This window comes from Puma concolor, chromosome A3, assembly GCF_028749965.1.
Source record: "Puma concolor isolate L17-30 chromosome A3, mPumCon1.1.hap2, whole genome shotgun sequence".
NCBI classification, from domain to species: domain Eukaryota; kingdom Metazoa; phylum Chordata; class Mammalia; order Carnivora; family Felidae; genus Puma; species Puma concolor.
The window spans coordinates 47708-119796 of record NC_141669.1 but is presented as its reverse complement, the minus strand read 5'-3'; the positions used below and the strand labels follow the sequence as shown (position 1 = coordinate 119796).

Here is a 72089-nt window from a genome sequence, read left to right as displayed (position 1 = left end):
TGAAACCATAGCTGCTTGAGTTGTAGCACTTTTCGAGTGCAAGACAACATATGACTTTAGGTATTATGGATCAGAACAGGTGCTGTGTGTATATGTTACTTATTAGAGAAAATGTTTTTTATTATTTATTTATTTATTTATTTTTTTAATATATGAAATTTATTGTCAAATTGGTTTCCATACAACACCCAGTGCTCATCCCAAAAGGTGCCCTCCTCAATACCCATCACCCACCCTCCCCTCCCTCCCACCTCCCATCAACCCTCAGTTTGTTCTCAGTTTTTAACAGTCTCTTATGCTTTGGCTCTCTCCCACTCTAACCTCTTTTTTTTTTTTTTCCTTCCCCTCCCCCATGGGTTTCTGTTAAGTTTCTCAGGATCCACATAAGAGTGAAACCATATGGTATCTGTCTTTCTCTGTATGGCTTATTTCACTTAGCATCACACTCTCCAGTTCCATCCACGTTGCTACTAGAGAAAATGTTTTTAGACTGTGGTTCCTATAACCAGACAATAATTCCTCCCTCCCCGCCCCCGAGATTCTGTTCAATTACCTTTATAACAAAGGATAGTAGAAAAATTAAAGACAACTCACTTGTATTAGATTGGGCCCTTAGAGAAAGGGTAGCAGGGTGGCAGAGTGTGTTAGCACAAACTAGGAATAAGAAGGACCTAGGTTTGAGTCCTACCTCTGGGACTAACCAGCAGTTTTAGCTTATAGTGTTCAATCTCAGTTTCCCATTTGTTGCTGTAGAATATTAGTATTTTGGTGCATAGTGTCTAGTACATATTAGATGCCCAGTTAGTGTTTGATAAATACTTGACAAGTGTTATTAAATTGAGGTGTGTGTGTGTGTGTGTGTGTGGTTTCCTGGGGGAAAAGGTTTGTATCTTAATTACGAAAATTAAAATGCAGATAATAACACTGCACATGAAGGGCCTGGAACATAATAGGTTCTCCACAACTGGCAGCTGTAGGGTTTTATGTGAGGTAGGTGCTCAGATAATGAGGAAGGCAAAAGGTCATGCATTTTCTCAATTTTAGAGTCAGGAAGCTAATCTGAGCAATTTTTAAATTTAATTCTTTCATTCCACAGATAAAGTTTATCACTGATATCAGGAAGATACAAGTAAAAGGAAAATTAGAAAAGTTCCCACCACAAAAATGTATAATAGTTGATCCTCACAACCACCCTGTAGTTGGTACAGCAGATATTAAGATCGTCATTTATTGATGACAAATGAAATTTCATCTAGTGACTGCAGAGATAGGCCTCAATCTCAGTTCTTTGACCTCAAGACCCAGTGCTCTTTCTAGAGTCATTAATTTTTAAGCCAAGAAACAATACCTATTTTCAACTTTGGCAGTAATTCTATGTATCTATTCCTGAATTCAAGTTACTATGTATCTGTTATTTCTGTTGTTTTTGTCTTGTTCTTCCTACTTGTATAACATCCACCACATCTGTCTTTAGATCACATAAAAAGGGATAAATAAAAACACCTCGTCTACTTTGTGTTTGTGCCAAGTGCCGGCTCAGAGGACCTGCAGACAATGAATGTTTTCTGAGAGCAGTGCTTGGAATATATACGTATTTTTCTCTTGTTTTGATTAGTGCCTAATGGTTTTCCACTTCAGTTTTTGTCAGATTGTCCTGAAATAGTAATAAGTAGTAACAGTAGAACAGGTTGCAGTGTTGGTTGGGACTTCTGGGGAAGCTGACACCGTGTTAGAGATCACTAGCTACAGTACCAACATGGGAAGCAGTCTCCAGGAAACCATCCCACTTGAATCGTGACAATCTGCTCAGTCGTGATCTCACCATCAAGGTTGCAATAATTCTGGAACTGCAAGCCACGGCCTTGATCCTAATAGGGATGTAGGCCTTTGTTTTTCTTGCCTTTATGTTATATGCTTTGCCAGCTTACAAATGAAGACTCTTAAGGAAAATTTGGCATAACTTTCCTTAGGAGAAAAGCATTGAGACATCATGCTGTAAAAATTCAGTAGAAGAGTGGTAAGAATATAAATGTTTAGAATAAAAATAAAAGGAGAAGTTTGGTCTCTGGCTTTACCACAAGCTAAATGAAATTGAGCTAATTGCCGAAAAACTCTATGGTTGAATATTCTCATCTTAGTTAAAATAATAACTGTAAGACTATGACATAGGTAAGATTTATGAATATAAGGTAAAATAGTTTTATAAATATACAGAAATTTATATAAAAAAACTCATAGCATGTTCTCTGGTGTCACTTCATTTATCCCCAGAAGCCCTCATATCCCCATGTTCCTGGTGGGGAGAGCAAATCGGTGCTCTATGGCAAGTTACATCAAAGTTGGAAGAATAATGCATATCTTTTGACCATGGGAGTTTGGGTTAGCTACCAATATGGTCAGGAAAAGGAAACATGTTTTATATGGTTTTTAAGCAAATTTCCTGTGGAACATTGGCTGAAATCGCCTTTTACACATCATTTCTCTTTACATCTTCACAGATTAGATGTACTCAGCATGAAATTGAGGGCAGAGAAAGGCTGAAGGCCATAATGTAAGCACAAAGCAAGTCACAGGCAGCTCTTTTTTTTTTTTTTTTTTTTTTTTTTTTTGGGACAGAGAGAGACAGAGCATGAATGGGGGAGGGGCAGAGAGAGAGGGAGACACAGAATCGGAAACAGGCTCCAGGCTCCGAGCCACCAGCCCAGAGCCCGACGCGGGGCTCGAACTCACGGACCGCGAGATCGTGACCTGGCTGAAGTCGGACGCTTAACCGACTGCGCCACCCAGGCGCCCCGACAGGCAGCTCTTATAAAGGTCATTTATAAAGAATTATTAAGAAAATGAGATGTCGTGATAATATATCTGACTGTTTTCTCCAATCTTTAAGTGCTTGATTCTAGGGTTAATTAAAAATTGAGGAAAATGGTATATAGTTGACCTTTGAAAATGTGGTATTTAGGACCACTGACCCCCCTGCTCAATTCCAAATCCATGTATAACTTTGACTCCCCCAAAACTTAACTACTGATAGCCTACTGTTGTCTAGAGGACTTACAGATAATATAAAGTTGATTAATACGTATTTTGTGTATTAGATGTATTATATACTGTATTCCTAATAAAGCAAGGTAGAGAAAAGCAAATGTTAGTAAGAAAATCATAAGGAAGAGAAAGTACCTTTAAGGTATTTATTTACATTTAAGTACATTTAAGTAAAGAAAGTACATTTAAGGCTGTATTTATTGATATCATAAGTTTATATATTTATTAATAGAAATCCACAAATAAGTGGACCCTCACAATTCAAACCTGTGTTGTTCAAAGGTTTCAATCGTTTCAAAAACAGTTGTTTCAATGCTAACCTGGAGAAGAAAAAAAAGAACCCTCAATTTGAATGTGAAGTAAAGAATGTATGTGCTACAGTCTAGCAGACAAGTCCAACACCTTAATTCCCAGTGTCACAAAAGTTACTTTTTTAAAGTTTATTTATTTATGTTGAGAGAGAGAGAGAGAGAGAGAGCAGAGCCCAACATGGGGCTCGATCCCATGCATTGTGAGATCATGACCTGAGAAGAAATCAAGAATTGGACGTTCAACCAATGGAGCCACGTAGCCATCCCACAAAGGTGCTTTCAATGACACAGTAGCTGATGGTCATCCTCACTCCCAGGAAGAGGGGTATGGAGAGGTGTGTAACCCTGAGAAAGAGAAAAGCTGCTCTTCCTTCACCTCTAGGACCTGGCCTGCTGCCCTCCCTTTGAACATCAACATTGGGAAAAGAAGAAGGTAAAACCAAGAGCCCTTGGCAATCACGCCTAAACGTGTCCAAGCCACAAACTGCTGAGTGCCCCTCTCCCGGCCAGAGTGGGTGCCAGCTGCCTGTCTACCTCAGTCATCCTCCTTCTCCTGCATGAGAATTATTGGGGCCCAGCCGGAAAATCACCCAGCTCCTGGGAGCGTCTAGCCCACAGCAAAGCCCTGCTTCCTTAAACTCTCCTAATTACCAAACATAAGCCAAATCCTAGTATAGGTTCTAACATCCTCTTGGTAAGATGCCCCACTGTGCCCCTGTGATGTGTTCTCCCCTTCTTAAATGAATCATAAGGCCAACTTGTGCCCTGGAGAGGTTTCCCTGGAAGACATTAACACCGGGACAAGTTATATAGGACATGCTGGCGATGTTTCATTTATTGATCTGAGTGGTGGTCACATTAGTGTTCATGTGTTCATTAAAACACTTTTTGTCTTTTTTTATTCAAATATAATTAACACAGTGTTATATTACTTTCAGGTGCATAGTATAATGATTCAACAATTCTATACATTACTCAGTGCTCATCCAGATAAGTGTGATCTCAACCCCCTTCCTTAGATCACCCGTCACCCCCCCACCTCCCCTCTGGCAACCACCAGTTTGTTCTCTGTATTTAAGAGTTTTGTCTCTTGTTTGTTTGTCTGTTTTATTTTTTAAATTCCACATATGTATGAAATCACACAGTATTTGTCTTTTTCTGACTATTTAGCATCATATCTTCTAAGTCCATCCATACAGCAAATGATAAGATTTCATTCTTTTCTATGGTTAAGTAATAATCCATTTGTATGTACCATGACTTCTTTTTTTTTTTTTTTAATTTTTTTTCAACGTTTATTTATTTTTGGGACAGAGAGAGACAGAGCATGAACGGGGGAGGGGCAGAGAGAGAGGGAGACACAGAATCGGAAACAGGCTCCAGGCTCTGAGCCATCAGCCCAGAGCCCGACGCGGGGCTCGAACTCACGGACCGCGAGATCGTGACCTGGCTGAAGTCGGACGCTTAACCGACTGCGCCACCCAGGCGCCCCATGTACCATGACTTCTTTATCCATTCATCTATGGATGAACACTAGAGTTGTTTCCCTATCTTGGTGGTTGTAAATAATGCTGCAATAAACAGGAGTGCATATATCTTTTTGAGTTAATGTTTTCATTTTCTTCTAGTAAATACCCAATAGTGGAATTGCTGGATCATATGGCCTGTCTTTCCTTCCTTTTTCCCTTCCTTCTCCCTTCTTCCTTCCTTCCTTCCTTCCTTCCTTCCTTCCTTCCTTCCTTCCTTCTGTCCTGCCTTCCATCCTTCCTTCCTTTCTTCCTTCCTTCCTTCCTTCTGTCCTGCCTTCCGTCCTTCCTTCCTTCCTTCCTTCCCTCCTTCCTTCCCTCCTTCCTTCCCTCCTTCCTTCCCTCCCTGCTTCCTTCCTTCCTTCCTTCCTTCCTTCCTTCCTTCCTTCCTTCCTTTCCTGCCTGCCTTCCTTCCTTCCTTCCCTCCTTCATTCCCTCCCTGCTTCCTTCCTTCCTTCCTTCCTTCCTTCCTTCCTTCCTTCCTTCCTTTCCTGCCTGCCTTCCTTCCTTCCTTCCTTCCCTCCTTCATTCCCTCCCTGCTTCCTTCCTTCCTTCCTTCCTTCCTTCCTTCCTTCCTTCCCTCCTTCCTTCCTTCCCTTCTTTCCTTCCTTTCTGCCTTCCTTCCTTCCCTCCTTCATTCCCTCCCTGCTTCCTTCCTTCCTTCCTTCCTTCCTTCCTTCCTTCCCTTCTTTCCTTCCTTTCTGCCTTCCTTCCTTCCCTCCTTCATTCCCTCCCTGCTTCCTTCCTTCCTTCCTGCCTTCCTTCCTTCCTTCCCTCCTTCCTTCCCTCCCTGCTTCCTTCCTTCCTTCCTTCCTTCCTTCCTTCCTTCCTTCCGTCCTGCCTTCCATCCTTCACTTCCTTCCTTCCTTCCTTCCCTCCTTCCTTCCCTCCCTGCTTCCTTCCTTCCTTCCTTCCTTCCTTCTTTCCTTCCTTCCTTCCTTCCTTCCTTCCTTCCCTCCTTCCTTCCCTCCCTGCTTCCTTCCTTCCCTCCTTCCTTCCTTCCCTTCTTTCCTTCCTTCCTTCCTTCCTTCCTTCCTTCCTTCCTTCCTTCCTTCCCTCCTTCCTTCCCTCCCTGCTTCCTTCCTTCCCTCCTTCCTTCCTTCCTTCTTTCCTTCCTTCCTTCCTTCCTTCCTTCCTTCCTTCCTTCCTTCCCTCCTTCCCTTCCTGCTTCCTTCCTTCCCTCCTTCCTTCCTTCCCTTCTTTCCTTCCTTCCTTCCTTCCTTCCTTCCTTCCTTCCTTCCTTCCCTTCCTTCCTTCCTTCCTTCCTTCTTTCCTTCCTTCTGTCTCTCTTTCCTTTTTTCTTTCTTTTACTTTTTGAGTCAGAGAGAGACTGTATGAGCAGGGAGAGGAGCAGAGATAAAGAGAGAATCTTAAGCAGGCTCTATGCTCACCACAGAGCATGACACAGGCCCAGTCTTACAACCATGAGATCATGACCTGAGTGGAAATCAAGAGTCAGATGCTTAACCAATGAACCACCTAAGTACCCCTCTATTTTTAATTTTTTTGAGAAACCTCCATATTGTATTCCACAGTGGCTGCACCAGTTTGCATTCCTACCAACAGTGTTGCACCCTGCCAACACCTGTTGTTTCTTGTGTTGTTGATTTCAGCCATTCTGACAGGTGTGATGTGATATTTCATTTTAGTTTTGATTTGCATTTCCCTGATGATGAGTGATGTTGAGCATCTTTTCATGTGTCTCTTGGTCATCTGTATGTCTCCTGTGGAAAAGAATATCATAGGAGTATAGGAGTATAAGAATATCACAGGAGTGGTAGTATTTGTTAATAAAAGTAATTTTTAAAAGTCTGTATTGGATGGAGGGATATATTCTTTAGCCCAGGAATAAATATTCTTTCAGACAAATCACCATGCAATAATTACACAAATAATAATTAAAATAGTTTTAAAACTACTAAAAGTTTTAAAGTAGTTTTAAAATAGTTTAAAATAGTTTTAAATTTAAGTAGTTTTAAATAAGTCTCATGTTTAAACATTAACAAAATGGGGGAGAAAAAAAGAGGCATAACAGACTAGTATTCCAAAATGTAGTGATAGTTTACATCAATATGAACATTCTTGTCTCTGTTTTCTCTGATCAAATGCACTTAAACTCAGACCAGCAAACTCACTGAAATTAATGGGGTAGAAGGACATGAGCTCGCATGGGTTTCAATCAGTGAAGAAGACACTGACGACTTCTCATGCTGACTTTTGGTTCTTGGAAGGAATTGCCAAGAACCCCCATGAGTGGGTGTTCCTGACCAGTGGCAGGGACCAGGTGTCAGGCAGACTTGCAGGTACCCTGCCTAACAGAGACCTGGCTGTCTTCCATGAGTGGCTTCTAAGACCCACTGAAGTCAGCTCCATCAACACCTAGTAGCTAGTGGGGTCAAGGCCAGAGTGGAGGATCAATAGGAACACTTTTATGGGCCAATCCTGGAAGCATATGCATTGTTCTGTCCATATTCTACTGGCTGAGACTCAGTTGCACGAATTCACGCATGCAAGATGGGCTGGCAAATGTTGTCCCTCATGGGCATCAGCTTCTTAGCCAAATATTTGCACAATATGTGCAGTAAGGGGACCACAAATCTTTGGTGGAGAGCTGTCCACCTACCCATCCCTACCCCCAAGTGAAAAATGTGACTTCTGTTATGTTAAGCCCCTGTAATTTTGTGGGATTTTTTTTAAGTTATCACATCTGGTTTATTTTCTTCACTAGCACCATGGGGGAAATTCCATACCTCAGAGGGATGACCGTCGACCACCAGTTGACTGCTATCAAGATGTGGAAGTGGAGGGAAAGGAGATGGGGCAGTGAAGAAGCAGCTAAGGTGGGTCTTTCAAGAGACCTGGCCATGTGCATGAGAAGTTCCTTCATTTATCAAACAAGTGTGTAACACCTACCACAAATCAGGTGGTGTACTAAGTGCCTTGTCTTTTTACAAATGTTAACCTATTTAATCCTCATAACAGCCTATAAGCAATGTGGTTATCCCCATGTAGCTAAAACAGAGTAAGTTAAAGTAAGATCCTTAGTAACCTTCAGCTAGCAAGTCACAGAGTCAATATTTAAGCCAGCCCATGTGGCCCCAGATCCTCTACTCTGTCCTTAATGCATTGTTTTATGCATTATGATTTGGCAGATTCAGAGGACAACTGAGCAGTTATCTTCAAGGCAGTTGAAGGATCTGAAATGCTAAAGGGAGCTCAGAGATGAGGAATCCAGCATTTCTCCAAACAGTAACCATCTATGGCTATAGGTGTTATGGTATCCACTGCAATGGGCATGAACTATGAGTAGATGGTATTATACCCATTTTACCAATTTTGAATAGAAGTCTAAGAAAGGCCACATGCCTTGCCCAGGATTTCACATCTACTGACTTAATGGAACCAGGCTTTGAACTCCCATCTGACTCAAAAGGCCTCCATTTTGCCTCTCTCTCTCTCTCTCTCTCTCATTTGTCTTTCTTTCTTTCCATCTTTCTTTCTTTTTATGAGAGGGAGAGAGTGGGAGAAAATTACTATTGATTCATTTGCCCAAATAGAAAGTTAAAGAGGAACATAAACCAAATCAACCAGAAGATACTTATTTTCCATTTTCCAGATACCAGATAGCAATCACCTCATTATAAGGTACAATAATCTTACTCACAATTCTTAAATAATACATTTCCACTATGAATCATTGTTAGGTATGGGATGCAACCAAAGGGCATTTTATTCTTCATGACTCACATCAAATGGTTTCTGTTCTAAAACCTAGAAGAGAAAATACTATGCTGACAGCTAACTAACCAGAAAGCTTCTGCAGGTGTTTCCATGACAAAGCTGTAGTAAGCTATCATGAGATTTACACTTGGATAAAATGGAAATACCAACAAGACAGCCCTTTGGGGGTTTGGCTTGCCTTTTGATTGATTGGAGTTAGTATGCTGAAGGGGTTCTGCATGTCCAAAGGTCCCAAGCAGTCTAAAGCTTCCACCCATTTTGCCAACTAGTTACCTTTTCCTCACGCCCTTGGCAAGGTTTCAGTGGGTGTCCAGAGAGTTTGCCGGTTGTTGTTTCTGTCTTTAGGTTTACGTGGCTGCAGGGCTCCCATCGCTGGAGCCCAGGGACACTTCTGGAATACAAGAGATGGAGTTTTAAGGCTAAAAAATCAGTATTAGTCTGTTCAACTGGAGAATCACAGATAACTTTAGCAAATTTAGCGAATTTAACTACAGAGGCAAAGATGTGCCTTAAGTGTCTTGTAGGAGGTTGTCAGGGAAATGGGGCCCACAGTCTCTCAACTGCCTTCAAACACACTTTGTAGCTTAGGCAATCTGGAGGTTTCAGAGCTGACAGAAAGAGGATTTCTGAGTAAAGGGGGAAAAAAGGCATTAGAGGAATAAAAAATGCTGATTGTATCAGAGACTTTTGCACATACTGCCCTTCATAATCCCTGCAGAACCCTGTGAGGAAGGTGGAATTATCTCGTACAGCTCTGGCGAGCAGCCCTTATCTTTTATCAGACTTTACAACTAGCAGTTGACAGAGCCAGGGTTTGGCCCCAGTCCGTCTGGCTTTAAAATCAATGTGCTTTCCCAACCCTGTGTTGACTCACGATCAGAACCTGTTGTATGGGCCCTAAACTGGAGCAAACATGTCCACACAGCTGTTCCTCCCACGGTCTACCAATGACCTCAAAACTAATAGAAAAAGAAATCCAAAATTAATTAACTTCCTTTTTTTTAACATTTATTTTTTGAGAGACAGAGTGTGAGTGGGGGAGGGTCAGAGAGAGAGGTAAACACAGAACCTGAAGCAGGCTCCAGACTCCGAGCTGTCAGCACAGAGTCCCATGTGGGGCTCAAACCCACAAACCGGGAGATCACGACCTGAGCTGAGGTCAGATGCTTAACCGACTGAGCCACCCCATCACCCCATAAACTTCCTCCCTAAAGTATAAAATAAATTGTTAAACTTTGCAATTATCTCTGAAAGTGTATTTCTGTACAGTTTTTATTTATCTTCCCGTTTAATCCACATCCAATTCTTAGTAATTGATTTTGGAAACCTCGGGTTCCCTCTGGCTCAGACGAGGATGTGATGTTCTCAAGTGCAGCATCACCACACTTTTACCGGGTCCCTGAGGGCTGCTTGCCCCTTGGCCACTGAAAGTGGAACCATGGCCTTTTCCCCACTGGCCCTCATTTCTCGGCACAGCCATGGACAAAATAATTAGGTTCCTTGACACAGGTTTTTAGTTTCCACAAACCTCATCTGCTCTCTTAGAACAGGTTCAGGTAATGGTGTGAACTGCCAACTGATTATGTAAAATCATATTTACTGAAGATAAACATCCATGCAATGTCTTTAAAATTTTAGAGAGAATTATAAACATGTCACTGCAATTTCACACCAATGTCTTCTTTCACTCAGGTTAGAATGTCATTATTTGAGCACTGAACTCAAGATTAAGCACACTGGGTCCTTGTTAAGAAAGAACAATTGTGCTTCTTCATCATTTTGACTGGCTTCCCACAATATTGCCAGGGAGTCCCAGGCGTTTGCTTCAGTACCTTGGGGCAGCTGGCAGGTAACACTGCAACCTGGCTCCTCTGGGGGCCTCCGAAGGCCTCTGTGGCCTGACCCCTGGTGAGGTAAGCATCCCCCCACCCCTTCCTCCTGGCAGCCTGGAGTTTTCTGCTTTAGGAACTATGACTCAGCTGCCTCTTTGTACTGGGAAGTCTCAGTTCCCTTTTTTCTTGTTTCCCAAAGAACTTCAAAGCTGCTGTAGAATGATTATAAGCAAGAGTATGGAAAATAGTGACAGTCACAAAAAGGTGAGCAAAGCCACCCAGAGTGATGCCTGCATAGTAAGAGAGGCTAATTAGGAATGTTTTCTCATTATTACTGAGTGGATTTTTGCAAGAGGATATTAATCAATTTCCTAAAAATTTAGGAAAGCCTGAAGGAGGAAACGGGCCAGAATTACAATGGGTATTTTGGTAGGCCAGGGAAGGAGTGTTGGCCTTGCAGTCACTGGGATGGGCTATAGTGGTATCTCCCTCTGGGTAAGGGTGAGGACACAGTCTGTGGAAAATGGGGCTCTGACATGCAATAAAAATTTAACAAGTAACTTACCTCTTTTCAACTTTTTTTCAATATTCAAAAGGTACTGTACAGAATTTCCTTGTTCTTTCTGAACAACGCCTGTGGTCACAGTTTGGTGGAATACTGACCTATGTGCTAGGACACTGAAGCATGAGTTTGTTCTCCAGTAAGAATGAGAAGGTTTGTACCAAACAAAATTAAATGGATTGCTGAGGTATAGAAGGTGCTCAGATTCTTTAATGTGTTATTGTGCAATCTTAATCACAAAAAGGACAATTTAAAAGGTAATTTCCCAGACTCATCTGATGACAGGGCCCATTGCCCTGGGTATTCCTGCAGACCCTCCTGCTGCCACATGGGAAGACACTTCTCTTCCCGGAATCAGGGGTTCAGTGAAAGCTCCTTTTAAATATGACTGAAGTTAGGGCCTGAGAAAATTAGACTAATTTATTTAGGGCCTAATTATTTTGTCACTCTCCTTACCAGAAATGTTTGGTGAACCCTATCTCCTAGCATTTCACACCTTTCCCCAGCCTGGCCTTCCAAGCCTTCCCCACATCACGGCCCTGCCACATTTACCCTGTTGGTTCCCCCAACCTGCCCAAGGCGTGCTTCTATTTGTCAGATTTACCACAAAAGAAACAACCTCTGGGGGCGCCTGGGTGGCGCAGTTGGTTAAGCGTCCGACTTCCAGGTCACGATCTCGCGGTCCCTGAGTTCGAGCCCCGCGTCAGGCTCTGGGCTGATGGCTCAGAGCCTGGAGCCTGTTTCCGATTCTGTGTCTCCCTCTCTCTCTGCCCCTCCCCCGTTCATGCTCTGTCTCTCTCTGTCCCAAAAATAAATAAACGTTGGAAAAAAAAAAAATTAAAAAAAAAAAAAAAAAAAAAGAAACAACCTCTGTAATTAGCAAAGAAGACATCCAGCGAACCTCAGAACAAATTAGATGGGAAACAATAGAAAAAGAATTTCTATACAGCAAGTGTATCTTGAGAAAATGCCTTAGCAAAATCCAAGAACTGTCATTCATTAAAACAAACAAACAAACAAACAAACAAACAAACAAACAACTGAGACTAGCAAAGTATGTAGCAGAGATTGCACAGGGCAAGACCTCATGGAACACACAGGAGGTTTTCTGTGTTGGGAAGGAATAGCATCCAAACCAGAGCAGTGTACCCTGGCCACTTGAGAGGGGTTGTTATAGAGCAGAGCATGAAAAAGGGGTTACCGTCTGACATCAGCATCTACTTTATGTAATCTTTCATGCAAATCATTTTTTTTAAGTTTTTTAAAAACATTTATTTGTTTTTGAGAGACAGAGCACTAGCTGGGGAGGGCCAGAGGGAGAAGGAGACACAGAATCCAAAGCAGGCTCCAGGCTTGGAGCCTTCAGTACAGAGCCTGACTCAGGGCTCGAACCCACGAAACGTGAGACCATGACCTTAACTGAATGGAATTGGATGCTTAACCGACTGACCCATCCAGGAGCCCCTCATGCAAATCTTATATCACTGCAAAGTCTGTATTGTTCTCATTGCAGGATGCTTTCAGTTATTCTCAACAAAGCCTTTCATTCTCTTCATAATTCCCAAGCTAAAAGACACTACTCGAGATGTGTCATGTGTAACACCTGGACTGCACGTGACTGATGTCTGTGGTAAAAATGTCTTGCCAAAAATGAGTAGAGTGAGGTCAGGATCCTCCAACACTGAATTGTCTCAACCAGCCTTTCTTCCACCTGCTTATGCTTCCCATTCTGCTATTATCAAAATGGGTTCACAGAATGCTGGCTGAAAACATGCGGATCTGATGCTTTGGTTAAGCTAATCAGCTGTAAAGTGGCTGAATAATTTCCACTTGGATCTTCAAAATATTGAGGATAGTTTATAGATCCCTGTATTACTTTTGAAGATCTCAACTACCCTGGGTATTTGGGCTGGGGATCCCTCTTGCAGTAGATGTGTTCTTAGCACCCAGTCCCTCCTGTGGCGTCACATCCCCTACGAGTAGCTATTGGTGAGTGTGCAACTTCCCTTTACCAGTCTCCTTCTCCAGCTTCTTCCAGCTTTTCCTTACATCGTTCCCCAGGCATAGAGTTTATTTAACTTAAAGGCCTGTGTTGGACAAAGCTGACTGTTAGAGCTTTGCCATTGTTGACAAGCCTTTACACGAGGTGAGTCTCTGCAGCTTAGCAAATAACAACATCCCAGAGTCTGATCAGAGCAGCGTTTGCAGTTTTGTTTTATTCTGAGAAACTGTTTTTAAGGAAGCCTTTCTTTGAATTTCTTAGTGAAGAAGCTTGTTTTCCTGAGAGCTGCAAACCAGAAGAAACATCGCTCTTCAGACCTCCCCACACTTTCCTCACAGGTCACAACAGCAGAGCTGAATAGACCTGAGACATCACCTAGGCTGACCTCCTCATGTCATGAATGGGAAACTGAGCCCAGCAAAAGTTAATCTACTTAAAAGTAGTTGGTTAGAACTGACTTTATAACCAGAGTGAACATATAGGTTATCATTCAAATGAACAGTTTTTTAAAGTAAAGGGACAGGATTAATGACTGTGTGAGAATTACAGGTATAAACTGGGATGGTGGCAGGTAAACAAAGATCTATGCTCCCCCTAACATAAGCAGGTCTTCTGAATCTTACAGCAAGCCTACCCTAACACTGGTTCATGAGAATGATAAGAATTCTTTTGTTTTGTTTCACAAAAGCAGTTTGAAAAAATTATTTTAATGTTTATGCAATTTACTGTAATACATCCTGAATTCATTCTTTATTATCATTACTGTGCTATCATAGCTTTGCATTACCCAAACCAAAACAAACCAAGGCAATTGAGTAATAAGAAATAATTGGCATTTTTCAAATTCCTCAGTGTGAGTAAAAGAAGGCAAGAACCCATTTATCAAAGAATGGAATTTAGTGTTTTTGAAAATTAGAAACTTTACAACTTAGCTCCCTCAATTAGGTTCAGGGTTTTGCCATTTTATGCGCGTGGAAACTGATGCTACTTTTTTTAAAGGTTATTTACTGATTTTGAGAGACAGCACGCATGAGTGGTAGAGGGGCAGAGGGAGGGAGAGAGAATCCCAAGCAGGCTCCACACTGCCAGCACAAAGTCCAATGCAGGGCTCAATCTCAGAAACCATGAGATCATGACCTGAGCTGAAATCGAGATTCAGACACTTAACCCACTGAGACATCCACACACCTCCCAATGTCATGTTTTATGAACAAAAATGTGACTATTGTAATTAAGCTTCTCATCATGGAGTGAAACTAAAACATGAGATCGTGTTTTAATTAAAATCCAAATGATGCACTTTAATGAATGTCCTTAAAGAAGTAGCTGAAAAGATCTTGATATTGATTATATCAGTAATTGGTCAGGAGTATTAAAAACACAAATCAATTCACAAATTACTGTTGGTTACCCACTGAATGCAGATATGCTGCTAGTTTTTAGGGACTCGAATACAGAAAGGAAAGGTTCTGGCCTTGGAAACCCTACATAATGTGATTGGAAAAATATTGCATAAGGTTTTAAGAACAATACATCTGACAGTCCCAGGCAGACTATGATCTCCTTTCAAGTTTCCTGTGTAGATCTGGATAGGTTTCCTGGGAAGTTTCGGAAGACCAGCAAGAGACATAAAGAGAGAAGAGGAAGCTGGGCTACAGGGGTGTGTGGGAGGAAGCAGAGGCACTTGGGAGAGCTGCAGGGGAATGCATTGCCATTAGCACATTAGCACAGCCCTGTGTCAACTTGAAAGGGCATAGCCAGACCCAGGCAGTGGTTTGGGCCCAGTAGGTCCTGTGCAGGCCTGCATACGAGGTACCATGGCAGTATTTTTTTTTTTTTTTTACATTCCTGTGTTACATTTTGAGTGGAAAAAAAACCTTTAAAACTAATAAAGAGATACGAAAATAACATCTAGTCTTTACTACTGAGTAGTTATTAAACCACTTGCACCAAATAGGTGTAATCTCCTTTTGATCTTTGTGAAATATTTAAAGAAGCTTCCCTGATTTGATCAGCTTCTGGCATTGATGGGTTTTGACCACGGGAGAGCATTTTCAATAATTTTTATTGGACGCTGTGTCTGTAAGAATGGAAACCAGTAGTTTCACTTTAACATAACTTTACACTCTTGACTGAGGATAGTCAGTTTTAAAACAAGTCTGGCCATGGGTAGGTAACAAGGGGCAACTTATGACTCAGTTTCTTACATCTACTTCTCCTAAAGAGCATTCCACAGGCACTTGTGTGTCCCACAATAGAGGATTTTTGCTTCCCTATATGTGGGCAGCTGTACAAGAACAGTACACATGGGCACGGTTCTCTAGACTGCCCGTATCACCACCAATATCAATATTATTTAAAAGGGGAAAAATTAATAAATGATGAATGAATTTTACACTCAATTTTCACTCTTCTTTTTTTTAAATTTTTAATGTTTTTATTTATTTTTGAGAGAGATAGAGGGAGAGAGAGCATGCTAGTGGGGGAGGGGCAGAAAGAGAGGGAGACACAAAACCTGAAGCAGGCTCCAGGCTCTAAGCTGTCAGCAAAGAGCCCGATGCGGGACTTGAACTCACAAACTGTGAGATCATGACCTGAGCCGGAGTCGGACGCTTAACTGACTGAGCCATCCAGGTGCCCCACAAGTTTTATTCTTTTTAAGTAAATAGTAGAAAAAGAAAGAATGAACAATAGATGAGAGTAGCTCCTGGGAATTTGTTAAGTTTCACATGTGCAAGAACTTCCTATGCTCCTTGGCCAGTAACTGTGACCAAATGAAGATGGTAAGATCGAATACTATCTGTGATTTCACCTGTGGGCTTGTTGTAACATAAACTATCAAGATTTCAGTAGTTGGAATTTATCTAAGTTTTCAGGGTTTTTTGTTTTGTTAGTTACTTAGTTTGTTTGTTTGGCTTAATTGCTGCATTTAGAAAGCAACCTGATTTAGGAAACAATTGTCTTTCTTTTGGCATCTTTCCAGGTTATCTTCCTTTTACTTTCCAACCACTCGATTTTCACTTTGAAAATGACTCTGCTCATATCTTTCACTTCTTCACCACCTACTCTCTCATTAATTCAGTGTCAGTTAGAATCTATGTCTGTCACTCAACTAAAACCACACCCTGGCAACCCTCCAGCGTCTCATCACCCTTACTTCTCTGTAATGGCTGTCATGGTTGATCACCTCTTCTTGGAATGCCCTCCTTCCTCAGTGCCACACCACCTAAACTCCTCTGAGTCATCTGTAGCCTAGGCTGCTCTCCTGGCCCCAGAACCCCCAACACACACGCGCGCGCGCGCGCGCGCACACACACACACACACACACACACATGCAGTAGTTTGTATTGGTCTTGGTTTGATTTTCTCTCTCTCTCTCATGTACACGTGTACATGCACACACATACACACATGCATACACATTGTCTCTCTTTCTTTTTAAACTCACTTTTGCCTCTGGGCATATCTTCCATTGCCATGGTTCTGTTCATCCAGCTTCTATATTGTATCACCTGCTCAGACATCTCCACTAAGCTTCATGTCCACAACTATATCTGGTTACTGATTGTTTCCATTCGAATGGGCTACTAAAACCTAAACTAAAGATGTCCCAAACTGATCTAATTCTCTTCTCCCTAAATATCCACTCTTCCATATTCGACTTACAAATTTGAGGCCTTTCCATTCTCTGAGTCAAATAGACTAGAACTTCCCAAGTTGTCTTCTTTTTTCCTTCCTTATCCAAGCAGTTGCCAGCCTCTGTAGATTTAGTCATCCCAATATATTTTCTATCCAATCTCCCATTTCTTATGCCACTGTATTAGTCAAGGTTCTCTAGAGAAACAGAACCAATAGGATGTGTATATATAAAGAGATTTATTTTGTGGAATTGGCTTATGTGATTATGGAAGATGGTGTGTCCAAAATCTTCAGGGAAAGTTGTCAGACTGGAGATCCAGGAAAAGCCAATGCTGCAGTTTGAGCCCAAAGGCCATCTGCTGGCAGAATTCTTCCTTGCTATGGTGAGTTCAGTCTTTGTTCTATCTGGGCCTTCAACTGATTGGATGAGGCTCTCCCATATTATTGAGAGCAATCTGCTTTATTCAAAGTCCACTGATTTAAATGTTAATCTCATCCAAAACACCCTCACAGAAATATTCAGACTAATGTTTGACCACATACCTGGGCACTGTGACCCATCCAAGTTGACCTATAAATTTAAGCATCATCTCCACTATCATATCCACCTATCACTGACAGTATCTCATAAAAATTATAATACTCTTGGGGTGCCTGGGTGCCTCAGTAGGTTAAGTGTCTGACTTCAGTTCAGATCATGATCTCATGGTTCTTGAGTTCGAGCCCCACATCGGGCTCTGTGCTGACAGCTCAGAGCCTGGAGCCTGCTTCAGATTCTGCGTCTCCCTCTCTCTCTCTTCCCCTCCCCTGCTCATCCTCTGTCTCCCTCTCTCTCAAAAAATGAATAAACATTAAAAATTTTTTAAATAAAAAATAAAAAAAATTATAATACTCTCCAACTGGCCTTCTGTCTTTTCAATCCCTCACCACTTCAAACCATCCTACCACTGCTCTGTCACTGTTAGTATATCTCTCAGTATAATACTATAAATCTTGCTCACTTTTTTGCTTTTCAAATCACATGCAGACTCTAGTAATACATATCAGGCCCTCCCTGATATTGAGCCAAATAATCTTTCAAGCCTTATCAATAATGCTTTTATTTTATGTGTTGATGTAGCTGACTGGCTATTTCCAGCTGTTGTAGGTTAAAGCCTTGGTCTCTCATGTTTCCCACAGCAGGAAACTTTAACTCCCCAATCTGTTCATGCTGAAATTCTGTTTATAACATCTTAGCTACCACCAAACTCAAATTTACAATAATAGCTACACTCCAGTACATTTCTTTAGACACTTGAATTGTCCGTATCACCACCAATATCAACTGCAACGGAAAGAAAAAAGAAGCTAGTAAATGATGCATGGACATTTTATACTAAAGTCATATTCTGAGAGCAACAAACTGTGACAGAGAGGGAGGTTTAAATTTTTTCATATACCTGAAAATGAATATTGCAGCAGAGTGGAAGCCCGTGTCCCACCTCCCTCCCCAGAGGAAACTTCTAGGGTAGATTTGGTGTATACTAGTTGCATATGCAAAATACTGTATTGTTCTCTTTCTTTTTAATTTATTAAGATATCAAAATGTACATAATATTCTGTAATTTCCTTTTTACAAAGCATTGTTTTTCAGATTTATCCAAGTCAATGCATATAAATAAAGTTCATTCATGTTAGCTACTTCGATGTATTCATTGTATAAATACTCAAATTTATCATTACAGTTCCCTACCAATGGATATTTGGGTTGCTGCCTTTCTTTTTTTCTATTACACATAAATGTGTCATGTTTCCTTATAAGTACGTTTATAATTAGGCAATACACTCAAAATTTCAATTGTTGGGGCACCTGGGTGGCTCAGTCAGCTGAACGTCCTACTTCAACTCAGGTCATGATCTTGCAGTTTGTGGGTTTGAGCCCCGCGTCAGGCTCTGTGCTGACAGCTCGGAACCTGGAGCCTACACCCTGCTTCAGATTCTGTGTCCTTCTGTCTCTGCCCCTCCCCCTCTGGTGTGCTGTCTCTCTCTCTCTCTCTCTCTTTCTCTCTCTCTCTCCCTCAAAACTGAATAAACATTTAAAAAAATGTATTTTAATTCAAATTGTTAAGTGGCAGAGTGTTTTCATCTTTAAATTTGCCAGATATTGTGCAATCGTTCTCCAAAGTGATTCTGCCAATTTATATTCCAATCAGCAGGTGTATGTGTACATTTCACTATCTGTAAATCAATACTATGGTCAGAATGTTTTAAGATTGGCCAATCACGACAGTGTGAAATATTTCCTTGTTTATAATTTCTGATTATTACGGGCTTCATCTTTCAATATGTTTGTCAGGTATTTGGATTTTCTCTTCTGTGAGTTGCCTGTTTATATCCTTTGACATATGGCTATTGGAATATTTGTGCTTCCTAATTTGTTAGTAGAGGTTCTTCACATAAAGTGAATTCTAACATTTGTCAATTAGATCTGTTGTACATATCCTCTCCCATTGTGTGACTTGCCTTTTATTTCATGTTCTTTTGTAATACATAAGTTTTTATAATTGTGATGTGTTGGGATTATGAAATGCCTCTCTTATTATTACTATTATCTATGTCTTATTTAAGTAATCACTTGATAAAAATTTTAAATATTATATTTTTACTTTTACACTTTGGTTCTTTAATCTATCAGAGTTTAATCCACAAACTTTGTGTTTATTGAGAGGAAGAGATAGAGTAATTTTCTATTCATAAAGACAGTTGTCTCTAAACTATTATGAACATTTACCACCCACTAATTTTTATTTTAAAAAAAATTTTAACGTTTATTCATTTTTGAGAGCGAGAGAGAGAGAGACAAAGCGTGAGTCGGGGAGGGGCAGAGACAGAGGGAGACACAGAATCTGAAGCAGGATCCAGGTTCTGAACTGTCAGCACAGAGCCTGACACGGGGCTCGAACCCACGAACCGTGAGATCATGACCTGAGCCTGAGTTGGACACTTTACCGACTGAGCCACTCAGGTACCCCTATCACCCACGAATTTTAAATGCTCCCTATATTATATCTAATTCAAGACTATTTTTAACTTATGTTTATCTGTCTTTGCAACAATGTCATACTCTATCAATAATAATAGAGTAAGTAATTTTATAACAAGTCTTAAATATCTGTTAGTAAATATCCTGTCCTCCTTGTTTCAATTTTTAAAAATTCTGCTATTTTTGGGCCTTGACTCTTTTTTAAAACTTTAAAGATATATTTTATTTAGGGGCGCCTGGGTGGCTCAGTCTGTTGAGCGACCGACTTCAGCTCAGGTCATGATCTTGTGGTTCACGAGTTCAAGCTCTGCATCAGGCTCTGTGCTGACAGCTCGGAGCCTGGAGCCTGCTTTGGTTTCTGTATCTCCCTCTCTTTCTGCCCCTCCCCTGCTCACTCACTCTCTCTCTCTCGCTCTCTCTCTCTCTGTCAAAAATAATAAACATTAAAAAAATTAAAAAAATAAAGATATATTTATTTTATTTAATCCAAAATACACAAAATATCATTTTCTTAATATAAAATATAATATTTTTGCTGAATCTTAATTCAGGCTAGCCACATTTCAAGGGCTTAGTAGGTACATGTGGCTAGTGGCTACCATGCTAGATAGTGCATTGGACCTTTATTCTTGCAAATGATTTTTTGAATTGCCAAGTTCTATGAAAAAAAGTTGGGATTTTATTTCCAATTGCATTGTTTTTTTTTAATTTCAGAGATAATCTACATTTTTATATTATTAGCCATCCATCTATGAGCAAGTTGTGTCTTTGTTCATTTAGATCTTCATTTATATCCTTAAAAATATTTTGTAGTATTCCACATCCAGGTTTTGTGTATTTTTGAGCTACCTCACCAGATTCCTTGGAATATACTAAGGTGTATACCTTGGATTTTTTTAGCTTTATCTCTTGAATATTTTTCTCTACTATATTTTCAAGTTGGTTGTTGTATATCATGTATATGAGTACTGTTAGATTTTTATATGTTGATCTTATGTCCAACAATATTGCTTAAGTGTCTTGTTTGTTCTAATAATTCTTTTTTTTTTCTTTTTTTAAACCATAATTTATTGTCAAGTTGGCTAACATATAGTGTGTAAAGCGAGCTCTTGGTTTTGGGGATACATTCCCGTGGCTCATTGCTTACATACAACACCCAGTGCTCATCCCAACAAGTGCCCTCCTCAATGCCCATCCCCCATTTTCCCCTCTCCCCACACCCCATCCACCCCTCAGTTTGTTCTCTGTACTTAACAGTCTTTCATGGTTTGCCTCCTTCCCTCTCTGTTTGTAACTATTTTTCCCTTCGCTTCCCCTGTGGTCGTTGGTTAAGTTTCTCAAGTTCCACATATGAGTGAAAGCATATTATCTGTCTTTCTCTGACTGACTTATTTCACTTAGCATAATATCTTCCAGGTCCATCCATGTTGCTGCAAATGGCATGATTTTATTCTTTCTCTGAATCTAGTCTGGAGGTAGGAAGGAACCAGGGAAAGTGGTTTTTAATACATCATTTGCCACCCTAAATCAGCTTTGTTGTTTTTGAACTGAGCTCATTCCACTTCCTCCAAAATCACTCCTTTATCCAAGGCTAAGCTGCTTATTCCTGGATGCCAGGAAATATGTTGCTGAATCTCTCTCTCTCTCTCTCTCTCTCTCTCTCTCTCTCTCTCTCGTCATCTCCTTCTTCTGAAGTATTGAGCAGAGGACAACTTAGATGCTCCTAAGTAGGAAAAGCAAATACTCTTGTTAATGTTTTAAAATATTACTGTGTTATATGTAGTTAAATGCGATGCATTTGCTATAAAAGATACAATCAAGAGTAATAGGCATATTACAAATGGATATGTTTCCAAAGTCCATTTGTAAATAAATTTAAAAGAACTCCAAATATACCTTTTCATTGTAATAAAATAAAATTATAACATAAAAATGTTATAAACGGGGGCGCCTGGGTGGCGCAGTCGGTTAAGCGTCCGACTTCAGCCAGGTCATGATCTCGCGGTCCGTGAGTTCGAGCCCCGCGTCAGGCTCTGGGCTGATGGCTCGGAGCCTGGAGCCTGTTTCCGATTCTGTGTCTCCCTCTCTCTCTGCCCCTCCCCCGTTCATGCTCTGTCTCTCTCTGTCCCAAAAATAAATAAAAAACGTTGAAAAAAAAATTTAAAAAAAATGTTATAAACGGTAATTTAATGGATAATCCATCACAACCATTATTTAGCTCATAAAGTAGCTGAAATAGTGTCCAAATAGAACTATTGTAGTAACCGTCACTTGATGTTGACAGAATAGTTTCAGCTACTTTGCTAGTAATAGCACTGTAGCCATTATTAAGTAATATGATGTCCAGTAATTTAATTTGTCTGTAGGGAAAATGCTTCCCTACAGCTGGAAGGGTGTGCTTTTCCTATCCTCCTAACTTAGTCTCAGAATAGAACAAGCTAATGATTTTTTTTATTTGTTTAGTTTTTGGAGGGGGAGCACAAGCGGGGGAGGGGCAGAGAGAGGGGGACAGAGGATCCAAAACAGGCTCTGTGCTGACAGGCTGACAGCAGCCCCGATGTGGGGCTGGAACTCAGAAACCACGAGATCATGACCTGAGCCTAAGTCGGGTGCTTAGCCAAATGAATCATCCAGGCGCCGGCTGGATCATGTAATGATTTTTAAGTTAGGTGTTATATGTCAGGGAGCTTCAATAATTAATCATAACAGAGAACAAAATGCCATGATAAATAAGTGTGCATATCTCCTAATTACTCATATATTGAAGAAAACAAACTTAATTAGGAGGGGATGAATGGGCATAGGAGCACCTGTAGACATTCAGAGAGTGACTTACGGACATCTTTAACAGAACCTTACTACTGTACCAATAATATGTTTAAAAGATTTATTTATTTAGTCATTCAAAATTATTAAGCAACTTGGGTTAATCTATGCACAAAATTTAGCTAAGTGTCCTACAATAGAAGCTTAGGTTCAAAGAACACTCTCTATTTTCCAAAGTCCTTTCTATAGATGCTACTTAATTTGAATTTTATAAAATTCAAATAAAAGAGGAAAGGAGATATTATTATCCCATTTTAGTGGTGAGGAATCTGAGACTCAGTTTAACTGATGTGAACACCTTCATTCAGTTATGTGTGGAAATACCCAGGATTCAGATCTAAGCTTCATAATTTTAACTCCAAAGTTCTTTCCATTGAAATATATATTAATGTTTATTTATTTTTGAGAGAGAGAGCATGAGCAGGAAATGGGCAGAGAGAGAGGGAGACAGAGATTTGAAGTGGGCTGTGTTGGCAGCAGAGAGCCCAATGCAGGGCTTGAACTCACTCACAAGCCCCAAGATCATGACCTGGGCTAAAGTGGACGTTTAACAGATTGAGCCACCCAGGCGTCCCTGAGCCATATATATGTATATGTTAAACACACAGCTCATTTTATACACACATTCACACATGCATGTGTATGTACACGTATTAAAAACAGCAGATGATTCCCTTAATTTTTATCTGGACCATCATTATTATAAAGCATTAGCCACATTACTACTCTCCACATTCATTTATAAAGTATTTCATTTATTTATTTTTTTTTAACTTTAATTTCAAATTAAAGAATATTCTTCATAGGACTTTTAGGAATTTACTGTCAATGGGTGACAAATATTGCATAAAATCGATGGGAATCAAAATGCTTTGGATTACTATTATTTTGCAGTTTTAAATGACTGATAAACTCCACGTGTAATCTCCATGTTCTTCTTAGCTCATTAACAGAGCAAGGAGTACATATTACCAAACCTGATTCAAATAATAAACTTTAAAAAGATATGTAACCTTCTATTAAGAAATTCATTGCTATGGTGCTATTTTAATCAAACAAATACTTTATAACCATTATGTGAACATATGTTATAGCTAGAGTCTATTGTCACAGGAAAGGTGAATGAGCACATCGATGGTTTTTCTATTTGTGTATTCAATGTCAAGGTAATTAACTAATATGTTTCAGAGCAATTGTGGTTATTTGTAAATGAATGTGTTCATAACTAGTATTTTGCTTTAAAATCTTTAGTCATAACATTATAGTTCAGTGGTATTAAATACATTCACGTTGTTGTGCTCCATCACCACCAACCATCCCCATAACTTTTCATCTCATAAAACAGAAACTCTGTCCCCGTTAAACAATAATTCCCCATTCTCCCCTTTTCCTAGCTTCTGGAAACCACTATTATACTTTCTGTCTTTATAATTTTGACTACTCTAAGTTCTTCACATAAGTGGAATCATATGGTGTTTGTCTTTTTGTGACTGGCTTATTTCACTTAGCATAATGTGAAGGTCCATCCATGTTGCAGCATGTTATAGAGCTTTCTTCCTTTTAAGGCTGAACAATATTCCATTGTATGGATATACTATATGTTGTTTACCCATTCATCCTTTGATAGATACATGGGTGCTTCCATACTTTAGCTATTGTGAATAAGGCTGCTATGAACATGGGTGTACAAATGTCTGTCTGAGACCTTGCTTTCAATGTGTTGGGTGTATAACCAGAAGTGGAATTGCTAGATCATAAAGTAATTCTATTTTAATTTTTTTGGTGACCCACCATGCTGTTTTCCATAGTATGATAACATTTTACATTCCCACCACAAGTGCACAGGGATCCCCATTTCTCCAATTCCTCATCAGCACTCGTTGTTTTCTTCCTTTTTAAAAATATTAGCCATACTAATGGCTGTGGGGTGATATTTGCATTTACATAATGATTTCTGACGTTGAGCATCTTTTCATGTGTTTATTGGCCATTTTTATAATCTTTCCTGGAGAAATGTGAACTCAAGTCCTTTTCCCACTTTTGAATTGTTTTTTTGTTTTCTTCTGTGTGTGTGTGTGTGTGTGTGTGTGTGCACACGCGTATTATTGAGTTGTAGGATTTCTCTATATATTCTGGATATTAGTCCCTTATTTGATATATGGTTGGCAAATATTTTATGTCATTCTATGGGTTGCTGTTTTACTCTTGTTGATAGTGTCTTTTGATGCATAAAATTTTTAAATTTTTATGAAGTCCAGTTTGCTTATTTTCCTTTCGTTACCTATGGCTTTGGCATCAAACGCAAGAAATCATTGCTAAATCTAATGTCATGAAGATTTCGTTTATGTTTTTTTTAAGAGTTTTATTGTTTTCGGTTTACATGTAGGTTTCTTGATCCATTTTGAGTTAATTTGTGTATGTGAAGTTAGGTAAAAGTTCAACTTCATTTTTTTGCATGTGGATATCAAGTTTTCCCAGCACCATTGTTGAAAAACCTTTACTTTCCCTCATTAAATGGTCTTGGCCCCCTTGTTGATATCATTGGACTATATATATCAGAGTGTATTTTTGGGCTGTCTATTCTATTCCATTGGTTTTCATGGCAATACCATACTCTTGAAATCAGATGTGTGAGTCCTCCAGTTTTATTCCTCTTTATTAAGATTTGGCTATTTGAAGTCTCTTGGGATTCCATATGAATTTTAGGATTGGCTTTTCTATTTCTGAAAAAATGTTATTGGAACTTTGATAGGCATTATATTGAATCTGTAGATTGCTTTGGGTAGTATCGACGTTTTAACAATATTGGGGTTATTTTTAGTTACTCTTTTTATTTATTTACATTTATTTATTATTATTATTTTCTTATTTTTTTTTTGGAGAGAGAGAGAGAGAGAAAGAACAAGTGGGGAAGGGCTAGGGAGAAGGAGAGACAGAATCCAAAGCAGACTCTGCACCATCATCACAGAACCTGATGTGGGAACTCACAAAGTGTGAGATCATGACCTGAGCAGAGATTAAGAATTGGATGCTTAACTGACTGAGCCATCCAGGCTCTCCCAACAAGATTGTTTTCTATTCCATGATATATGTTTCCATTTATTAATGTAGTTTTTCATTTCTTCATGGAATGTAGTTTTCATTGTACAAGACTTTAACCTCCTTGTTCAATTCTGAAGTATTTTGATTTTTTGATGATATTATAAATACAATTGTTTTTGTAATTTTCTTCTCAGATTGTTTATTGTTAGTGTATAAAAATGAACTTGATTTTTATATATTGACTTTCTATCTTACTACTTTGCTGAATTCAACTTTTCATTCTGTGTGTGTGTGTGTGTGTGTGTGTGTGTGTGTAATTTTTATGGTTTCCTGTGTATAAGATTATATCATCTGCAAACAGAGAAAATTTTACTTCTTTTGCAGTTTGGATGTTTTTGATCTCTTTTTCTTGCCTAATTGCTCTGGTAGAACCTCCAGTACTATGATGAATAGAAATAGTAAAAGCAAGAATCCCTGACTTGTTACTGGTCTTAGAGAAAAAAAAAATCAATCTCTCATCATTGAATATGATATTCATTGTGGGTTTTTCACAAATGGCTTTTATTATGTTGAGATAGCTTCCTTCTATTCCTAGTTTATTGAGTGTTTTTATCATGAAAGTGTATTGACTTTTGTCAAATGCTTTTTCTGCATCAATTGAGATGATCATGTGTTTTTTCCCTTCATTCTGTGGATGTGGCACATTATTTTGATGGAATTTCATATGTTAAACCATCCTTGCATTCCAAGAATAAATTCCACTTGGTTATGGTGTATACTTTTTTCAATATTGTGTTGAATTCTGTTCACTAGTATTTTGTTGAGGATTTTTGCATTGATGTTCATAGGGATATTGATCTGTAGCATTCTTGCAGTGTCTTTGTCTGGCTTTGGTATCATGGTAATCAGGCCTTATAGAGTGAGTTAAGAAGTGTTCCCTCATCTTCAGTTTTTGGGGAAAAGCTAAGAAGGATTGGTATTAGTTCTTTAAATATTTGATCAATGACATCATCAGGTCCAGGACTTTTCTTTTTTGGGAGATGTTTGATTATTGATTCAATCTCTTTACTAGTTATAGATCTATTCAGATATTCCATTTCTTCCTGATGTAGTCTCAGGAGGCTTCGTTTCTAGAAACTTATCTAAGACTGCTACTATATTTGTAATATTTAAAAAATCACATATATCATGCTAATTGCCTACTCCATAAAATATCCTGCAGAAGTATGATTGTAAATGGTTCCACAATACTACCGCATGGGAGTGTCACACATTACCTTCCTCTTGTTGTTGAATGTAGGTTGACTTCAACTATTTCTCTGCAATTAAAATCCACATACTGTGTGTGCATCTCTTCTATGTTCCTTGGGATAAATTTCCAGCAGTAGAGTTTGTAGATCATTGGGTCTGTAAGCACTTTTTCCTTCTGTGACCAAGTATTTTGAGGTGATACCAACAATTGCTTCTCGGCCTTTTGGCTAAGATCAAGTGAGGTGATACCAGGAAGGAAGTTAGGCTTCAAGTTTAAGCTACCAGTTGAGCAACAATGACACTTTATTTAGACAATTTTCTTCTTATTATCTTACTATTCCAATTCTATTTTCCCAATAAATTATCTGTTTAATAAGTGGAGAATTATGCATAAAAATGTAATTAGTTTTGTCCCATAGCAATGTCTTAAATAAAACTTTATTTATAGTAATTTTACTTTTATTTTTAATAGGTTCAGTACTCATACGTGAATTAACTAACTATATTTAAAACTTGATAAACACTGACTAACTTATAACCATCATCACCAAAATAATAAATTTAACATTTGGTGAAAATTTGCTCTGTACCAGACATAGTGCCAAGCTCTTTATGTACATAATCTCATTGACTTAACAAAAGCCCTAGCAAAGTGGATATAATGAGTTCTGATTTACAGATGAGGAACCAGAGGGCCCGAGAGGACCAATCTTATAGCCTCAAATTAGACAAGGTAGTCACTTTGGACTAAGCAATTAAACACAGGTTTTTTTTGTTTTGTTTTGTTTTTTTGTTTTCCCTCTGAGTGACAAGAGACCATGCTGCCTAAGCAGACAAAAGGCTGGATTTGGGGCTCACACCAGCTCTCTCCACCAAGCAGGAGTATCACACTGTAGTCACAATGTGTCTACACAATTGCCCTCTCCAAGCCTCTCTCTTACTCTATCCCTCCCCACCCCCCTTACCTAGTATATCAGTCTTCTTTTCCCACGAGTATAACATTTTCCCAGGATACTATCTGGTTAGTCTGTTTCTCAGGAGACCTGATTTCTTGCTGGGCTTCTATCCCTGACTATGGGATTTAGCCTCACAGGGATTTAATGTCTATGGACCCATTTGGCACAACCCAGCTGCAGTTCTCCAATCATCAGGGCATGGTGGTCAGTCGGTGCTGCAACTGCTGACCCATTACCAGCCCCTTATGGTGTCCACTGGGACTCAAGAGGTGAAACAAAATCTGCCCCAGACCTTAGGAACCCTCCTGTCCGCCATTCACGGGCTGCTGCGTTACACTCATCCTCAACTTCGAAAGGTCAGCGTATCTTGGAGGTGACTTTAACATAAGAGATAACGTGGACATTTCACTCGTCCAGCTGATATTTCTTGTCCTTTGTCCAACTTTTGGAACTATTTCCTCTTACACTTTTAGCATTCCTAAGCGGATCCACTGCCCTGGTGACCAGTTTCCCCGTTGCCTCGGTTACAGTAAAAACAGCAGTTATTTGGTACTTTGTCAGGTTTTTTTCCAACTCCTTGGAGCCTTGCCTCTGCCACCAGCCTGCTATTTTCCCGAGTCTCCGCACCCGGTGGTCTGGCCACCGGGGTTCGACCCATGGCAGGCCAGTGACCAAGTCTGGTCTCGATTCAGGTCCCTGCTGTGCGTCCACATTCTTTTTACCTAACACATACACTAACCCTGTCCTGCGATTCGTCTTCTTTCTTTTTATATGCGTCTCCTTTCTGATAAAAGTACGTGCTCAGGAGTAGAGCTTAGAAAATTAAGCAAAGTTGTTTCGAAACACGCAGAGGTCACTTTAAGAATTCAAAGGATGTAGGACACCTGCCCAGGTGTGGGGGCAGCCTGGTCCCTCTGCCTTCCCCCCACGCCAGAAATGGCAGCAGCCAGCGGTGACCTAAGGCAGCCTTGGCAGGGAGGAGGCTGCTGATATCTGGGGCTGAACAAACTCGGTTGCCCCCGGCTCCTCCGCCCTGGGAGACAGCCTAGACTTTCCCGCACCCTACAGTCTCCTCTAGGTGCGCAGCCCACCAGATGCAGTCGGCCCCGCAGCCCTCCGGTGATTGGCTGTGCAGGGCGAGGTGCTGCTGAAGACCTGGCGTGCCTACCCAGCGGGGGGAGAGGGGCGGGGCCGGCGGGAGGTGAAGGGCGGGCTCCCGAGGTCAGTGAGGGGCGGGGCCCGGCGGGAGGTGAGGGGCGGGGTCTGGAGGGAAGTGAGGGGCGGGGCCGGGGCGAGGTGAGGGGCGGGGCCCGGCGAGGGGCGGAGCTGCAAGCCTAGCTGCCGGGTGGGGAGGAGGTGGGGGCTGGCGGGGCGGAGCGGAGCCTGGGGGCGGGGCCGACGGGGCGGGGCGGGGCGGGGCGGGGCGGGGCCGGCGCCGCTCGCCCACAGGTGTGGACTCGGGTTAGTTCAGACCCTGGACCTGGGCAGGCTGGTGGTTGGGCGCCATTCTCCGCCCGGCGCGGATTTAGGAGTTGGCCCGAGACGCCCGGGAGCCGCAGGCGGAGGGGTGTCCGCGGGGCGCCGAACACCAGCACAGTCCGGAGGATGCGTGCCCTGCCAGCCTCGGACGCGTCCCAGAATGAGCGGAGGCGGACCGGGGTCCCCGAGGCCCCCCGGGCGCGGGACGCGGCGGTGCCCGCACGCAAGAGCGCGGTGGAGAGGCTGGCGGCCGACCGCGCCAAGTACGTACGGGGCCCGCCCAGAGGCGGCCCGGGCCCTGCTCCCGAGGGAAGCAGTACCAGGACGAGCGAAGGGCCTGCGGGCGACCCTCGGCCCCCGGCCCGCGTCCCCGGTGCCGTGGCGCGCAGGGCCATTGCGCGGAAGCCTCTGAGGCCTGACTCGCTGGTCATCTACCGGCAGAAATGCGACTTCGTCCGGGGACAGGGCGCCCACAGCTCCATGGGGGGCCTGGTGAGGAAGCTCTTCCAGGGGCCGGGCAGGGACAAGACGCCGCTGCCTCCGGAGACGACCCGCGTGGGAGGGGAGGTCAGGGCCGGGCCCGAGGGGGCTGTCCAGCCCGAGCCTGGCTCCACGGCGGCCTCCGCGGCCCCCGGCGTTCCCTCGCCCCCGGCGTCCCCCGCGCCCTCTGGGACGCCCAGCAGAGTCCGGGCTGCGCCCCGGGGCCCGGAGCTGCGCGGGGCCAGGCGCGGGGGGCTGCAGCGCTCGCAGTCGGACCTCAGCTCCCGCTGCTCCGCGTCCTTGGCGGAATTTGACACCTTCTTCCAGTTCTGCGGCCTGGAGCCCGAGGTGGTGGAGGCGCTCGGGAGGGAGAACTTCTCGGCGGGGTCGGACCGCGTCACCCTCAAGGTTCGAAGCGTGAGCGTCGCCACCTCAGACAGCGGCTTCTCCCGGCACAGCGGCGGCGAAGAGGGGCTACAGGAGGAGGAGCTGACCGAGCAGGTGCCCAGTACCACGTCGGTCGTCGACAGGAACGCCCGCATCATCAAGTGGCTGTACACCTGTAAGAAAGCCCGGGAGACGCCCGGCCAGGGGCTGCAGGGCCCGGCGTGACAGCTCGCGCTCTGGGGAGACTTGGACCCAAGGTGTGCAACCGTAAAGCCCGGAGGGGTGTCTGTGAGGGTTGGTGGGGTTGGCCGAGTTGGATGGAGCCAGTTCTCTAACGCTGCACGGGACCCTAGATACTGAGACACGGAGGTTCGTGCCTCCAAGGGACTGCCGCTGAAGAGCGGAAGAGCCACCAACCCAGGTCCCCTGCAGACCCAGCACCCTTTCTTTTGAGTGTTTTGCTTCTGACTCCCTGGAATGGTAATTCTGATAAGAGGAGAAATTAGAGTTATGAAATGCTCAGTCAGAGAGCGATTATTTCCTGTGTTGACAACAGCCCGAGAGCGCTAGGGTCTGTGGGAATTGAACTGCAGGCACCCCGAGGTTGCATCAGAGCTTACTGGTCCACCTGCAACCCTAGGGTGGGACTGCCAACTCCCCTCCAGCAGAAAGAAAGGCTCTGTGTGTGCATGGTCCTGGAGGCCTTCGTGGAGCGTGTCAGACAGGGAGGACTCTACAGGATCTTACCAGGTTGGCATTCAGTTAGCTGCCAAGGTCTCCCTTTGGCTAAATTTTGTTTGCTTTGAGAACTTTCTTTTTTTTTTTTTAATCTTTTTTTTTTTTTTTACATTTATTTACTTTTTTGATAGAGAGAGCACAAGTGGAGGAGGGGCAGAGAGAGAAGGAGACACAGAATCGGAAGCAGGCTCCAGGCTCTGAACTGACAGCACAGAGCCGGATGCGGGGATTGAACTCACAAACCATGAGATCATGACCTGAGCCGAAGTCGGACGCTTAACCGACTGAGCTACCCAGGCGCCCTGTTTTGAGAACTTTCTAAGGAGGGTCTTAGTTCACAAGAAGGGACATCAGTTTGTTGAACCGGACCCAGTTATAACTGGGTGTCTTTGAAATCCACACAGCTGTGATTATTTGTTTATTTGCTTTTATGATCATATGGGAGATAAATTTCTTGCCCTTGGACACCAGTAGTACAGGGTTGTTCTCAAGTTATTTTTCACTGAGGAACTAAGGAATGTTCATCCTTATGACACCTACTCTTCCTTCCAGGCACATATGGTGAGGGCATTTTGGGGGTAGTGAAGGGAGAAGAGAAGGTATCTTTTCAGGGTTCTCTTTAAGAACCAAGAATTTAAACATTGCACTGTATTTTTTTCTCTTACCCTTCAATGACAACTTGCTATCGATTTTTTTTAAAAAAAATCATGAGATGGAAGTTTTCTGTCTGCCCTTGATATAAACTAAGTGAAGACACAGTGTCAGTCTTCGGAATGGTGGGGAGGCCACTAGAAGACATGTTTATGGACTGAAGAAGGGCATAACTTCCCTGAGTAGCCATGGCCTCAGCACAGACGTGAAAATTAACAAGGAGAAATAGATTGGACTCAGAAGAATTGTGACTTAAGTTTTTCCACATAATTTATTGAATGTGATTGAATATATAGACAGAATGTAAATTAAAAAATAGAAGAACAACACATTGTATTTTTCACAAATTATCTTCTGGAACTGAGGTGAATACGTTCCCGCGAAGCTGCCATGAACACGTTGATGTCGAGGAGGAGAGTGGTAGGGACTGGCATGGTTCGTTCCAGAGGGACATGGTTAGTGGACAGAGCACTAAATGGGGGAATTGGGAGGTGTCTTCCCCTAGAATTACTCCTATGCCTTAGCCTTCTGTTGTCCATAAAAGGAAGGCAGATAGGCAGATAATTTCCAACCTCTCTACTTTTTTGATTCTGTATGGTTAATAGTCTGTGTATCTGTGTTTCATGGTTGGAACCTAGAAAAGGAAAACAAAACCATTATCTATTGGAGTATGTAAAAAGTAAATGTATAAATAAGTTCCCTCCAGCTTGCCATAGCACGCAAAGAGTAGATAGAATTGGGGGTATAAATAGTGCTGAGGTAACAAGATGATGCACAAACAAAACAAGACAAAATAAAACCTGACACAGTAAAGATCAACACACTCCATTCTGTTTTTTTTAATTAATTTTTTTTACATTTATTCATTTTTGAGAGACAGAGATAGAGCACAAGTGGGGGAGGGGCAGAGAGAGAGGGAGACACAGAATTCAAACCAGGCTCCAGGCTCCCAGCTGTCAGCACAGAGCCTGACGCAGGGCTCGAACCCACGAACCGTGAGATTGTGACCTGAGCTGAAATCGGACGCTTAACCAACTGAACCCCCCAGGCACCCCAACAGACTCCATTCTTATCCCTCCCAACCCAGATGCACCCTCACGCCCAATCTCCAATGTCAAAGCAGTGACCTTGAAAGAGAGTTTAGGAATCCATCTGTGAAGTGACTTTTTGAAGCCCCTTTTAGGTTTAAGCCTATGAAAAATGGAAGAAGCTGGATTAGCTTGTGAAAACATTCACTTTTATGACAAAGAAAAGTAGTTGAGGCAAGATGAAAAGTGACAGAAGGTTTAGGAAACTGGCAGGGTGACTCCATGCAGGAGAGGAGTGGTTTTCCCTTTCCCTTAATCTTACTGGTTCAAGTGGGAAACTGTCATCTTCCTTCTGAGCTGTTTGCTTTTGCTCAGAGAAGGGAGATGGGTGTGACCAAGTGACTGCCCGCCATTCTGTATGTCACTGACAATCACCAGCACTGAAAGATATGCTTCACAAATTTGCTCCCCTAAAACCGTAGTTCGCATTCTTTGAAACTTCATTGCAGGAGACCCAAAGTCTGGCTGCTTGGGTGATCCTGGAGGAAGTGAGTCCCCTGGGCTTTGTTCAACTCACTGGGACTGTGCAAATTCTATGCATGACTGCAGCCCCTCAACTCAGCACCTCCAGATGTTGGTCTCTTCAGAGGAGAGCCAGCAGAGAGAGAGAGGACCCAAAGCACAGAGTGTGGCAGCCACTATCCCCCTCTGCGAGAGTCATCTGACAGCTTGAACAAAAAGGGTCTTCACAGGCTTACTTGTCTGATGCTAATTTCTTGACTTCTGGAAGCTGTGGAAGCAATAATGCAAGCTATAGTTTTTCTCTAGTTTATCAGGATATTTGTGTGGGAATCCATATGGATTCATTTTAGGATTTCATGAAAAATTCAGAAAATCTGAGATGAACAAAGGTATTCTTTCTAAATGAGAAGGAAAACAAATATATTTTATATAGTAGCCTTTGTCCTTTGGTAAATAGAGATAAATTAACATAAAAATATCCCATCACAAATTAAATAAGAAGTTCACAAGTTTGTTACCGAATAGAGTAAAAATGCTTACTTTTCAAAGTTGAAAATATCAGAACTGGAGAATAACTTACAGAATCTACATGCAGTCCCACTGGGGATCTGTGAGCGGTAGTTATACATGGGTAGTTTGGGCATTCTGTTTCCCAGTGTGTAATTCATGAGCGTTGCTTTTCATCTGCTGGTGTTTAGTCATCTTCCTGTCCTTCAAGTCAGCACAATGGTAGGGCTGCCAAGAGTTAGGTCTCTCTGGTTTTCTGTCTTTCTCATAGAATATAAAAGATACTGATGTCAGTATTGCTGTAAAAGAATGGCACTCTGTTCTTTGGGCTAATTAGGGATAAACATTGTTCATTTTCAAGGCAAAAAGCTCAGATGTTCTCACACTTCTCTTAGAAGTGTGAGGAGGAGCAGCAGAAGCCCACTGAGAGCTGGTAGGGTAGAACTGTGTGTCCTTTGCAAAGATGCCCTAGGGGTAGAGCAAGCTGGGACCAGCCTTTCCGCTCTTTTCTTTTTTGGCCTGGGAAGCTCTCCAGTCACCATCTGAGACTGGGTTTTAGGTGAACAAGTGGCTCGAGTAGCTAGAAGGCCACCCCTTTCTGTCTTCAGGCCAGCCCCTGGGCCTTTCAGAGAGCTTTGTGTGTGAAAAGGGCAAATCTCCCAGTCTTCACGTATTTATTTGGACTGCCTGCCTTCTTTTCAGTTTGTTGTCAACCTCTGTGATGATTAGCACTGGCCTGACCAACATTAAAGATAACTTTTCTAGTTGGAGGCAAACATAAATTTGAAAAGTCTATAAAAAGGCTTGAGGGGAATGACTGTTTGTTCTCACAGAAACCAGATGATAGCTGCCTCTGCTAAGGCTACCAACTTCTTTTCACAATTGAAAATACTGAAGATACAACAAAACCAAAGACTAAGGGACCCAACTTTGTAGTATAATTTTGGCTTTACAACTTTTGCCTGGACTGTCTGGTGTTGATTCACTGCCTTTTCCTTACTCCTCAGGAAGCAAGGCTTCCCGACTGTGGGGGCTCCTTGAAGTATGTCATGGATGACTGGGGACCCAGGGCCATCCTCACTGCCACAGGATTTGTCCAATGCACCCAGGTGGCCACGTGATTGCTGTTTTCTCAGGAGTAAAGCATCCCATTGAAGAAGCTTACATAATTCAGAAGGTTTGAAATGCTATGGAGAAGAAGGGAACCTGGAACTTGGAAATCAGCTGAGCTGTAGCTGTGAAGACACAGCTGAAGCTCTGGGAAATATTTTCTTGCTTGAGGTAGACCTATCCTTGCTTCCAGAGGGCAGCAGAGGAGGGGAAAACTGCTTGGAAATATTTTCAGGGGCATCTTTTTGCCTTGCTTGTTGACAAAGAGGTACCATGATGAATTTTAATGATATCTAAATTGATTTTAAAAAGAAAAAAAGGCAAAGAGTATGAAAACCAAGCATGAATATTGTAGTATTTACTGCCTTCAATCAGATTGGACTGTTTGGCACCAATTAAAATTCTGTGATCATGAGAAGGTACATTCTACTTAAACACTGTGGCTAACCAAGAGCAAACCCACACTCACATACTCACACTTACACCTCCATTTTATGAGCATCACGGCCACTTAATCTGCAAAAAGCACTTTTAAAATAAGTTGAGGACTACAAGGTCATTTTAGTGATGCCACTCCTATTGGGTCACAGACATGTGGATGTGCCATTAAAAGAGAAGTTAGAGTTGATACCACTAAAACCCCTGGTTTTGATGGCTGGCAGGAGAATTGAGAACTTCCTTTCCTCACATCCACAGCAACCTTCCTCCTTTGCACCATGTAGAGCATGCCTCCACGCGGCTCTGGTTCCCAACTGTCCAAAGCAGAGAGCCATGGATTACGTGGAACACACCATGCCCATATGCCTAATTCCCACCTCCATGGATCACACACATCCCAGATATGGCACCAGCTTACCTTCTCTGCAAGGGATGTGTTTGAGACCAGGGGCAGGCTCTGGGCTGCTGGCAGACTCCAGGATCAGAATGCTGTCAGTAGGGAATTACTGTGACCCTAACCCATTCCTGACAGCCAGGCTGCATATATTTTATATTTAGAGGCTTTGGAGATAAATTTTATATCAATGATGACAACCCAAAGAAAATTTGTAACCCAGTTGACTCTTTTGAAGCTTATTGTGTTTTAACAAAATCTGTCTCTTCAGGAACAAGTTATGGAGAACAATATGGAGGGGAGAAAAATGGGCTTCTCAATGGTAGAACATTTTATAAACCAATACATTTTGATATGTTCATGTACTTGTTTAATATTGTGTTCTAATTTTGTAACTTTTACTGTGAGAGTTTGTCTTAGAGCTACTTACTATTTATTTTTACCATTATTGGTCTCCAAATAGTTTTCCTTAATATCATATGGTTTTAATTTTTATCGTACAGCTTTAAATCATTTTCTCCTTGGTATTGTTTTTGTGTATGTTGTTTCATTCAATATTCAACTTCTGACTGTAAACAGAGTACTCACTACTCTATAAAGTACTCAGTACTGTAGTGATATGTTTTCAGATAAATCCCACATATGCATTTTTGGAGGCTCTGTTGGCCCATGGATGTATCTTTCTCATTGTAGACTATTTAAAGACAACGGTTCCATGCTTTAAGAATTTTCTCTCAACTGTTCCTCTAAAAAGCCTGCTACTTTGCTGTTGAATGGATTGTGGCTTAAAAAGATAATGTCAAAGATGAGAGGAGGTTTTTTTAAAAGGCTCTTTACATATGCTCAGCTCCCTTATTTGCAGATGTTTCATTAATTGTACATGTCAGTGCTTCAAGTAAAACTGTTCTGTGCCTTTCTTCTGTCAGGATGAACTGAAACCTCAATCATATTTACCTTAGATAAGAATGGCACAGACTCACCAGACCCACATAAACAAATTGGTTGTATTTAAAAGCACCAAGATCTTCCAGAAGCATCTATGCTTCTGTGGAGGTACTGGGAAGGATTCAGCCCTGAGCTAATTCAGAAGCAGATCTCGGAGGTGGGAGTGGAGAAGAGGAACAGCATGTCTCCAGGCTCCAAAAGGGGCCATTGAGGGTCTGTCTCCTCCATTCAGGTTCATACCTTAATGTCAGGTTCCAAGTGTGTGGGAGGGGAGAAGTCCCTTCTTAACCCTGAATTACCCCGGTCTGCTAGGAGACTTTGAGAAAATCAAATTTGAAACTCAGTCTGAATGCAAAGCTTGTAATTGCTTCTCACAAGGATAACAATAATTACTAATGCAAAATAGTTTCATTTGTTCATGAAAGAATAACATGTAAAATAATATGATTAAACACAGTGAAAACAAATAATTATTGATAAGCAAGGAAAATAGCTTGACAGTATCCTTTTCACTAATATACGGGTATAGATTAACAATGCCCCTGACTGAAAGGTACTTATGTAACTGTAAAGTTTCCTCATATATGGTTTTTAAACTACTGGTCACTGACACTGACATAAAAAGAAGGCTTTATTAAACATTGCCCTTTTCAGTAGGTTCAAAGTTCAATGCCATGGTTACAGTTGGTGATACCATAAAACATCAGGCCCAGGTGATTGTTATGGTGGTTTTTAAAGAGATTTTTCTACACACTACCTGCAGCTAGAGTGCAATATTATATATTCTGTATTACAGAAATAAAGTATTTTTTATCATTTCTTACTCTTTATGAATCTGTGCAGCGTAAGGACACTGAAGCCAGAGTGTGCATATTGTAATCACTCCTGTCTTTTGTGTCTCCGTTTTCCCCTAATATGAGATTATCAGCAAAAATGAGGAAGTCTTATAGGCAAGTCAGATGGCGTGGAAGTCTCTGGCTCTCTCTGGAAGTGGAAGGCAGTATAAACAGTTCTGAATATTCAGCATGTTGTTTTTCTTTGTTTCATCAGTCTTTTGCTTTAAAATATTTTCACTCATGTTTTATTAATGTCAATATTGGAAAATGGGCACAAAGATAAAAAGAAAGTACAGTTTGTAACCTTTCACGTTAGTGAACGCATTAGGGAAGGCAACCTCTACAAATACCAAGTTTGCTGCCATCGTCTGCTTAGACTGGAGAGGTAGGAGGGAGGCAGGTAGGGCAGTTTGATCACTGAATTGCTGCCCTGAAAGAGCCAGACTGGCTGCTTTTTCAGTCCTGCGGTGGCTTTTGCCCATACCCATGCTGGCATCCAAAGACAGGCATTCTTTGGAGAACAAATGAGCCACTCTGCATTTCCATGAAGACAACTGAAAACTCCCAGGCACCTTGGAAGCTCTCTTAGGTCCTGTCTAGAAACAGTGCAGAGCAGCTGTCTGTTTCTTCCTGCACGTGTACTTGAGCTCTGACCTCTCAGTTACCCTTTTTCAAAATTCAGCCAAACAGAAGCAATGAAGTGATGAACAGTGGTGTTTAAACTTTGCTTGTATTTTCAGTAATAAAATAAATAGATTTTTATAATATTTAAATGTTCCAGAGTGGAAACATTGAAAAGGAGGAAACTGAGTTCTAAACCAGGAACTTATAATTCTGGTCATGGAAGCATCTGGGAGCAGCTGACGGGGAGAAAATACAGACACATCAGAAAATGTGTTCCTACCCAATGATACTTTCCTAATTAATTGTGCTACAATACCCCAAATTCTACAATTAATTGTTATCTTCATGTTATCTCCTTGAAAACTGTTGTAAAACTAGAAGGCTATCTGAAAGGGAGAATGTATTAAACCATTAATAACTATTCGTCTTTAGGTCAAAATTGAATATTCATTTCCTTAGCAACAGTCTGAACCATAGGAACAGAAATGGAAAGACCTGGATCTTGGCTTCAGTGTGGCCTGTGGTATCGTCGTTTTTCAGCTTAAGTAGGACTCTTAGTCACAATTGCCAAAACAGGACACCATGTTGCCAATTAACCCCACGTCTTACTGTACACCTGGTGGTATTGAAACAGCTGTGCTACTGGGCAATATTGATGGTGATCAAGGACAACCCTCTGATAGCAACAGGCAGAATTTACCCACATGCATTTACTGAGGAGCCAAATACTATATGAGGCACTGGGGAGTCTCCAAGCTCCCTGCCATGATGGGCTGAACATTCTAGTAGGGGATCAGATATTCCCTAAGGATGGATAGAAGGATAGATGATGATAGATGATAGGTAGGTAGGTAGGTAGGTAGATGATACTTAGATAGATAGATGATAGGTAGGTAGATGGATAGACAATAAAATATATGATAGGCAGGTAGAGATGGGTGGCACTGAAGTAAGGGAAGGAGAGATGATGGAGGGAGGGAAGAAAGGGAAGAAAGGAAGTAGATACAGTGAGTGGTGCTGTGACTCTAATTTATGAACTTCAATATGGTTTTTGGTTTCTATTTGGTGGCCAGCCCATCTGAACCACAAACAAATCTCAAAGTCCAAATAGTATTAAAAGAATCAAGCAGCAGAGAATCAAACATGCAAATTGTAAATGACAAATATTTTCACCTCCTGAGGAGGTTTATTTTATTTTGTTTTGTTTTATTTATTTTATTTTTATTTTTATTTTTGAGAGAGAGAAAGAGTGTGCGCATGAGAGGAGGAGGGGCAGAGACACAGAATTCGAAGGAGGCTCCAGGCTCTGAGCTATCAACACAGATCTTGACGAGGGGCTTGAACTCACAAACTGAGATCATGAGCCGAAGTCAGATGCTTAACCCACTGAACCACCCAGGCAACCCCAGAGAGGTTAATTTTAATCTCTGGTGGCCCTTCACCCTGGCAGCCTAACACTTTGATGTCTAAACTAAATAAAAAGCAGAACACATAACAAATGAGACCTAAGGGCTTGGTTTATATCCAGTCAGAAGGTTGTTGGTAAGGGACTGCAAGCCTTCCTGTGGCTTTGAGAGGAAGTCCACTTTTCAGACATGGAGAACCAGAACAGGCCAGTTCTGGAGAAGTGGCAATGTTTCTTCTGACTGGTCTCCAAAGCTGTCTCTGGAGCCCTGTTGGAGGTAAACAGCACACTGGGTGGAGCCAGGCTGACACATCACCTGAGGACCGTGTTCCTTCCTAAACTGTGTGGCAGGGCAGGACTGCAGAATCCACAGCTCAGAAAGGGGGCATGTCCAAGGTGCCCAAGTGGCTCTCATACTGTTTCCCTTGTAGGTGTGTGGGGGGAACCAAAGAAAGATGGTTCGTGTGGACCTCTGCTGAGATGGGCAGAGACCACTTGGCCAGGAGCACAGACATTGAAGGCTGGAAGTAATACTAGAAATCACTTGGTTCCACCCTCCCAGCTTCCTGGGGGATTCAAGATCCAAGATCACTTACCTGCCTGGTGCACCTAGGCCTAGAAGGTAGATCCCTCCTCATCTGTCCAGGGCTCATCTGAGCCCTGCCTGAGGTGGAAGAATGTTGGTAGGATGACCCACTGCCCCTGTTTCCCCGTCTTTCTGAGTTAAAACTGAGTTCATGTCCTGAGAAAACTTTCAGTCTTTAGTAAGTGGGGAAGTTTGGACACCCAGAGAAAGGGAGCCTTGATTAACCCACATCTGGATGCCAAATACCCTGTTTTACTTAATTCCTACTCTGGGGAGATTGATGTCAAACTACTGTGAGAGCACATGAAAATCTTTATTTCATGTTTTCACTCTTGCCCTAAATTAGGACAGCTTATTGTGTTTCCTGCCTAGTGGGGAAGATCACATGATCAGGACTGAAGAGGGCCAGAAGTTTCTCTGATAGGAAGCATGGAGCGCGGTTTTAGTCCTGCACCTGACTCTGGGAAGAAGCTTGCCACCTCAGATCAGGAGGGAAGCTGGCACTTCCCAGGCATCTTCAGCAGCAGGAATGGGACTGAGTGCTTTGCTCTGGTTACTCCACTCAACCCTCATGATGATCTGTGAGGATCGTCATTTTACATGGGAGTTAGCTGAGGTGTGGAGAAGGTTAGTACCTGCCCAGGTCAAAGAACTAATAGGTTGGAGAAGTGAGAATATGAACTCAAATCTGCCTCGTTCTAATGTGTGTGCACCAGGCTGTTTCTAAGATGTAAATGCCAATAAGAATGTTTAAAGGATTTCATGATCTCTCAAAGGCATAGACTGATTCAACAGGTCAAAACCTAAGCAGGATTCTGATATAGGATGCCACTCCCACATTGCTTGAATGTCCTAAGATTACCATCTGCTGAATGACTCAGGTGAGGTAGGGTTGTCTCAGGGGTGAAAATGCTGCCCCACATCTCACACCGCAAAGCAGCATGCAAATATTCACACACAGGAAATGCTCTCATGGTTTAGTTTATGTTGATACTTTTATATGAGATAACGTGTGTTTTAAAAAGAGGATTATGGAGAAAATCAGGGGGGAAACAAACCAGCTGTGCCAGAAGAGCTCAGACCAGCCCTGAATGGGGCCGCATGGAGGCCTGGATGAATGAACTGTATGATGGTTATTTGCTGCCTTGTAAATCCCACTTCAGAGAGTTGTGAATCCAAAGTGCATGCATATCAGGGAATTCTGAGGCTGGATAAGAAGTTCAAGACCTTCTCGATCACTGCAGAGAAGTCTGGCACAACTGTGATTATTTCAGAAGCTAACCACTGACTTTTAGGTAAATAGAAAATGACCACAGTTGTAAAAAGCAGGACTCTTTTCAATTACTCTGAAATACTGGAAAGTTTGGTATATCTTTGGGTGTTTTTTTTTTTTTTTCAGCTGTAGTAAAAGTCCAATATATGCACATTCAAAACATCTACTTACGGCCTCTTGAGTATATTTCCAGGTCATACAAATGTTACTCTGTTTCAAGAGAGAAGTACAAGTGAGCCCAGTGTCATGCTCCCTCCATGCAAGGACAGGTGAAGGCAGAATGACTCACCATTCCTGCTGGCTTGGGTTGGGCCTGAGTTAACAGCTCTGACTTAAAGGTACAGGAAGTTGTTGCCCCCTCTGCTAGCATTGCTCAGGATTGCTCACCTAAGGCAACTCTGGCCACCGGATGTATTCATGTGGTCTGCATCATAAACCTGCAGTGGTCCGTGGTGTCAGGACACCCGTCAGAGAGCTAAAGAGGCTTCTCTGTGGAAGAATGCATTCTAATGAAAATGTATCTGCACATATTGTACAGTGGGTGCCTGTTGAAATAGAAGTTCATGGAAGCCAAGCGCCTTAGGGGCACAGAGTTGTCATGCAGTCACAGCCAGTGTGCTTCAGAGATGATGGGCTTGGAACAGATAAATATCCTGTCTGTGAAAAGGTGAAGGTGAAGATCAGATGGTGGAGAGCATATTTAACGGCATTTAGCCCATAGGCAGTGCGATCATGGTAGCTGCTATTATTCCAATCATATCAGCCCCCCAAGATTGCAATATATATTTGTCATTCACTAATTTGTCTAAAGTGCGTGTAAACCAGTTTATATTGTCAAGCTGGTGTCACTTCTGTGACAGTTCATACTTTTTCTTTTTTGGAGACCTCCAGCTTTCATGGCTCTAGAATGTGGAATTTGCTGGTCAGCTTTATCATTCCCTAGATAGACATTGCTTTCAGCAGAAGAGTCAGTGCTGTCTAGAAAGTCCCTTCCCCACCATGGTTCGGTAAAGTGAGAGTGGGCTAGAATTTCAAAATAGGAAACACGAAGGGAAACAAACACTTTCTGTTGTTGTTTTGAGCTGGACAAAGCACCACAGTGGCACTCAGGAATTCTGGAGAAGGATTGCAGAACTTGATGACCATGTACTTAAAAATCTAGAAGTCATTGATGGTATTAGCGGCAAAGCAACACTATCTCATACTTACTTAGAAGTTTAAAGTTTACAAGGTTCTCTTATATCCAGTTTCTCATTTGATCTTTACAAACATCTTTGAAGCAGTCAGGGCAAGTATTAACATTGCTTCTGTTTTGTAGAGGAAATCAAGAGTCGAATTACCCGTCCAACCTCACACTGGTATTTAGCAATATACCTGAATTGGGGTGGCTGGAGGAGTAAGAAAGAATCTATTAGCTTCACTGAATTGCCAGATGCTCCCTAGTGCTCATTTAAGAGCTTAATGGAGGCAGATTTGTTTTGTGTCTTGACTGTTAGGTTTCCCTAAAGCTTTCTGGAAAACTCCTATATCTTTCTCAAGAGATTCTCCACCAATTACTTTATCCAGTCCAGTGAGAGATCCAATTAAATTTTCAAATTCATCCTTTTGCATAAAACCTGTTGTATGTTGAGTGCACAGTGTGTGTGTGTTTGTGTGTGCGTGTGCGCATGGGTGTGTACGTGCATGTTCAATTTTAACATGATCTCTTGACTGCTTTGATGAGTCATATGTGCACACAGTAGCTTATGTGTCACACACACAAATGTCTCTTTATTCACTCTTAGTGGAAGGAAAACCTATGCTGAGGTATTTGAAGCCTAGATTACCCCCTCACATTTGCAGAGCATGTTTATAATGGTCTTCATATGCACCATTGCCTCATTTGAAACGTCATTAGATTATGGCATAGGTAGTATAGAAATGGTCATATCTGTTTTCAGACAGACTCAGGAAAAAGGGACTGACTTTCTGAATTTTGCCAAATTATTGCTTCCTGTCCTCTGATTCCATCCAACAGTCTTTGCAAACAAAATTCTAGGGTGCTTATCTGTTTTTTTTTTGTTTGTTTTGTTTTTCTAGCTCTTCATAATAACTCATTTTTCATATCCTGAATCTTCAGAAATAAATATCATAAAATTCATGTTACTGTGTGAGGGCTTACAGTCTGAAACCCAAGACTTCATAGTTAGATGGAAAGTTTATCCCTACTCCAACATCCCTTCATTTCTGATCAAAAAGCCTTTCAGTAAATTATAACACTTGTGTATAAAAAAAAACTGTTCAAAGACACTGTTACTAATTAGTCACAAGGTTTCAAAGTCATCTTCCATTACCTGGCTCCCTGGCTTATTTGGAAAACACCCCCTCCACCTTGGTAAGCTGTGCACCCCCAGGCTTCTAGCTGGACCTCATGGCTATGCTGAATGTATTCTGGTTTCAAGGTTAGGTTCAGACTCTCCAGGGATGTGAGGGAGTGAAGATGTTAATTATGCTTAAGAGGGGACTTCTTCCTGCACAGATTGGTCTCTATTGTATGTCTGGGATAAAGGGCTAAAGCACAGATTTATGTTCAGGAGCAGAAAGAATGCCTCAGAGGAAAGGACAGGATGGGAGGGCCTTCAAGACCACCTGTGTACACTCCCCCAGCTGCAGATGAGGGGCCATAGTTATCCCTGGTGACAGGTGGTAACTACCACCCACGCCTCCTGTGTCCACTCCCAGGGCATTGCCGTGAGCCTCTCCCTGATTTTCCTCCTCATCAGAACCATCTTGGAATCAATGGTTTAGAACTCTTTCAGTAACTTAATGAAAACTTTACATTTCTGAACAAAAACAACTTATCTTTAGTGTCTAGAGACACAAAATTCTGTAACTATTCATAAGAAAACAGAAGTGGGGATTGTCTAAAAGAAACTGTGGGTAACATTTGCAGAGAACTAGTTCCGGGTTAATGTGTAACTCACTGGGTCCCTGTTCCTTTCCAAAGGTGACATTGCAGGGTTGAATGAATGGTCTTACTCACCTTTGCATCATTGGAATAGGCTCATTCATACTTCCTTGCCCCAGATCTCTGAGGGTCAGCCTCCCCCTGTGTCTTGCCTCCAGGGTTTTCAGTGCACCTACCACCCACTGTCAGCACCTTGACCTCTGTCTTGGCAGCTGGGAACACATCCAAGTCTTTTCTGTCATGAAATGACCTTCCCTGGACCACATACCTCCTGCTGACGGCCCCTCTCCCAGTAAGGTAATGAGAGAGGAAAATAGTTGAGTAAAGAGATCCATGCAGAGGAAGCAGCATACATGAAAATACTGTGATGGAAAGAATCTGATCCTCTGAAACGTGGAAGAGTCTACTGTGACCAGAGCACAGGGGGTGACAGGGAGATTGGGGAGAAGATGGGTGCAGAAAAGTAGGGAGAGGAAGTTAGGACCATCTGGCTGCGACTTCTGTCACCCCATGATCACCAGGGTTCATTCTGCTGATCTGACTGGCTAGGCGAATGTCCCCTTCCTCCCTCAGCCTCCACATGCAACCCTCCTGGAACTGCATGCTTGGTCCAAGTGGACGACCTTCCCTGCTCTCGGGTCAAGGGCATGTAAGTGGCTGTGTTCCCCTGCCAGAACCTCCAAATATACTCTCAAGGTCCATTTGTAGGAGAACGTAGTGTGCTCAAGCTTCCACGACTCCAGATACATCCAGATGAGGCACTGCAGGTACATTCTGATTCCCACAACTCCCCAAAAAAGGTGAGAGTCAGCTTATTACACACTATAGTCTTCAGACCCAGTAAGGGGTACAGATTTTTTTCTTAAGTGCAGTGGGGAAACCATTTTTAATTGTAAGAAATTGGATGACATTGAATTACATTTATATTTCCAGAAGATCACTCTACCTGTTGGATGGAAAATGGATGGGAGATGAGGAGTTAAGGCCCTGTTTTAGCATGAAAGTTTGATGTGCCTGCAAGATACCCAAGAAATGCCAAGTTGGCAGGAACCTGGAGGGGTCTGGATTGTGTAAGAGAGGCCTGGGGATAGTTGGGATGTAAGCAAGGGGACAGAGAGAGAAGAAGACACAGGCCCAGGACTCCAGGATAGTCGTGCTGACATACCTGGGGAGAAGGACCCAGCAAAGATGATGCAGGAGCCATCAGAAGGCTAGCAGAATGCCAAGAGAACAGGTGTTTTGTTTCCCTTTTATCTTTGAGGTGGGGGGGATGCTTAGTATAGTTAGGATTGCTAGTATCACGTTTGACAAGGTAGTGCCCACTGGAGTATTTTTAGAAAGACTCTTACTGTGTTGCTGGATTTTAGTTTTGGTGTTATTTTGGAAAGAAGGAAAACAGACTGCAGTGGCTGGGAATGCAGGATACAGAGGACCAGGGACAAGTTGTGCTCAGAGGCGGACAGGCAGTGCCTGGAAAGAGGGAGGTGGGAGAGACACACTCTGGTCACCACTGCTGGGTAACCTGGGAGAGAAGAAGGTGTCTGAGACAAGGTGGCAAATAGGAGGAGCAGGACCCTTGGGGGGTGTGCAGGACAGAACCAGAACACAGGAGAAGCACAGATGTCCATGGAGGCCCTGCCATGTTCCTTTCTGGAGTGAAGCAGTGGCTGTTACATAAGCCCATGGCTGCCACCTTCATCCAGCCAGTTGGTGCCATCGGTTTCAAGATGTTCTCCCCAGCCGTCTGTAATAACCTGACTAGCAATGTGTAGACACTCCCAGATTCCTTTCCTCAGCTCATTTGAATTTGCATTTTCCCACTCATTTGTACTATATGGAAATGTTTATGCTGGAATGAGAGATGGCTAGTTACAACAGAAGTAAAAGTTCTGTTGTATATTCATGCTACAGAGAGTTGGAGAAATATTTATTTTCGTCAAAGGCACAGGATGACCAGAAAGCAATTTTGTCTCACACACTATCTCTGTGAATCAGAGTATTAGAACCAGGAAGTACCTGAAGGGTTCTCTAGCCTAATGCCCAAATTGTACAGATGGGGACACGGAGGACTAAAGAAATCACAGAAATTCTCTGAGTTAAATTTCCCAAGGCAGGGAATTAGTCAGTGGTAGCACAAGAACTTACAACTGGGAGACAAGATGTTCACCTTAGTGCATTTTTTATTACACCAATTTGCTTACTTGAGGCAGATCTTATAAATGACTCCCACCAGCCCACTTATAGTAGGCCTAAGGAAAGAAGGTACCTTCTCATGTTGAAGTAGCCTTTAGTAAACACTATTCTCCTGTCCCCACCACCCCCTCAAATTCCAGCTGAAGATTCCTGCTTTAGCTCCTTGGCCATGTGCAGGGATTTTCTTGGTCTTTTCCCTTATCTGCAGGACCAGTGGTAAGAAGGTTACCCACTGGACCAGGGAGTACCTGGGGCAGAACCAGCTGGATGCACAGGGTAGGGGGCTGGGTCAGATGTGATATGAGGCCAGGTCCCTGAGGTAAAGAGAAGGTAGAACAAAGTGGGTATGCCCTCTAAGTAATCAGATCCAGAGCCTTGGTGATATCAGACATTGAGTTGGAAAGGACAGCGAAAATAGAAACATCTGAACATATACCCAGGCCTAAATCATAGATAGTCCCAAGGCTGAGGTCCTCCTGGCAGGGCTGCCAATCAAATAGCCCCTGTGAACCATGCCCAATTGTTCATTTAAAATCTGTGTGTTTGGAGAAAGACAGATACCATATGTTTTCATTCTTATGTGGATCCTGAAAAACTTAACAGAAACCCATGGGGGAGGGGAAGGAAAAAAAAAAGAGGATAGAGTGGGAGAGAGCCAAAGCATAAGAGACTCTTAAAAACTGAGAACAAACTGAGGGTTGATGGGGGTGGGAGGGAGGGGAGGGTGGGTGATGGGTATTGAGGAGGGCACCTTTTGGGACGAGCACTGGGTGTTGTATGGAAACCAATTTGACAATAAATTTCATATATTGAAAATAAATAAATAAATAAATAAATAAATAAATAAATAAATAAATAAAAAGGAAGTGAGGTAGCAAAGGTGGAAAAAAAAATAAAATCTGTATGGTTGATGGAGCTAATGGATTCCGTACAGAGGGTGGCCGGAAGACCACCAGCCTTACCCTGACTCCTCACAGGGGAAAGTGCCTTTAGGTCCTGCCCAGGCCCATTCATGATGAACAGCAGATGTGCCCACAGGAGTCTAGCTCCACTAGAAAAGGAATTATTAATCCAGAGGGCAGAGAAGAAGGGGGAGAAATGGCTTATATCTGGCATCAAATTACTGGAAATGACACTTTGTTCCTCAAGTAAGAGCCACTGACACCAGGACACCTGGTCCTGCCCAAGGGCCAGATGCAAGCATTAGTTTTTCTAATTATTTCCCGAATCTTTGCCATATTACAAACTCATGATTTTGCTTCCCAAGTGATACCCTAACACAAATAACAGGAGCACTACATGCTATAAAATCAATAAAATTTCACTGAGTGCAGTAGGTGAGATGCTTTGGAGCCCAGCAATAGTCTCCTAAGGACAGTAGATACTTGGTACCTGGTACCAGGCCAGGTACCTGGTTTTCAAAGTAACCCTCTGAGTATCCCAAGGGAAATGTGATCTTAAAAAGAGATGGGAGGAAGAAGGCCAGCAAGCAACCTAAGCTGGGCCCAACTGCAGTTCAAGGTGGCAGAGCCCAAGTCTCTCCTAGGAGAAAACCTTTCTCTTGAGACCACCATGCTGTCAGGGCCGCTTCCTCCTCAGAAAGATCTTCCTCCTTCTTCAGGGATTCCAATTCAGCACATGCTTTCCTGCAGGAAACTATGCAGTCACTTAAAATCATGTTTAAACAGCCATTCATAGGAAAAGATCCATCCATACATTAGAGTAACACACGTTTAAACTACAGTATTTTAATTTGAGTGTACAAAAATGTCTTTGTGAAAGCCCTCTTCAAATTTTCAATTTTCTTTTTCGTGTGTGCTGTACTCACAATGCCTCATCTGTTAATTGCAGGTTTAGGGTCATGATGTAGAACAAGGAATTGATGACCGCTTCTCCATGATGTGCATGCACTAGTCCCACCTCTCCCCAGCTGACAACTGTTAAACTGTTACTCACCCTCTTTTAATTCAGCAGCATCTCACCTTGATCTAGTTTTACAAAGCTCTGAACTTAGTTTTCTGGGAGACAGTGATGCCATTTCCACTTTCATATTTTATTGTTTTGTAGCCTCTTTACTTAAGTCGTGTCAGTATAAAGCATCTGGCATAAACAGGCTTGGGGACAAACTACTGGCCTTTGGTGATCACACAGCTCACATGTCAGCTGAAGTGTAGCAGGGACTAGTGAGTTGCCCCCAAGCTCAAAACTGCATGTGCTGTAGGCTGGTTACTGTGGGGATAGAGGATACCCTCTGACCCAAAAATCTATTCAGTGGGGCAGTTAGGGGCCCTTCTCCTGGATGCCATCTTCCTGTGATGTTCTGGCCCTGATTCTCCTCATGACATTCTTAATCACATTTGGGAAAAAAAGATATTAGCGAGTGGCATTCAGAACTGAAGCACGTACTGAGAGGCATGCCGAGGTTTTATCTGGCTCTGTGGTCAGACGCATCTGCTCATGGAAGAAACTTCTATGGAAGTGAAGGCCTCGAGCCCAACAACCTGAGTGGGTCAGAGGTCTGTCATCAGGCACTAGGCCTTGACTACTGGGCCTGGGACAAAAGGACAACAGGAGACAGTGCCCAGGAACAAAGTCAATCCAGTTCCAGTGAGGGCAGTGAGGTTGAGGCATGCATTTACACAGGTGGACACAAGGTCAGGCCGAGGATGACAGAAGTCAGGGGACACATTCGACTTCAGGCAGAGGACAGAATGCAGAGGCCACATCCAGATCTGGGCTTTACGCTTCACCCATTAGGAGACCGTGGTGTTACCTTTTGTGAGTTCAGAGGGGGGCTCTTCAGAACACCAGTTGGGTTTGGATGTGTATGTTATGTTACACAATGGGTTTCTTTAGTCCACAGGTATTATGCTGCTTCCACTGCTGAAATTAGAGACACAGAAAGACTGCCTGCTGATTGGAGAAAGCAAAGTTTACTGTTCTTCCAACTGGATTTATTATTACCTGTCTTGGAGCACACAGAGGTGCACTCACCACTGAATTCTTCTCTCTGAGCTGTGAAGGCTGCCAAAAGCCCAGTGTCTACACAAACTGGAACGTGATTGCTACAACACCTCCCCTCATGTCTCTGGTACAAATACGGCCTCCAACCATTACTTCTGGCAGGTTCACACTCAATCTTCCTGCCCGCAAAAGGTAGGTAGTTGAATTTGGATTGTTGTGTTAATGTTCACTTACTTAAATAACAATATATATGCTATTGTTAATGCCAGGGCACAAAAATTTACTTTAGACCCAGAAATCCACCAGTGCAGCAAAACCTGTCACTTCACATTTGTGAAGTGACTTTTCAGGGCAGCTTGCTCGTAATCAGCTGGCATCTCCAATGTAGAGTAAGGGTTGGTTGTTTCTCTGTGTTTGGTTCATTGCTTTTTTTTTTTTTTTTTTTTTTCTTAAACATTCATGATTGTTAGAAAGAAAACATGTGGTAAAAAGAACACCGTTTATTTTTGGATTGACATTTCAGATATATATTTCTATATGCAGATGCCAATTTACGATTATTCTAAGAGGCATCAAAAATATAATTCTGAAAACTTAGAAGAACTAAACTCAGCTTATAAAAGAATCAAGTAACTACATTTTATCATAACTGAAACTAAAGTAAATACTCCAATAAGAAACAGGTTAGTTGGTTGATTTTAAATTCAACTGGCTTTAGTTTGTGAGGTCATGGTGCAATATTGTGTTCTGAGCGTTTTCTGAAAAGGCCCTTAAAAGAAACATCCAGCCCGAGGAAGCATGATGAGCAAGAAAGAGATTGAAATCATCCTGGTGTAGCATGCCCCAAAAACACCCAAAATATGTCATTTTAAAGGAAGAAAAATTCCTTAGACTTAGGGCACTATGAGTTTTAAAATTAGTTTCATAATAAGAGTTTAATAATATCAGCACTTTATAACTATTAAGTGAATTTGACTCCCTTGAATGACCTAATTAGTGAGCTAGTGGAAATTGGTCATGGGAAAATTTAGCCTGAAAGCCTGAGATTCAAAATACTATCTTGTTTTCTGGTAAAGAACTACATTGCAGAACCTCATGCCCACAAATGATGAACTTTCAACCTAAACATGTAACCTCCATATGAGCTAGTCAAGTACCACCCAAACACCAAAACAGCATCTTTTCATTTCAGATTTTGATTTTTGTCCACTATTCCTGATATAATAAATGGTCTGAATAAAGAACCTTTACTCCCCTAACAAAGTCTTGGGTGCTCACATTCATCTGAAGTGAATAAATATTTGGTGTTTGTCCTGCTCCTCAGTTTTATGATCTGTAAACAATTTCTGTGAAGGCTCCCATTCCAGAGGAGAAAAGGTGCCCTCTGTAGATTTTCTGACAGTTTTAGACCCCAGATAGCATCATATAAAAAGAGAGAACCACCTTAGTCAGAGGACCTGGAGGAGAGCTGAAGAATCTTTCCCAAAACAAAAGGTACCTCACCAGTTCCTCGGAGCACTGATTTTGGTCATTTTCATTACTCATGATTGTACAATATGCCCATTTATGAGGTGAATGCTCCTTTTATTTGGGGAGTTCATGTATGACTCTTTAGGTCATCTTCTCATACCTGGAGTAAAGGCAGTATGCATTTCCTTTCTTTCCTTTGTTTTAGACCAAGCATTAGCATAGTTGGTTAGTGGCTGTGTCCTCAGAGAGGGCCGGTTAGTTCCTACTTCAATAGCAGGCGTTAGGTGCCTGCACTCTTGAGTGCTGTCTGTGAGGCTGTACTCCGTTGTTTCAGTTCATGGGGTTCTGAGTCACTCCCCTACCTGTCATGGCCTTCATGACATCACCCTGTCTCAACAGTAACGTGCTCATCAAAAGCTCTATGGCTCTGTCTTCATCTTGGGTTAGCAGAGCTTAAAGACAAAAGTGTATAACATGCAAATGAAAATCTAAGTGGTGGTGAAGGAACTAAATTTTCCGTTGAGAGTTGCTGCTAGTCTGTTTTTTTAAATCTTCACTTAGAAATAGAACTGAATTTGTTTTACCCACATATGTCAGTTCCTTGTGTTATTTTATATTTATTAGCATAAGACACAAGGTTCCTCTTCTCACCTTTGGGATGAAAAATGGAAAAATGTCCCAACAATTAGACCTCAGTGGAGTCTTACAGAAGTACTCAAGAAATTCCTAGCATGTCCTCCCGGGAGCTTCTAATTTAAATTCTCCTTCAGTTTCATCTTACCTCACTGGGATCTATTTGATAAATGTTGGGCACCTCTGCAGTGCCAGAGTATTCTCTGTGGTGTGTGTATCCAAAGCACACACACCGTGTACTTCTTGAGGCTACCCAGTGAAGGCATCTAGGAGGAATTTTGCCAGCCTAGGGCATTGTGACAAGGATTTGAACCTCACTTAAAGGGATGGGCTACTATAATTTAAGAGCTCAGAAGCAGTATTTCCTAAGACTGAGATCCTTATTTAATGCTAGGACAACTCAAAACAAGACCTGCATTAGAAAGTATTTAGAAAGTATTTGAGAAATGATTAATCAGCATTGTATACATCCCAGACTTCTGTCGTGTGTGTGTGTGTGTGTGTGTGTGTGTGTGTGTATTAAAAGAAAAAGGGATTAACTGATCTTATGAGCCATTTCTCCCGTTTGTAATGGCACCAATGTGCATCACAAGCATTACTTTGTTATAATACTTTATTCTCATTTTTGTTCTGAAGTAGATAAAGGCTTTTGTTCCTATGTAGATAAGGACAGTGTCTCTCATTTTTCTCAGACATATGGATGGTCTAATTAATTTTCTTGCATTGGGTATTAGCCAGAAAAAGGTAAATCCTCACTGGCATGTCTTTTACCCCACTTGGTGCTACTCAGATCACAATTAAAGTTAAATATATCAATGCTCAGAATAGGAACGTCTAAAAGGTTTAATGGTTTACTGAAATCAGGGCATATCTCTAAAGCTGCTTAGATATTTATGTTTATATAAAGGTGTTCTCAGCCTCAAGGAATGGGCTCAAATTTGCTGATGAGAGATGTCCATGGAGAAACAGACACTATGTGAATGAGCACCAGTTAAACTCAAGTTTTATCAGTTTCTTGGATATGGTGTATTTTAATTAAGACTTTCTAAAAAGTGGACCCTGTCTCTGGTCGCACTCAGTCTATATAGCCATTTGCACACCAGGCCTGCTGGCATCCTCTAGAGCCGTGAGCTCCATTTATCCCATCCTCTGCAATAGGACCGTTCATCCCCAGACTGAACTTTGATATCTCCTGTTTTGAGCTAGAGCTTGCAAATGCTACTACAGTAGAGGAAACTCTGAGACAAAGTTGGCAAAGTCAATAACGTTAAACAGTCTGAGTGTGGCAAGAGGAGACACAGGCTGATGAGGCCACAGGAGCTGCTATATTAGGTGCCAAAGCTAGTGTTCCTTGATCCTCTACAGTGCTTCACTCAGCCCTGCTATTAGCTACAGCTACTGCAATCACCCGTTAGTAGGTGAGAAAAGGCAGGCTGCTGAGGTGAAGCCGCTGTGCTGTGGCCACACAGCTACTGACCCACAGAACCATGTTCAGATCAAGTCCCTCGCACTCCAAATTGTGGGTGCTCGCCACAACCATGTACTGCTTCTAAGTCCAAAACGATAAAGGGAAATCAGTTCTGAAGGAAGAGGAAAGCTGCATTTGAAACAGAGAGCACCATTTCCAAAAGCTCATAGGCACGGGATCTTTAGCACCTGTAGAGAGTGACGAATAACACAGTATACTTGGAAAGCCAATGTGTAAAGCGACCTAAGATCAAACACTTGTTTGAACTGACTGTGGCACTGGTCTGACTCTCAGGATAAGACTGTAACCTGCTATGGAGCAGTATGCATGCATGTGGGTGCAGGCGTGTGCATGTGTGCATGTGAGTGCGTTCGTGTGCATGTGCGTGCGTGCATGTGTATGCAAGCATGTGAGTGTGTGCATGTGTACGTGTGCATGTGTGTGTATATGCATGCATGTGTGTGCAGGCATGTGTGTGCATGTGCCTCTGTTCACCGAGGGCAAATGTGCCCTAAATGCAGACATGGAACAAGGATCCTGTTCCCCGAACAGGATCCCAGCTGCTGAGCTCCTTGCAGGGTCATTCAGGCAATGGTCATTTTATGATGGATCATTTCTAGTAGATGTTCAAGAAATACTGGATGCAGATTCCATCTTAACTTTCCTTCCTCCACATGCCTGCCCTCATCTTATCCCCAAGCTCAGTTGACAGAGGTGAAGGAAGAGAATTAAAATAAACAAGCAGAATAAGGAGATGGCTCTTCATGGACTCTGAGAGAAGCCCTGAAACAAGCCTGTCACCACACCCTTAAGTTAAATAGCCAAATCCACAAGAATAAGCTCTATCTGTCCCCACCCAACATTCTCAACCCAGTCCCATAGCACTCCCAGTCCCTGGGTGCCAAGATTTTCCTGTAGCTCCAGCTTTTAGCATGCTCTATTAGCATTAAAAAGAATTTATCTTTAATCAGGAGAGCCATGCTCAGGTGGATGCAAATCACCTTCTTTAAACAGGGCTGCAACAAGCCCAGACTAGACTGAAATAATTAATGAGAGGCAGGTAAAATAATTAAGGAATAAAACACAGTTGGCAGTGGTGCCTCAGGGGCCACGTGTGCAGGTTGCCAGCCCAGAAATAAAGGACTTTCAGATCTCAAGGAGTTGAAGTGGCCCCATTGCTTCTTAATCTGCTAATTTCCAGGTGAAATTGTAGGATTAGCATCTTCTACTTCTGTGGAGATCCCTCAGTGTGTGTAAGCAGGGTCTACACTGAGGTGGAATTTCTAATACCCTCAGCATCTTTTTTGTGTATATTTGCTACTTAGTTGAACACAGGCCGTGGAGGATCCATTTGACTCTGCTGTGCGGGGCTGAAAACAGAAATACAAGTGCAGTGCACAACAGTATTCATATAAAGACTTGGAAAACACATGGATCCAGTTAAATTTCCATTGGTGGTGGAAGATTATGTCACAGTAGGCGACCAACTGCTCTGGTTTGCCCAGGACTGTCTTGGAAATTTGGGACGGTTGGTCACTCAGAAGGACACTGTCATTCTCAGAGCACAGCTGACTTCACTGTGTGATTAGTTGATATGTCTTTTAAGTCTACATAATTTGTGAGTTTTCCCTCTATCTCCTGTTTCTGATAATTTGTATATTGAAGGTCTATTGATTTTCCTGATTCATCTTCATATTTTAAAAACAGAATTTCACAAAGAAATTAAAAGTAAAATAGTTAAATAATCAGTAAAATTTAAAATGGTGTGGTTTTTTGGGGTGCCTAGGTGGCTTGGTGGCTTAAGCGTCTGACTCTTCATAATTTTGCAGTTTGTGAGTTCGAGCCCCACATCGGGCTCCACACTGACAATGAGGAGCCTGCTTGGGATTCTCTCTGTATCCTTCTCTCTCTGCTCCCCCTTCTCTCTCTCTCTCTCTCAAAATAAATAAATAAACTTAAAAAATTTAAATGGCATAGTTTCTTGTTAAAATAGTCTGGTAGTTCTTCAAAAAGCCAATCAGAATTACTATCTGACTCATCAGTTTTACTCCTATGTATATAACCAGGGTAACTGAAAACACATGTCCACACAAAAACTTGTACATAAATGTTCATAGCAGTATTCATTCATAATAGCCAAAAAATGGAAACAACCCAAATGTCTATAAGCTGAGTGGATACATGAAATATACTGTATCCAATATAGTGGAATATTATTTAACAATAAAAAGGAATGAAGTAAGATCTGTGCTACAACAGGGATGAACTCTGAACATATTATGTAAGTGAAAGACACCAGACACAAAAGGCTACATATGACATGATTCCATTTATAGACATGGGATGTCCAGCAGAGGTAAATCTGTAGAGATTTTCAGACTAGCTCCAGACAGACCCTTGCTGATGGGACAGGAGCTGCTTCATGGGACAATGAGGATATTTTGGATTTAAGTAGTGGTGGTTGTACAACCTTGTGAATTATGAAATGTGCAAATTATGTGTTATGTGAATTATAGCTCAATTTAAAAATCAAGTACATTTTCCATAAATGAGGTTTATGAGTTTCCAGGTTAAAAACACCTATCAAGGGCTCTTCAAAATGAGTGTCAAAGGAGTTTCACACTAAAGTACATTGTTGTAAAATTGGAGAGCATTGGGGATAATGATCTTAACAACTTCAAGGCAGAAGAAGGTCACCTACAATCAAGAGTCTTGCACTGAATTTTTTCAATTGCAATTCTAGATATAATAAGGAAATGGAACTATGCCTCAATTTCTAAGCAATTGTATCTGTTTTTCTAAACCCAGCCAAACCATCAATCTGGTGTAAGACTAGAATAAAGGCATTCTTGGATAAGCACAGCATCTTTCCTCAGGAAGCTACTAGATGATGGGATCCCTTCATAAAGTAAAAGCTGAGAAACAGAAGAACATGAGTTCCCAACAGGTCACCCATGAAGGAGAGAGGTGGGGCATTATCAAGATGGTAATATAGGTCTTTGAAGCACCAATGGATAAAGGAAGGAGGCATTTGAACTGGAAGGAGGCATGCAAGGCACAGAGACAGAAACCGCCATGATGTTTTATGAGACAGGAAGGATATTGTTACAATGAATATTCCCAGGCCTGCCACCAGAAAATCTAGTTTGGTAAACCTGGATTAGAATCTAGATTCTGATACAGGTGATATAATAACACCTGTGGTTACAGGCATAAGCATTTGAATCACACAGACCCAGATTTAAATCCAAATCCCCTCAGTGATTAAAGATATGATAACCTTAAACTGCTTAATCTCTCCAAAATGCCACTTGCTCAGGTCAAAAATGGGAATATGACTACATAGTTGTGTTATAAAGGGTAGTCTATGCTATGTTTTCACGAGTATAAAATAGTACATAGTACTAGCATCTAAAAAGTCTAAATAAAAAAACTAAGAACTGGTTCTTTGAAAACATAAATAAAATTGACAAACTTTTAGATAGATTAACTAAGAAAAAAGATGGACCAAAAAATAAAATTATTGCTGAAAAAGAAGATATGACAACTGCTGACATTACAGAGAAATACAAAGGAATTCCTAGGAGCAGAAATACAGAGAAATTTCTAGGAGCAGATAGATGCCAACAAGTTGGATAACCTGGAGAAAATTTGATAAATTCCTAGAAACATACATCCTACCAAGACCATATCATAAAGATGTAGAAAACTTGAACAGATCAACAACAAGAAAGGAGACTGAGTCACTAATCAAAAATTTCCCAAGTAACACCCAAGGCCAGATGGTTTCACGGAAAAGTTTTACCAAACATTTAAAGAGAATTAATGTCAATCCTTCCCAAATACTGCCAAGAAAATGAAAGGGGGCACTCATTTTTCGAGACCAACTTTACCCTGCTACCAAAGACATGTAAGACACTACAGGAGGTGTGAGTGAGTGAGATGTGGGGCTGGGCACTGCAGAGGTGAATGTGACCCAGGACAGGCAGAAATGAAGTAAACAACTCACACCCATCTTGTTTGTGGGTCAGTGTTTCTGTCCTTTCTACTTTCACTTTGATCTAAAACTAGAACTTTACCTGTTCAAGTGTCACTGTGAATAAAGTAAAACTGCACCATAATGCAATAAACAGGATCCAAAAAATTCAGTTGTGTGAAATATGGGGTCTTGTCATTATGGTAAGGTAAATGAAAACTACTTTGCTGTTGGTCCTTGCCTGCACAAAAAGCACAAGAGTAAAGATACTAAAACAAAAGTAAAGATATTTCCTATCCATCCCCCAATAAGACGAAGACTCCAGCTGCCTCCATGTGAGCAGGTGGGCTGGATGGAGGATGGCAGTCAGCAGTGCTAGATCCAAATTCTGCCACCACAGGAGCTTCTACTGCTTCTCACCTTTTGTGGTTGACAGAAGACTGGATGGATGGACAAGGTCTCAGTGACTCAGTAGAGTATCTGGGCTTCCTTCAATTTCATCTGAAAAATAGGGAACTGGACTGAGTTGTTCTACATTCCTCAAGAAAATCCCAATTTAGAAAGTACTTGAAAGTGGGACAGTGCTGACTGAGGGGCTGCAGGGAGCCCTCAACTGTGGCCAACGTGCCTCTGATAGGAACGTGCCTCTGATAGCAAGGTTTCCACAGCTGAACCTTGCTGCTCTGTGGTGTAGGCCACCACCAGCCACTGCTACGTGTGATGGAAACATGCTTAAGCACCTGTTCTATTCTTCTTTAATTTTTAACTAATGTTTACTCATTACACAATAGCTTGCTTATGTCCACTGGCCTTGTGAGAGCCAACTCCCCATGGGTAAGAACTGCATCCCATTCCCGGGAGCCTGTTGGCTGTGGATCCAGCATCAGGTTATGATGTGTGACTGGGGAGGGTTGTGCCAACAAGTTAACGACTTGCTGGATGAAGCTTGGAAGTGCTTTTCCCTTTTCTTTAGGCACTCCAAGGGCAGTGTGAGCTGTTTGCAACCCAGCAGGGAAACAGACAGGTGGGAGGGTCACTCTCCACTAACCCCAACTCCTTCCCTCCCCATTGCAGGTCTCAGGAATGCCAGCTGGGCTGTAGGGCAGCCTAGAGTGACCCAAAGGGAAGATGTATTTGCTGAAAACATAATCACACATAATGCACACAAGATCCTGTGAATGGGATTTCAGGGGCATCTGACCGTCTGTCCTAGGGGCAGGGAGGGGACCCAGCTGTGTTCACCATGCCTTCTGCTAAGCACACACCTACAGTTTCCCTTGTAAGCTTTACAACATCATCATGAAGCACATGGCATTGTCCTCATTTTCCGTGTAAGAATGCTGAGGCTGAGCTGTAGCAGGAAGGGGATTGTGGATGGAGGGCATTCTTGTCTCAAAGCCCACACTTCTTCCTGTGTCATACTCTTATTTGGGATAAACATGTGAACATATAACCACATCAGCTTAGGCCATATATAGCTAACTGATAAATAAATGGTCAGCAAGATTATAAGTGATTGAATGGTTTATATATAATAACACACTGAAAGCATTATTACTATGATAAAGAAGAAATCATTTAAATGGATCATAGCATAGGATTAAATTGAGTATCTAGCCATGGAAATTGCTGATGTACAGATATATTAAATGCACGTAAATGTTCATGAGCTAATGTTCACGAGTGGAAAAAAAGGATTTGTAATTTTATTAGTAGTGTGATTTTACATTTCTATGTATGATTAAAAAAACAGGAATGATACTTTAAAAAATTTTAGTGGTGATAATTTTTTAATAACTCTTTTTCTATATATCAAAGGCCCTCCAAAGAGAACGTGTACTGTTACGATAGGAAGTTGCTGTTTAGAGAGATTCTGAAATACAGCCTTTTGAGGTGTCCAAGCTGAGATCGAGGGAAGGAGTGGACATCCCTGACAAGCAGCCACGTGGAGGAGGCGTGGCCTGGATCATCACAGACGCATGTGTTTTGGGGCTGCTGGGCCCTTCGCTTCCTAAGCATGTTCCTCTCTCAACGAAGCTGCCCAATAGAAAAGAAGTCTGAGACACGTGAAAAAGTTCTAATGGGTCAGGTGTAATCAACAACTGGGCTGCTTTCAGGGCTCTATTTCTCTCATGAGGTCGGTAGTATCACCTGTTGTAAAGCTGGCCTGTGTCCTTTCACATTAAGGGGCAGGCGGAGTCCCACAGTTAGCACAGAGAGCGGAAGTGGAACAACAATGGTCCCCGCCCAGCCTCCCAGGCAGTTCTGGTTGGGAGTAAGTGGCCAGGCTTCACTCTGTGGAAAATAGGCCCCAAAGTGGGACCAATCCCTCTGCGGGAAAATGCTCTCTTCTCAGGTGAGAGGTAGCCCGCTCTGAAGAGGAAGATACGTGAGGCCTTCACGAAAGAACAATGCAGGCAAGCTGACTCAGCCTCATGCAGGAGGTTGCAGGGCCCAGGCCTTCACAGAGCCTGAAAATAGCCACCAGGAAGCCCAGAGCCAGCCTGACCCAGGGGAGTCCCACAGAGTGAAGGGCAGGGAGTCCCGGGCCCCTGGCTCATGCGGTGTTTGGGGACTCACCACCTCACAGCCCAGATTAGCTCATCTGTGTCCTTGGTCCTTCTTATCATCCACCCCGTCATGATCCTGGAGTCCACCCTCACCAGGTGACACTCCCTGCACCTTTACAGGCTTGTAGAAGTGGTGTGTGTGAACTGGATGGAGAGATGTACCACACGCTCCTCCAAGTGTGAGATGTGGCGGTCCTGCCTGGTGTGCTGACAGCTCGCCATCTGCGGTGCCCGTGCGATACATCACAGGTGGAGTCCGTTTCAAAATCTTCCGTTTGTCATCATTAGTTAGCTGATGCTTATCTATGATAGAAGATACATTGACTTTTTTTCCAAAATGGAGAAAGACATTAAAGGACTCTTAGAGACACAGACTTCTCAATTTCATTACCTTAAAATCACTAAATGATAGCAAAAAAATTAAGCCAGCACATAAAATACATTCTTTTCTCTTGGCACTATACTATATTTTGGCTCGAAATGTTTGTAAATTGATCGTGCGTCTTGCCAAGATGAACAGGAAGTTTATTCATTTACGTTAGTTAAAAATTAGATAACAGTAGATTTTAAAAGTAGTGGAGGTGCATTGTTTGTTTTGTTTTGGTATTTAATTCGTTCATGCCTACTAGGTGCCAGTCCAGTGCAGGTGGTGCAGACACGGGGTGGGGGGGGGTGCAGTCTCACCTGTGTGCATCACCTGCAACCCTGCTCTAGAAGTGAGCCACTCTTTTTCCAACACCCAGCACCCAGAACAGCACCTGGAACCCAGAAACTGCCCCACAGTGTTCTAGAGTGAACACAAGTATTTCTGCCCCCAACAGATTCAAAGCCTGGTACAAACATGACAAGGAAAAAAGCAAAACAAAACTATTGTGAATCCCCATTATCTTCTGAGATTGTATTCCAATGCAGGGCTGGAGAATCTGAACAGAAGTGATTACCTATGCCTTTGGGGACTCATGACAGCTGAGTCATTCCTGGGTATGCACAGCCACCTGCCAGCCAGTCACACATGCGCTACACAAACCTGTGCGTGGTGGCGGTGTTGTGGGATCAAGCTACCATGTCCTACCCCAAGAAAAGTACAAGGAGCTGCAGCAGCTCCGAAGGCCTGGCTCCCACAAGGGAGCTAGGACTGGCTGTGGGCCTGGCAGGGTGGAGACTCAGCCACTGTCAGCCTGAAAACCACACATATGCTGCTGCTGCAGAACCAGCTTCCTCCAGCATGTAGACCCCCACCTTCCAAAGCCCACAGACCACAGAAACTGAAGTCCTTTTTGGTGTTGGCTGTGTAACTGATGACTTTTCAGAAATGAGTTGTAGACATATGGTCATGTATTCAAAGTATCAGCAAAATACTGTAAGAGGGTTCTCACCTCAGCACCTCACTTGCTGCAGATGTGTAAATTGTTGTAAATAAGCTCATGGAGGCCACAGTGCTTGTCCAGAAGGAGATGCCCTCCCAAGCCCCTGTCTTACATCTGGAAGATAATGTGAAAATTTGAAAGGAAAGGAGAGAGACAGAAACAGAGGCAGAGACAGAGACAGAGACACAGAGGGAGAGAGGGTCTAGAACTCAGGTCTGCTGCTGCTGCCTCACTGTCCACACTGCCCCAGGCTGTATTGTCACCTGTGTGACCTGAGTGATGGAGATGTCGGCTGGCAAATGCCATGTCTAAAAAATGGAGGGAAAAACAGTTTTCAGGTAGGAGACCTTGGTCATTAGCTAGGGTGGGGCTGGAAGGGGGAGTGCGTGTCTTTCCAATTTACCAGTTTGTAACATGAGACATTAAAGATTGTGGCAAACTTTTTTTTTTAATTTCTTTTGCACAAAAATTCTTAAAAAAAAAAACAACCCTCTCATCTAAGCTGCCATCAACATTAGCTATGACCTTAATACTTTGAGAAAAAAATTGAAAATGAACTATGTGAACCAGTAATTTCAAAAGTAAGACTTAGATAAATAGTGTCATTCTGCATTTATAGCAAAAGCATTGCTTAGGTGGGCAGAATTCTTGTCTCTCAGTGAGTGAATAGAACTGCTTATTATGCTTTCAGGAGAGGAGCTGGTTGTACTTCTGGAGGTAGGACAACATACTCCTGAAGGATCCTGGTAGAGCAGTTAAATTCCACAAACCACAGGAATCACGGCTTCTTTACCCCAGATCAAAACATGTGAGTCAACTCTCTTGATCCCACTCAGGTACTTTTTTTCAGAATTTCCAAGTATAAAAGCCTGGAAAAATTATGATGTACATGACGTAGAGAATGTTTCTCTTCAAAGGATGGTCTCAGTGTCTATAGGCACGTGAGGACGAGCATTCCTGTGGGAGTCACTGATGAAATGTGCCTGTCAACAGTTAGCACCTATGCCTCAGTGACATTGTCACCAAATCTGAAAGTTCCCTTCCACCTAATCTTATCCACAGAGCTGGCATTTAACAAGGGCCTCTATGTGCCAGGTTCTAGAAAGTGGCATGCTATGTGTTATTTTGTTCAGCAAATACAACAGACAACAACTGGAAGGAAGGGTGTTAGTCATGATGAGTCTCAAACTGAGGGACACTGAGTGACCTCCCAAGACAACAACAGCTGAGGGAAGAGTCACAGTTTAGATCCGGGTCTGAATAACTGCCGAATGCAGAAATGAACTAGTGGGAATATCTTATGTTCAAGAGCTTACACAGCCATTTATTCTCTTCATGTTAAGGGAACTTCATGCTCAGGACAGTCTTTATGTAATTTTAAGCTGTGAATACTTTAGAGGAGCAGCTGGTTCCTGCTGCCTCATGTCTACACAGAGCCTACTCATCAGACGGGTCAAGTCTGGAGAGGAGGCAAGCAGACATAAAGAAGTGCAGTGAGCACCCTGGCTGCTCTGGGAGACCTTGGGGGTGAAGGGAAAACAGACATGTCTGAAGTGGGGGGGCATGGGCTGCGTCTGCAGCATGAAGAAGGAACTTCATGTGGAGCAAGAAGGTCTTTGTTGGAAAACTGCAACATCCAGAGCGGGTAGAGCTTGTAGCACATTCCATCATATGGCTAGACAGGAAGCAGGGGAAGTAGAGGAGGACAGATATGGAGGTTGGGTTAACGGATGGGAGCCCTTGCCCATCCGGGTGAAGAGATTGGATTTTATCCAGAAAGCACTATGCAGCCTTCTCCTCAAAGGAGTGACATAATATTTTTCTTTTACGACAAGAGTCAACCCAGAATTTCTGTAAAGGACTAAACAGAAAATATTGAGAGTTCTGCGGTCTCTCTGACCACTACTCCACACTCACATTGTGGCTTGAAAGCAGCCACAGAGCATAGATAACTAAGGGGTGTGGCTCTGGTCCAACCACACTTTACTTACAGGAAAGAGGTGGTGGTCACACTTGGCCCACGGGTCGTAGTTTCCAGTACTTGAGATTTGCAGCATGATGGATGATGGGTGAGAAGTCTCCTGACTTAAGGTGGTAGAGTGGGCATACACTGGGATCTACCCTGCCTGACCCCTGACCCTGAAACCCTGAAAGTGAAAGGAAAAAAGAGAGAGAGAGAGAGGGGGGTTGGCGAGAGATAGAGAATTCGTAGTTGTGCATTCTCTCAATAAGAAAGGGACAACCTCATGGACCACCAACAAAGTAAGATGCTAAAAGAAGGAAGCAGGCAAGATGTAGACATGATTTCTTCCCAGGCACAAATCACATATAAAGTCACACATCATGGCACTTTCTCCTCGCGGCTTTCCTTCTGTTTTCAGTGGTGATGGTGGGCGGGGGGCAGGGGGGTGGGTCAAGTTCACCAAATCATTCAACTGTTTCTTACTTTTTCACCCTCTTCCCTGCTTTTTGGACATGGCAGCTTTTGTCACTTCAAGAACTGAGAGTTTTATTTTCTTAAGTAAAGATTTATAGTAAACTTCCAATTGTAAATGTAACTAATTTGAAAGCTTGTGAAAGGGACAGAGGAACCACTGTCCAGTCTTTTTCCTGCAGCTTGCACATGGCACGCAAAGCTGCACAAAGCACTGTCTTGCGGTCTGAACCCTGACCCGTCTCCCGTGCACCCGGCCATCCCTTCTGGGTGCTTTCCTTTGGGCATGAGGGTTATATTGCCTGTTTCTTGTTTTAATCTCAGTGAGATGGAGAAAACATATTTACAAAACAGCTACCATCAAAATGCTTCTATTTGCAGTGTCTTTTTTGTTTATAGCAAAATTACATTACACATTTTCTTTCTTTCAAAAACATGTATCTATAACTTTATTTAACATTTAGGGTTGAAACATAGTAACATCCTCTTTCATCTTAGTGTTACTTCTCTGGTGTTTTTTTTGTTTCCAAAAGCCCATCTTAATCATTCTTAGATTCTTAAGGAAATGTGTTCCTTTCAGTAAAAGGAACTTAATTTACTTGAGAATTATGAGAATGCTAGTTATAATTATGAGAATGTTTATTTTTTTAAAAAAAATGAGTTCTTGAAATTGAATAAGTAACATTTCTTTTTAAGATTGGGTATTTGTAGATGTGAATTATGTTCTGAGGGAGAAAGACTAGTCTCTTCTCTACCCATTGAAGTCAGAAAACTGAGAGTCCCACTCATAGATAATGTAGCTTTGACCTTTGGTTAGGCCCATAGCACAGGCTGTGTAAAAGAAGATCGTTGAGGAATAAAGTGACAGCTTGGAAATGACAGCTTACTCCAACTGGGTTTCTCAACAAACTTCTATCCAGGAGTGGAGTATCAGACTTCTTAGAGAATCCGGTGGCTTCTGGCAACCCAGGTCTGCTTTCTTATGTGACATTCACAATCCAAACATATGAAGATGAGGTACAGTCAGGGACAACCCGTCACGACTGAAAGCCATTTGAGAGATCTGTTCCAGTTCTGACTCTAGATCTCTTTATTGTTGTTATTATTGAATATTTTTAACTTGGAATCAATTTATTATGAATTCTGGCATTCTTTTAGTTGACACATGTTCAAATATGTCTGTGCTATTCTTTCCCCTGACTTATTGTCAGATCGGTTGTAGCTTATGGCTCAGCTTTAGTTTCTGTCTTCATTACAATGGATCTGAAAACATTACTTTTCATGTCAGGGGCTGGATGCCACCTCTACTCCTCTGTCTTCCCAGGTCTCTGAGCAGACTTTCTCCAGTAACCTTCTCCCGCCTATGTGGAGGTACAAACCTCCCCCCACCTTGCCCTCCAGACATGTTTTAGCACCTCCTAAACTGTCATCTCAAGACAATGAAGTTTTTATGATCCTTTATAGCAGAGGTTCATCTGGTGCACCTGTGACTCACTAAATCACACCAAGTAAAGGGAGCAAGCCAACAGGTCAAGCCCTACATACTACGAATGTTACAGAAAAGCTGCACGGAACAACCCCTGGCAAGTATGAATCATTTTGATGCTGAACATGCATGCTCAAGCACAGTCTTTGGCCTCAGATCCACTAGTAACTAGACTCCACGAATTTATGAGGATCACTGAATTTTTGGTCTATAAAGAGCAAAATATGTTTACCTAAAACACTGAGAAGACAATGAGGGTTAGGGGTGAGGGTAAGGGGGAAGGGGAGGGGGAGGGTTTAGGATTAGGGTGAGAATTAGTGTCAGGGTGAGGATGAGGGTGAGGATGAGGGTAAGGGTTAGGGTGGTTAGGGTTAGGGTTAGGGTTAGGGTAAGGGTTAGGGTTAGGGTTAGGTCTCAAGAGGCTCCAGGCACTGAACCCAGAGCAGAGAAATTGTGTCCATGAAATGCTGAGTGGGGGAAACAATGGAGGGTGCTGGTCAGGATTAGTCTTTGGGTTCCAAGGCCAGACTAATGTATGGGCTATCCTTCGGGAAGACCTCATGGATCCTCCAGTACAACTGCATGCATGTTTTGGAAATCACATGGTGATATTCCACGTTCCATGCCGAATATTTTCTTACTGTTTATTAAACCCGTGTGCGTGGTGTTTTTAGGCTTTTGTATTAGGGCCTCTTTGGGTGAGAGCCTTAGCTAGGGTTTGGTTTGGGTCCAGGGACGTCGCCAGGGCCAAAGCGACTCCGGTCTTCTGATCTCCCTCCAGGGCTGAAGTGAGGTCTCATGCAACGGTGAGGCACAAGTGTAGGGGTAGGTTGGAGACAGGGTTGGGATTCCTTTGAGGGTCCTGGTTACTGTTAGTTTTAGTGTTAGGGTTTCGTCTCAGGAGGCTCCAGGGGCTGAACCTGGAGTTTTTTTCTCCGAAAGTTTGAGTTGAGGGCAAAAGGGAGGCTTCTGGCCAGGGTATGTCTTTGGTTTCCAAGCCACAAAATTGTATGGGCCACTGTTCGGGGAGGCCTCAGGAATCCTCTCAGGCAGCTGCAGTCTGTCTGGGAAATGACATGGTGAGCTTTCAGGTTTTAGGCATAGAGATCTTGCACTGCTTATGGACCCCAGACACGTGGTGTTGTCAGATGTTGATATTGGGTCCCCATGGGGGGAGACCGTTAGCTAGGGTTAGGGTTCGGTCCAGGGACGTCACCAGGGCCAAAGTGACTCCAGTCTCGTGATGTCCCTTTACCGCTGCAGTGTGTGTCCATGTGACGGTGCGGGTCAAGTGTAGGGTTAGGATTCAAAATAGGGTTAGGATTCAGTTGAGGTTTCTGGTTAGGCGTTGGGTTAGTGTTAGGGTTAAGTCCCAGGAGGCTCCAGACGCTGAACCCACAGCAGTGCAGTTGTCTCCCCGAAGGTCTGAGTTGAGGGTACAAGGGAGGGTTCTGGTCAGGATTAGTCTTTGGCTTCCAATTCCACACAACTCTCTGGGCCACTGGTCGGGTAGGCCTCAGGAATCCTCTTGGGCCGCTGCAGTGGGCTTTGGAAATGACATGGTGATGTTCCAGGTTCTGTACTGAGTTCAGAGTGATGGAGGATAGCATGCTGGAAGATATCTGATGCAGTTGTCACTGTGGCCATGTGGGGGCATTTACAGAACCTTTCTGATATCAGATTTGGTTGTCTGGGGTATATGCAGGAAATAGGATATGTTGAACGCAAGGGAAAATCATCAGAAAATGTGTTTCCTCATGAGGTGAGTATCTTGTGTTTGTTAGCAAGAGAAACAGCTCCACCTGTCTGAGGAAAATAGTCTTACCCCACCCCTAAGAACCCTCAAGAAAAGGTTTCAGTGTCTTCACCTAAGACAATACTGTCATGACTGGGAGCAGTGATATTCAGGCTGCTCGTCTATCATCCGTGTTTACTTCTTGGAAATAGCGGATTTCCAGTGTACTCCAAATGGAGCTGTGGGATCATTTCCACGCATGATCAGGTGCCCATGCAGGGGAGTTGCAGGGGATTACCTCTTCGCACTGGTAGGAGACAGAGGCCTGAGTATGGGAGTGGGTTCAAAGAGTATTACACAAAAGAGTGTGACATATGATAGGCCAGACATGGATACACGGTTCTTCCTGCAGGAAATGTAATTTAATGTGTTGCCTGGAGAACTGGGAATGGTCATAATAAAGACTCAATGGCTGCCTGCAGTCAACTAGGTTGAAATGCCAGAGTTTCCCTGACCTTCTCAGGGCAGGAAGACTCCAAAGTCTGAGGGACATGGGAATGGGGGCCTGTTGTGTGCGCACCTGCTCTTTTACCACAAACTTGGTGGCTTATGGGAACAAAATCATGTTCTCCACGAGTTTTGGAGACCAGGAACCCGAAATTTGCTTCACTGAGACTAAGGTGTCAGCAGGGCTGTACTCCCTTTGGAGACCCCAGGGCTCTGGGGGACGGTGTATCCCTTCCCTCTGGTAGCTCCCGGTGGCCACCAACCTCCCTTGGCTTGTGACCACATCACCCCAGTCTGTCTCCATGGACACAGTGCCTCCTCTTTTGTCAAGTCTCCCTTTGCCTCTCTAAGGATGCTCGTGATTCCATCTACGGCTCACTCAGACAACCCAGGACTCAAGATCCTTAACTAGATCCCATCGATGGGAGTTAGATTCCAGGTATTAGGACTTGCTTTCTTTGAGGCCCATTGCCCAGCCTAGTACAATGTGTCCTTCCATAGGGAGACAGCCAAACCATGCTATCCCCATGTGGTGGGGTGATCACAGGTGAGCAGTGCCAGGGCACGCACTGCTGACAGACACTGCAGCAGGACTGAATCTCCGGAGAATTATGCCCAGAGGGGAAAAGCAAATCCTAAAAAGTCACATGCTTTTTGATTTGATTTGTATAATATTCTCGAGGTGACAAAATCATAGATATGGAGAGCAGATGAGGGATTGCCAGGCATCACAGAGGTGATGGGTGCAGGAAGGAGGTGGGAATGTCTGCTGTAAGAGGACAACATGGGAGTCCCTATGGAGGGCTTGATGCTCTGTTTCTTGTGTGCATCAGTATTGAAATGTTGGCCATGATCCCGTTCTACAGGCAGAGAGAACGTAGGGCATCTTTATCATGTTTCCCAATCACAGACATCCCAGCAACCTCACAGCTGCCCACCTTGGTACATCTATCCCTACAGCTCTGGCTGGTGTCCCTTTACCACCGTTGAGTCATGTTCCTAAGGGAGGAAGCCATCTCTCATTAACATGCCTCCCACACCGCTTCCCTCTCTCCTGCACACCGGGGGTTTCCTAGGGACCTGGCCATCCTTTGCACCTGCAGCTGTTTCTCCCAGCCCACAGGGAGCAATCACTTCCCATCCAGCTCCACCTGTTTTGTCTTCCTACATCTAGCATTGCACGTGCCGGCGCCTTCAGACCTTCCGTCGTTGTCTCTGTCAGCTGAGTCTGAGTGGGCTTCCTCTCCCACTCGTCCCTAGTTCTCATCTCATTAATGAACGACACTCACATCGCTGAAGCTCACAGTGAAGTCTCAACCCCCAGTATATGGACTATGTGGCACCATTTTACAGACACACTTGATTACTCCCTTTCTTTAAAAATTACTTCCTTCCTCCTCCCACCACCCAGGCCGTGGCTCACCAGTGCCCATGTTGGTTGGTCCTCATCTTCTTCCTGCCCCCGATCTGCTTTCAGTCCGCCCTTACTCTGGTGTGATCTCAGCCAGCCTCAGGCTATCTACCAGCAGCTGGGGCCTCCAAGTCTTTATGCCCTGCCCCCAGCTCTTCATGTCTCCAGACGCCTGACTCCAACTGTGCACCACACAGGTGCTACCCTCCCCAGACTCTGCTAACTCCCTGAAGGCATCTCCACTTCCCCTCCCCTTGTTTACTGGGCTGCTGCCACACTGGCCCCTCCCTGCTCCCTGAGAATGTCAGGCACATACTCCTGCTTCAGGTCTTTGCACTCACTTTGCCTCTCTCTGTCGGGAATATACTTCCACGTGCCAACATGACATACTCCCTCGTTTCCGTCATTTCTTTGCTCTGACATCACCTGCTCAGTGGAGTCTCTGCTAGCTCTCTACCTAAAACTGAAAACTGCTCCTTCCCCTACCTGAACACCTGATATCTCTTCCCCACATTCCTTTTCTTCCAGGCCCTTGGCATCATCTGTTTTTCTTTCTTGCTTGCTGTCTGTCGCCTGCTTCAGTCCCTGCCAGAATGTCGGCTCCATAGGGTCCACAGACGAAACTAGCTTTCTTTAGGACTGTTTCCTTAGGGCCCTAGAACAGTGCCTAACTCCTTCAAAAGCTCAAACACCATCCACTGAGCAAATAAATATTGGGATTTAGTATTAGTTTGCTGGGTCTGCCATCACAAAGTACCACAGACTGTGTGGCTTAAGCAAAAGAAATTGATTTATTTATTTTCTCACACTTTAGATCAAGGTGTGGCCAGGGTGGGTCTCCTCTCTCTGTGACTGGTGGATGACCTCCTTCCCACTGTCTTCACGTGGTCTTCCTTCTGTGTGTGTAGGTGCCCACTCTCTTCCTATACGACACCAGTTATCAGATTAGAGTCACTCCCCCGAAATGAGCTCATTCGACCTCCACTTTACATTTCAAGATCTGGTATCCAAGTACAGTCCCATGGGTAGTTAGGATTTCAATGTATGGATTTTGGGGGCAAATCCATTTCATAACAGGTTTCTGTCTGTTGTACCTAGTCACTACCTACATGGGTTTTTTTTTTTTTCCTGTTTTCCCTTGTCCCCATTATTTGCTCACACAGTTCTAATCCCAGTTTGCCCTTAGCCCAAGTTATAACTCTGTTTATTTATTTGTATAGGCTTGCATCTTCCCTCTACCTCTATACTCCACATTCCTGGCTGGCACTGGAATAACATCCTTAGCATGGGCATCATAACCTCCAGGTGAGGTAAGTATGATTATTCTCATTTCGAAAACCGACAATCTGAAGCTCAAAAGAGAGTAGGTCATGTTTCTGAGATCACAGTACTAGTAAGTGCTGTCCTTTTGATAACTTTGCTCTCATGGGCTCCAAAGCCCCCTTTCTTTCATCTACCACACTGTCCTCAAGATGAACGGGGGAAAAGCCATACTTCAGCCTGATATATTATAAGCAATGGTACCTGTAAAGCTGGTGTCACATTTCAGGAAATGGGATTAAGTTTAGTATCTGAGTAATTATACCCACAGGTTGAATTTGAATCTGACATCCTTTTATTTTTTACTGCTGCAATTTCTGTTATCCTTAATGATTATCTAAATGTATTCCTCCCTTTGCAAAATCTAGCCACTAAGAATACTAAGAGAGTTTGTTTCCTTTGTAACAGATCAGAATTATACAATGAATTCATAATGTCAAGATAATAGCTGTTATTTTATCCTAAAATATAGAGGAAAATGTCATTGCCTTTGTTGTAAGAGTTTACCATGTGTTTTTGATAACATACCTGAGCTGTATTGGTGAAAAATCATCGTAGACTTTGAAAGTCAGTTATTTATAGTTAAAAGAGTATCATTCTCTCTTTGGGTGCAGCTGATTGTTTGAAATAGAACTTAGGATATTTCTGCATAGATTTTCTATTTCAGAATGAGCTTTGTTTTAAAAAGTATGTTATATTTGCATTCATGCAAGTTGTGCAATCATTAAATTGACAGGAAAGCAGCTGTTAATAGTTGTCATTTGGACATGTAGATGGAAATACTAAGGGTCGTGGTGTGACTCCTTACACGTGTTGAGCTCTGGTTTCATTTGGCAATTCCAAACCATTGCTCTGAGCTTATGGATGTTGATCAAGGGGCCATGTAATGGTTGTTTTAAATTGGCATCAGGGGTGTAGAGATGATTCTTGTGTATGAGGAAGCTGTTGGTTTTCTGCTTCTATGTCTGTGTAGCTCCTAAAAAATAGAAGACTAAGGCATCTTATCGAAATTAATTTTGTTCAAAGTAAATGCACCTTGTGAATGAACTAAAGGCTTAGATAATAGTCAATAGTTTTGGAGTCTGATATTAATTTACTAATTTAAAGTAGGTCTAGGGGCATCTGTGTGGCTCAGTTGGTTAAGCATCTGACTTCGGCTCAGGTCATGATCTCACTGCTCATGACTTTGAGCTCCATGTTGGGCTCTGTGCTGGCAGCTGGGAGCCTGGAGCCTGATTCAGATTCCGTGTCTCCCTCTCTCTGCCCCTCCCTGGCTCATGCTCTCTCTCTCTCTCAAATATAAACTAAAACATAGAAAATAGGTCTAGAATAAATATGTAGACCATAACTTATTTGTAGTGACTGCTGATTGAAACAAAGAAATAGCCTGAAACTCCAAGCACACATTACTGTTGTTTCCCTAGGCACCCATTATATGTCAGGTTGACCATTAAGCTGAATACAAGCATTAATCTTTTAGTAACTTGGAAGAGATAAGCATACTATATTAGCTAGTAAGGTATGGTATATGTCATTGTGGTAGACCTATTTTCTTTAATGATCAAAAATTAGTTTGAGGTCTCTTTTATTTGGGTATTCAGGATTATGATAAGTAACCTGAGGCAAATGAATTAAGACCATTTTAGAACTGAGCTGGACTTAAAAAGCCAGAGACTGGAGTCATGATAAAGATAGTTTTAACATTCCATTTCATCAATTAAAAAAAAAAATTACAGCTCCTGGATGACAATCACCATGTTGGAGGAGAGTTTCTGGGGTTCCCTCCACAAATGGTATATGATTTTGAGTCAAGGATACAGCCTCACTGACTGTATTTTACTGAAATTATGATTCAGATACCAACAATGTTGTCTGTTGGAATTGTCTTTTGCAAACCTGATATCCTTTCAGTTTTCGGCTTGATTAATTTACTAAAGAGGAAAAAATGTTTCCCTCTTTCTGAACCATAATCCTATTTGTAATTAGAGTTATCATTAAACATAGTATTTCTAAAAATGGTTAATAAATTGGAAGTCAACATAAATTTGCTTGTGAAGTTATCAAATGGAAAACTGTTCCCAAAGCAGTTATTTTACATTTTATAGGAAAACTAATCTTTTATGTCCTTACTGCATTTATGTTATATCCTCTTCACCTTTGTTTCATGCTATTTGTGTGTGTGTGTGTGTGTGTGTGTGTGTGTGTGTTTGTGTGTGTGTGACTGAGTGAAATGTGCAATATTTGGTCATTTAAAAAGATTCCCTAATTTAGGCAAAGTCAGCCATAAACAAATGCAATACATTATGTCCAAAGTAATCAAGCAGATTTTCCATCATGACAAAAAGTTGATTTATCTCAAATGAATTTGCTTTCCTCTTTTCTTTTTAATAAGCCAAGTCATAGGAGAATATTTTCTTCTTCTCACCTTGTGGCAGGGCAAGAGCAGATCTGT

At 42.5% G+C, this 72089-nt stretch overlaps 1 protein-coding gene and 1 long non-coding RNA gene across 4 annotated transcripts; one reads left to right on the top strand and one right to left on the bottom strand.

The window, feature by feature from the left end:
- Positions 1 to 29187: 29187 nt before the first annotated feature.
- On the top strand, positions 29188 to 37251 carry FAM110C (family with sequence similarity 110 member C). Of its 2 annotated transcripts, none has more exons than XM_086699888.1 (2): positions 29188 to 30274; positions 34553 to 37251. In XM_086699888.1, coding segments are annotated over exons 1-2 (918 nt in total). In that variant the 5' UTR covers positions 29188 to 29358; the 3' UTR covers positions 34555 to 37251. The 2 variants fall into 2 exon arrangements, with proteins under 2 accessions (XP_086556014.1, XP_086556013.1); XM_086699887.1 differs by having other exon boundaries at positions 29188 to 30356.
- LOC147582172 (uncharacterized) lies at positions 31741 to 44554 on the bottom strand. 2 transcript variants are annotated; one of them, XR_015248812.1, is made up of 4 exons: positions 44372 to 44554; positions 33619 to 33805; positions 33094 to 33306; positions 31741 to 32122 (listed from the first exon to the last, which is right to left on the bottom strand). It is a non-coding gene; the product is annotated as an uncharacterized LOC147582172 (long non-coding RNA). The 2 variants fall into 2 exon arrangements; XR_015248811.1 differs by having other exon boundaries at positions 31741 to 33306; positions 44372 to 44548.
- Between the last annotated feature and the right edge of the window lie 27535 nt (positions 44555 to 72089).

Bases quoted from the DNA above. Each gene is read 5' to 3' on its own strand.
- FAM110C (XM_086699887.1), top strand. From the start codon at position 29,359: ATGCGTGCCCTGCCAGCCTCGGACGCGTCCCAGAATGAGCGGAGGCGG.